Source organism: Leuresthes tenuis, unplaced genomic scaffold (assembly GCF_036924035.1).
Source record: "Leuresthes tenuis unplaced genomic scaffold, fLeuTen1.0.hap1 SCAF_9, whole genome shotgun sequence".
NCBI classification, from domain to species: Eukaryota; Metazoa; Chordata; class Actinopteri; order Atheriniformes; family Atherinopsidae; genus Leuresthes; species Leuresthes tenuis.
In genome coordinates this window covers 21,485,073-21,553,001 of record NW_027325363.1, presented here as the reverse complement: position 1 = coordinate 21,553,001, position 67,929 = coordinate 21,485,073, and the positions used below count along the sequence as shown (strand labels likewise).

Here is a 67,929-nt window from a genome sequence, read left to right as displayed (position 1 = left end):
CTGCTGCATGGAAATTTGAAACAAAGCTGTCGTCAAAGATTTACTGCTTGTTTAACAGAGCCATAAACATGAATGTCAGTTCTCAAAACATCTGTAGGATAAAATTAAGCCTCAATATAAACACTGACTTATTGTGGGGATTGATTATAATGCAGTGAGATAGTTTCAGGTCAGCTGGATGCTGTACACACTATGGAATCTTTAATGAGGGGTTATCATGCTCCATGTTTGTTACCGATGCAGCACACCTGGTAAAGAACCCTCCTACTACATTTTGTAGGCCTGACATTATTGGACACCTGCGGTTGTTCTTGTTTTGGCGTGACTCAAGTGCATTACATCAATAACTGGCATAAGGAATTAATAAGAAAAGGAAAGGAGAGCATCCTGGCATCTGTCACATTAACACCTGGCTGTAGATTTTTAGAATAACCAAAGGATGACAGCATGGTGCATTGTATTTCTGATTATTGTTATCTGTGCCAGTGCAACGGTGGTTATAGACAAGTTCCTTTTTGTTATTCTTCTTGTTTTTCTTTTTTTCGAGACTGCTTTTACACTCTGCATGAAGAGGAGTTGAACTTAAGCTGTTGAGCAATGGGGATACTGGTCTTGTAATGAGGCCCTTTTGTTGTTCTTTCATTTCTAAAACCTTTTTATGGCTTCAAATTAACACACTCTGTAAAAGAGAAAATCGCTAACAAAAGTTGCGGAGGGCAGGTGTCAACTACAGTAATTACTCTGGTGGCTTATGGTCCGACTTTCCAAGTACTGCATGATAGAAGTTTAAACATAAATTCCTCCTTCCTCACACTAAGACTAACAAGTTAATAACTATTCCGAGTCTGCAGGCAGGGCAGGAAAAAGCATTTGAGATTATGTTTTTTGCAAGCCTGTAGGGGCATATGAATTCCTTCAGGCGTATTAGCTGCTGCTTTCATTTCCATTCGGCAAATATTTAATTGATTTACTATCGCCAGACTTATTAAGACAGCAGCAAGGCAATGTCACCGTTCCCAGAAACTTTGCTCGCACTGAAAGACAAGTTCCCAAGAAGAAGAGACCTTGAGGAAAACCTCGCTGCTTCAATTCAACCATCACAACAAGAAACAATGCCTCTGCCACATCGTTTTCAGTCCTCTCAACTGATGGGTAACTGGAGTCGCCTTGAGAGGAACCCTGTGCAGCGTTATCAGGGCTGGGAAGGGGGTGTGAACAGCGGCAGAGATGCCTCTGAGGTCAAGCCTTTAATAATGATTACAAACTGGAGCTGGCTGCTGGAGCGACAGGCTGCAGCTGTGGGCCGGTCGGCCTTTGAAGTGCCCCCCGCCTGTTGGAGGGTCCCAGGCCCCCTTGCATGAGGAGACGCTGGAACTATGTGGCTGCCTGTGGGAAAGAATGTCATGCGACGCCAGGGTGACGGAGCGCAGGATGGCTGAAGGGTGGACGGCTCGACTGGTCCTGCTGGTGGGCCAGTGGGTCGGACGCCGGGGACCACTGGGGATGGTACAGTTGGGATGAGGGAGTGAGAGAACAAGGCTGTTTGATGTTGTGGCTGATTTCTTTGGTTACATACATGCAAACAGGGTGAGACATTCTATAAATTACTAGCAACCATAGATAATGACTGTGACTGTACAGTTATATATGATTTTATTTCATATAATAAACCACATAGAAATGTGACCTTAGAACCTTAAAAGGAGCCGTTTATATCATACATGCTTCAGGTCAATCTCCCAGCCCTTTCAATTAGTTGCAAAACCATGCTCATGCTTTTTTATGTAGGCTAAGAACAAGTGGTGGTGGTGGGGTAAGTTTGTTGCAATTTGCAGTTTGTGCCACTAGATGTCACTACATCCTTTGGACAAATTCAGAGACCAATTTGTGTGTTCTGCCATCTCATAGCAGCACCATTACTGCCTTGGTGGCACTCAGTATCTTCAATTGTTCATCAAGAGTGACAGCAGCATGGGTAGTTGGGTTAATGATGTTAAGCTACTACCCTTATGCTACATATGAGTGTATAGAAAAGTGTGTTGCACTTTTGAAAAGACTTAGAATTAAAATTCCAAACTATAAGTCTTCACTCTTACTTCAAATGGGCTACCTGTCACCATTGTGCATGTTCTGTCTGAGAAACTGACCGAATGGTGTTTACCTTGTGATCACTAGTTGAATGAGTGAATTCACTGGATTGCTATCGCCCATTAACACGACTTGTTACTATAATAAGCCTGATAACTTCATGCTGAGAGTTCAGTGAGAGCCGAGTGCAGAGTGCCACTGTTATTCAAAACTTAGCACATTGTTGTTATTGGCAACAAAGTTCTCTGCTCTTACAACTTTCTGAAATGTATCTATTAATTTTGTCAAAGTTCAAGTTTACCATATGACTGGAACATCTCTTTCCGATTTCCGAGTCGACATTTTAAAATTTTGCATCAAAAGTAAGGAAAATAAAAAGAAAACTGTCCAATTTTCAAACTGAATGATAAGAATTCAGTTTTTGCAAACTTAAGTTTTTGAATGAATTTGTGCATTTAAAAATAAAGATAAAGAGAGCAATATTAAATGGCTTTTTATTCACATAAGAGCAATAAACAACTTTATATTTCACCCAGAAAAAGTAAAACACAAAGCCCCACCAAACATGCACATAATTTATGGCTCTGAGAGGAGAGGAAACAGAAACCTTTTAGCCTCTGTTGCAAAATGCTTCCAACATGAAATTCACAGGCAAGATTTATGGCTGATCTACCTAATTACTACCTGCCCAATGAATCTGTGAGTGACTTATTGGGCACACATAGCCATATCAGGACAACACATCTTGTTTTTACTTAGCTTGCAAAATGAGTACAAGAAGACTGCCATGATTTGCTGCTGCAATGATGCTGGTGGTGAAGTATGCGTTTATTTAATTGTTCTGTTGTTTCAAATCCAGGGTTTGTGCATGGTGACTAGGATGGGGTTATATTTCATTTTTACTTTGACATTTCAGATGTTTTGGTTTGACCCTGGTTAACATAAAGGAATGATTCAAGTTTCCAGTGACACTGCTGTTTTTTGTTTATTGTTATCTTTACATTGCAGATATTTGCTTCAGAATTACATTTATTGTCCAATCTTCTGTCCTAATCTCTTTCTTTCTGAGATTTTATTTTATCTTATCTTATTTCAAAACATGCTAAATCGTTTAATGATGAATTTGTCTCATCCAGCTTTAGCTTTTTCAAGTTCCATTAAATATCAGTGGTTGTAGAAGAACTTTAAAGAGACATGTTTACGGAGAGGAAATCTGGCATTTGGTTAATTTCTAATGATAAATTTATGATAAGCACATTTAAGTAAAGCATATAAACCGTAACACGCACACTCAAAGATGTGACACTGTTGAATAACAGACATGACATCATCAAAAACACTTAAAGATAAAAAAGAAGATGTTTCTCCTTAGAAAAATGGGGAATATGAAGAGGAGCAGTGCAGAGCGCAGCTCGGTCATGACATCATCCGTTCCATAACAATGATCCATTGTGGTATATAGGCTTCTGCTCTCTGGCAATTGCTGTCCATAAGTTTTATTTGGCATTTTATAGCTGTTAGATCACAGCAGCTCAGTGCCATGCTCAAAGGTGGCCACTTGCCGATAGTTCACAGAGAGTGCTGCAGCACAGAGCTGAAGGGTGGCGGGCGGGGGAGTTCAGGGGGGTATCCAATTCTGGCAAGCACTGCTGAGAAAAAGTGAGAGTGTAAAAGGGAGGGATGAGGGGTAAGAGACCACCACGGTTAACACAGTCCTGGGTTTCAGCTCAGTCCCTCTGATGCAGAGCCGCCCTTTCATCTCCCTCAGAAGGATTTCCGTCCTATTTCCCCTCAACAGACATGTAATTGCTAAATGACAGTGAGGCAAAATGGCTTAATACACTGAAAATCCTCTCCTCTTTGTAAAGGGAGAAAAGAGTTTAATGTGAGAGCTGAGGTTCGCTGCTGTTCAAGTTATGCTAATTTGAAATTGAACTCAAGGCTTTTGGGCTATGGAGCCTTTTTTAAAATTCCGTATGTAATATCAGGAAAAAGACACCTCAGCTTTGCTCCGTGAATATGTACCTGCGCATGCCACCGACTGAAAGTACTCCTTTCTTTTCTACTCTAACTAACTCTGCTTATTGGCACCCGAAAAGAGGAACTTAATAACCCGTGAAGAGGAAATTGGCACATCTTAAATAAATTCAACTTACATTTTAAAACATAATGGCAAAAGCATAGTTTTCTTTTTGAGATAATAAAAATTTTCTCCAGCTCAAATTTAAGTGCACACAGGGAACATTTTAATAGTCTCTGTTGTTGTTGGAGTAGAGAGAGATGTCTTTTTTTGATTTGCATGTAAAAGTGACCAACTGGACCCATTAAAGGAAAGCTGCAAAGCCGCTCCATCATCAGGAAAAAGCTAAGTTTGCTTGCGCTATAATGAGCCTTTCTATTATTCTTTCTTTCTCTTTTTTTCCCATCCACTCAAAGTTCAATTTGTGTATTTTCTAAAATAATCTACGGCTCGCCACTACGTATTTTTTCATATCCAACTCTGACCCTCTGAATCCCATTCCTTCAACATAAATGAAAAGTAAACATACTTCATTCCAGATTAAAGGGCTAAGCTAATGTCACTACTGCAGTGACATGTCCCCTGGCTCAGGTATTTTCAATTCCCTGCTTCACCATCCACCACAAATACAACTTTTTATGACCTGCTTCATAAATTAAACTATTCCCTGAAAACATGCCTGTGTCCTCTCGTGTGGCCAGTGATGGCCAAAGGGCTGATTGAGTGTTCCATAGTGTAATTTGGATATTAAACGGTGTTAGGTGCACGTGCATTGGCAGACCTCTGGCTCTCTGAGCTCAATTCACCCACAAGACTTAAGGATAATGTTTCCCCTTACAACCATTAATATCAATGGCTTCAAATGCTGCAGAAACTACAATTAATAAGTAATAGTGGACTACCCGGCACTTAGGTGTTGACGTTAAATTCCGTATCTTAATAAATCTTGTATGTCACTGTTTTAAATGTTTCCCTGGTAACAGTGGCTGTTTGGTTACACACTGACTGGAGCTGCCTGAAGCAGAGTTTACAGAGTTGGTGTTTGAGAAAGCAGCTAAAAGGAGAAGACGAAACACTTTTCATTCACAAGCTGCAGCAAAGATCTGTGCACAGATATTTGGGACACTGAATATCTTTATTACCTGTAGTAGCAGCAGTGCAACATTTTAAAATCAAATATTTGTTTTTACTCAAATTTCACATAGGTTTTGTTTAGATGGAATTTTGATACTCTTGTGAGCTGCAAAATCTTTTTAAAACTACTTTTTGTGAATTGAACTTTTGTTTATCTATCTTTGTTTTGCAGTAAACACAATCCATTGTTTTTTAAAGTTGGAATGTTGTAAAACGTGTGTAAAAATGGAGTGAAATTACTTTCAAATCTTATAAATTGATATTTTATGTTCAATCGAACATAGAAAACTTATCAAAGGCTGCTGGAAGCCACGAAAATCATGGGCACCCAATATTCATTCTCAGTGTGACCAGATTCCAAGAATCTTTTGATATTATTTTGTTCTACCGATTGTGGGATATGACAATTAAACTTTTTCAAACAAGTTAATCCAGCTGTCCCTTGTCGTAGCTCTCACTTTTATATTCATGATCTAACATTTTTTTATGGAATCATAAAATGTCTCACTTTCTACATTCACTAGGTTTTCTATGTTCAAGGTGCAAAGTCCAGCTTTGTGATAAATAAAATATTAGTTTATGAGAATTGCAAATCATTTTATTCTGTTTTTTAATTGCATTTTACGCAGTATCCCGATTCTTTGGGATTAGGTTTGGGTTGTAATTCACACGGTAAAAGGATGGAACTCATGTTTGCGGTAGTTTAATTTTGCAACCGTATCACACTCTCTTTAAAGTTATAAAAGTAGGAGCTGATTCTCAGTTTCTCCGTGCAACTACACCCTGTAATCAGACAGTGTGTTATTGGCTCCTGTGTAAACAGTTCAGTTTCAGCAGTGTGACTCATTTGAAGCGTAACATGCAATTCAGGCCTTGTGTAAATACACCTTGTTCGAAACGGTGACTACCAGCTTTCATGACAGAGCCGGATGCATTATCCAAGCATCATAACTCTAAAATAAAATTACAAGGATGGGTAAACAAGGTGGGGTTTCTTCCTCTTGTAATTCCCATTAAATCTGCCACATTTAAAAAGGTATAATTTTCTCAAGGATTTCATACAATGGCACTAGTTGTTGTCCCATTTGGGTGTGACACAGTGATGCATGATAGACATGTGTGTTATTTTTGATTAGATGATACATTTATTGACTGGATGAAGCACCACTCGGTCAGCTGAGAATCTATTGACAAAATTCACAATCAAAACAATACAGTGCCCCTGTGTGGTAATGAAAGGTACAGCAATGTTGGAACAGCTGATGGGTGTTGAATTTAGTGAAGTTCAGACTTGGCAGAGCAACCTGCACTTTTCTGAAAGAAATCAAGTTGAGGGACAAGGACAGTGGGTCTTGAACATACCAACAGCCTGCAGGAACTAAACCGAGGAACTAAACCGAAAAACAGGGAGACTTGGAAAGGAAAACGGGAAGAAACCAAGCTATCTAACAGACCACCAAATCAAGGTATTTTGTCCCTTTTGGAAGAGAAAGCGTGAGTGTGTGTGTGTGTGTGTGTTGGGGGGTTTCAGCAATTGTTACATTTCACCTGCTGTAAAGTCACCCAAAAAACACTAAAACTTGCTCCAACTCCTGTAGCTCGTTGAACTACTATTACATCATTCAAACTGGATGCACGCCAGACATGGCTGCCTTCCAAATCGTTTTTCCAGCCCTTTTTTTTTTCTCTAACAACTGCACATAGGAACCATCCCCTGCAGTTTTTCTTCCAATCTTCATGCTTTTTATTAACTGACAGACACAGCATTTGCTCTCAGTCGCTGACAGTCTGTCACTCCTCTTTGCAGAGTTGACGGGTTATCTTTTATTTATGTCACCGCTCCCCTCATGTATGCCACTGGAGAGACAGATGGATGTGTGTAACACCAGATTTTTCTCTGAATTGTGAATTGTATGTTTCTCTTAAGTAAGCCCTGCAGCAGAATGCATGCTGAAAGATGCCCTCCTCCTTATCAGGCAATGGGTGTAAGTCTATCAGCAGCCAAAGCCCAGAGGCAGAGCTCTATTTTCTAACAGTTATGAATAGGTGCTTTTCTTGCTTCCTTACCTTCAAACCTTTTGCCCCGAGACAGGCAGTGTAAACATATCTCTCAAGAGCTTCACACAAATTTTAAGAGATAAGGTCTGATGGGAATAAATCTGTGGCACAGGGTTCAGATTTGTTTATTTTATTTTTGTCTTCCAAAGTTTTATGTTAATCTTTTTCTACTTTTTGCTATTTTTTCCTTAGTTTTTATTTTAAATTGCCCTGTCAACCATGCCACTTTCGTAATTGCTTAAAGAGTATACTCAATTAGGTCATTCGGGTTGCCAAAGCTTATTATGACTTTCTCTTTGAAAGTTTCATTTTGAGTTAATTTTGTCTGATCCGTGTGTTGCTTTTGTTTTGTTTTTTTTTCTTTTCCGCTAAACAACTCATTGAAACCTTTATTTAAGTAACAAGAGGAACACGGAAACACAGAAATTATATGAACCTGTAAGCCTGCTAAATCCAGATGGGCTGTTCATGACACCATAAAGAAATTAACCACTCAAGTAAAGCTTTCAGTTGTAAGTAATGTGTTCAAAGTATTTCCAAAGGAAAATCAGCAGGCAAGTCACACATGAATCTAAAGAGTACCAAAAATAGCTAAGTGGCATCTGACATTATTGTGAAAATAACATTTTCAAGTGAAAAAATAACTGCACATAATTGAACTAAAAACGTTTGACTTTTTATGATGTCTGAACAAGCTAACACATGATCCACTCTGAAAAAGAGCACAAAGTTGAGGGGGATCCAGCAAAGAAATAAACGTCTAAAAAAAAGAAGAAAAAAAAGAGGATTTTTTTTTTTAAAGTAACACATCAGTCACAGAGAGTAATTGTGTACACTCTACCCCAACCCTTTTATCTCCTTCAAATTCATAGAATTTATTTGGAATACGGGGTTAGATTGGATGCCTCCTCAGGGAGCGACAGTTGGACGCGGCCTTACTGAAACATCGCACATCTAGGACCTGCTGCTCTCTCTGCTCTGGCATGAGCTTTTTAGATCATGCCAAGATCTAAAGAGGTCTCTAAAACCTTCTGAGAAAAAGGTTGCGGACGCCGCTCTGTCTGGTAAAGAGTCTAAGCAGATCTCCAAATGATCTAAAATAAATTGTTCCACTGTAAAGAAAATCCTCTACAATTGGTGTAGATTTCAAACGGCCGCTGATGGTCTGGCAGCCCCCCGAAAATTCAGCAACAGACTAATATATTTGTTGCAGAAGAGAGTCCTCAGGATTCCTTGTATTTCACTTAGGCAGATAAGTCTTGAAATTGTTCTTGTCAAGGTTCATGTGTTTAACATCAGAAAGAGATTTTCTTTGGAAACGAGCGGGGCCGAAGCCCTAGAAAAACATCCAAAATGAAACCCAACCCAGAGGGCGCATTCGACAAAATCTACATTAAAAGTCCAGGCTGAACCAAAGAGATTTGTGTTGGCACAGCAGTGGTACATATGTTTGACGCAACCCAAAGACAACTTTTCAGGCTTGTAGGGAGAAATCGGATAATTTGGGGTCGCACTGGAATGGGCAGCTTCCAGTCTTGCTTCAACTGTCGAACTCTACATCATGTAATGTTATTTGAAAAAGCTACTTCACCCTGTGCTGTTTTTTTTCTTTTTCTTTTTTTTAAGTTTTTAAAAAAATCTGTAAAACACGTGTTTAATTCTAAATAGGCTCAGTACAGTTTATGTTGCAAATGGAAGTGGTTAAAACATATTTTCTTGATATTTTTTTGTTGCCACGTTTCTTCTGTCTGACTATTGATTAATCTGTACTTTATTTCTACTGTAAGAGCATGGAAGACAAAAATAAGTTTTTTATTTTTCCGTTTCTTCACGAAATAATATAATAAGTTTCTCCATGGTTTCTATGACCAACTTTATGATAATGAATACTATGATAAATGCAACTGCCAACTGAGGCAAAGTTTTAAATTTACCAGTGATATGACCAAGCGTCAAAACTTTAGTATTTTTATTAATTATCTCATGGTGGTATGTACACTGTGGTTGTAAAGTTCTACTTAATCTCAAACTTTGAACAAGGCAAATATTAATCATTGTTTGAGGAGGGATTAGATTTTTTTCCAACATATGCAGCGCGGTTCATATTTGTGTTTTTTGTTGCATCTCATTACCTAGCAACAGCCCTTACATTCCCCTCCATCTTCTGCCTATTTGTCGGTTTCAAGTCGAACTAAAAGTCACTGGCGTGTATTGATAGATGAGGACCTGAACCTGCAAATGTATTTGGAAGTTTGGCAACATAGTAGCAAGATGAAAAAAAAAATTCAGCTGTGGAAAAATAAAAACTGCATTGCCTGCTTTGTAAAATAAAAACAACCTCTAATTCACCTGGCGAGAAAGGAGCGGAGCATGTCCAGTCCTGAGAGTCGATGCCAACGCAGTGATCTCACCAGTGAGACTGAACTCGTGGAAAACAGTTTACACTTCATGGGAAATAACACAGTTGAACAAAATCAAGACAGCACAGGTTCTTTGTTCTTGTTTGATCAGATTTAAAGACTTTAATTAGAGTGGAATTAATGGCTCTCATAACTACTGTTTCATACAGAACAGTGGGTGAAGAAGAAAAAACTGACAGCTGGAGTTATTTTAAGAAGATATTTTGGCGTGAATTGTGAAGTAAAACTCTACCATGAGCAAATCATCTTTTACTTTCTCTACCTCTTTTTTTTTTTTTTGCAGAAAGGATGATTTACACCCCACTTTTCACACCAAGCCCTATGTGTTGACAGCCATGTTAAAATGTCAGGCTTCACACAGATGCACAAACTCTGCTTTGTGAGCCAGTTGTCTAATTGCTATTTAATTTATAGAGACCGAATGCCTCGGAGGCAAAAACCAAGCTGCAAAAGCAGCCAAAGGGAGCCTGCACAGTGGAGTGGAAAGGGATTTAATGCATGGTTTGTATGACATTTCACACGTATCTGCTCAAGTAGGGATGACTAATGCTCCTGTTCTTGTAAAAAAAAAAATACAAATATCACATTACATATGGGACAGGTGTATCCATCCATATGAGTCCTTATGTTAATGTTGCTGTTCTTTATGGTTCAGTGTCTTCACAGAATTTGTCGACATTTGTCATGTAAGCGTTGGGGTGGGGGGGGGTGTATCAAGGTAAACACAAGCATAGAAAAAGTCCCTTTGCAGTACAACACCACACACTCTTTTAATTTTCTAAAAGCAACGCACCATAAAAGGTTCTCACTTTTCCCTTTTTGTTAAACAAAATTTGGATTTTAATGCGCTGTATGTCTTTTCATGTCCAACTCTGATAAGGCATGATTTAATAACTGATCTGAAAAACTGTATCTTTTAAAACCATACAAAAAAAAGACAAGAACTAAGTTCTTACATCTGTACAATTCATTTTAAACAGCGCCTCAGTGGGCAGCTCAGAAGTGAGAGCTGCATTTGAAGGATACACCTGGGCCTTCAGCAAAAACTTGTCAACGATTCACAAGTAAAGCCATGAAATCTCCAGGGACACCCTCTCCTCTGAATGACTTTATTAGTGCCTCTGCAGTCATTTCGGCTTCACTTAAATGGAGCGACACTTAGAAGTGCGATGAAGTAACTCGGGGCCCATTAGCTAACTTTGCAGCACGGCACCACGCCGCTGGTGCCGAGTGATATTGCTAGCAGCTGGGCTGACAGCATCCAGCCCACATGAGGTTAGGAGCGACAAGGTGACCCAGAAAAGCAACCGGCAAGACTTCCTTTATGTGTATGTACTTAAGATATGGGAGTGAAATGAAACACCTGGCATTTAAAAAGCTTAATGTAAAACTGATACAAAATTCTATTCATACCGCTCGTTTTTTTTTTTCCTCCACAAAGCCTTCTGCATACCAGCTTTGTTCAAATCTCTTTCTACCCTGTCTAAAAATAGTACACATTATTTCTGAGGATATTTTTAAGATGAGTGGATCTCAAATTACAATGGTTGCCTTTGTAATTTGACACTTCCTTGAACTTTTATCTGGTTGTTAACCTTGTGGCAGCGCGTCACACACTGGAAACAAAAAGGCATCTCCAGCCATTTCCTTTTGTGAAGTAGATCCCTTAAAGTAAACAAATGCATCAGTTGACGAATGCGACAAAAACTTTTATTTGTAACTTGTTATTTTTTTACTGTCAGTGTCTTAACTGACCATCTTCATTGTTTTTAGGAAGTTTAATCAAAGTTAGAATTTGATATCAAAAACACACTCGAAAGTTGCCATGTTGGAGGGCAAAGTGAAGCCTTTTCCAGCCGCCATCGGACGAGAGGCAGGGTACATCGTGGACATGTTGCCAGTCCATTACAGTCACAGAGAAACACACACATGTACTCTTATGTTCACCAATACAGTCAATTTAGAATCACAAGTTAACCTAACAGGCATGTTTCTGCAACAGTTTTACACTGGATACCCGCTCATCTCGAGCAGAAAGAGAGTAGTCAGTGGTCAGATGAGTTCACATTTATTGGGATTTGCAGTGTGACGAGACGAGGAAGACCATCCAGGCTGTTATCAAGGTGCAAAGTCCAGCTTTGTGATGATATGGGTATGCATAAGTGTTCATTGCATGGAATACTTGCATATGTGTGAAGGTACCAATTATACGGAGGATGCAACATATTTTCCTGGTGTTTATTTATTTATTGAGTTTTATATACCTGGTTGGTGTTTATTTCGGAAGGCCAGTCACAATGGTGAAGCAGCTGAAATCTTAAACTCAGAAAGAATAGACACAGATTCCTCTTGCAAAAACTGCAACAATTACTATCCTCATTTCCAAAACGATTAAGCCTGATTTAAAAACAAGGCTGGTGTAACACAATGTTGGACATGCTCCTTTGACTGTGTTGTTTCTATTTTCTAAATTCAGCAAAGCTGTGCAGTGAACAGAACGAAGAGAGTGTTTCTGTTAAATTAAGGTCAAGGCCAATTGACACGTTTGCATTGAAGAGACTGTACCATATTTTCTGAAAAATGGGGTTCCCGTGTAAACATTCTTCCACTGATTCACCGCCCTAACGTGCTGCATGAGGAAAATGCCCAGCATTACACTGCATACTTATACAAGTGTTGCAAGAGGTGTGTCTACGGTCATTTGAGTATGCCTGTCACGGTGAGAGGATCCAGAGGTGCTGAGGCCTTTGCCATCATTTCATGCACATTCCTCAGCTTAACATGTCAAGCAGAGAAACACCATTATGACATGCTGTTGTCCCTGTGGGTATGAATTAAGCATGTGACAAGGGTGTGTGCGGGTAAGTTCAAGTGTGCCCTGCTCAGTTGAGGAATGTCCCCGCTCAAGCAGAACTGCATCGAAACCGAAGGGGAAGTATCACCTCAACCCAGCAGTGATACTGTGAGGTCACGTTTAAGAGCCGATACCTGCATCTCAAATCCATTTCTCTTTCCCCTCTTTCGCTCTTCTGTCACCTGCCGGAGCAACATTGGTGAAGGATGGTTGGAATTGATGCGCAAAGCAGAGTCAAGCAAAGTTTGTATGTTTGACTGTGCGGCTCAGATTTGAAAGGGATTAAGTCTCAAAAGGTCAAATGAAACTGTTAACGTTGCTTGCAGAAATTTTCCAGTTTAAAATAAACACTGAGCAGGGTGAGAGAACAAATGTAAACTACACAGCTGCAGACATGGACCTTGGATGATCTCAAAGTGAAGCTCATTTGTCTTGACTGCAGCACAGTTTTTTTTTTTTTCTCCTTTGGATGAAATATTACGAGGTTAGATACTTAAAGTGGCACAGGGAAAGTACACGGCAAGTAATTACCCCACAAAAGCAGTAACAGCTACAAACTAGTCTGCTGTCGCTGCTCAGATTCATCGGAAGATAGAGACAAAGATGAATGGATAACAAGATATAGAGACAAGAAGGGGAGAAGGAAAGAGGATAAAGAAAGGTAAACGATTAGTTGCTGGTATTTCACGCTGGATGATACTTGGCTTGGCCTCCCTTGTGAAACTGGCTCACTGCATGAGTGATTGGGTCCTTGTCCCTCCAGGCTGATTTACACCCAACCACTTCTTTATTCTGTTTGTTTGTCTGTTTCTTAGCAACCGCACGTTGTTTTCTTTTCATACTGTTACCTGTCCTGTTTGTCTCCTTACAGTCTCCTGTTTGTCACTCTGCAGTCAGAAATCATATCTCCCATTGCGTTTGAAACTCTCCTCCGGAGCGCTGTGCACACTTTGCAAAAGCCCTTGTGATACAACAGTTCTTTGATTGCGGGTAATTGCTGCATTTTAAGCTAACTTATGCCTTGTAATTTGGTGTTTTTATAAGCTTTGACTCTGAAATAACCATGTCATATTCTTGTATCCCTTCTTATCCAAACACAGTAAAAGCAAAACAGCACTTTGATTGACAATCTGTGCGTCTTGCTAATGCAACCGCAGTGCATTGATGTTAAATCATTACATTCTTGCACAATCCACTTTAGCATGACTGAATGGTTGCCATTGTTCACACAAATGCTCTTTTGTGAAGCAAAGTTTTTGCAAGAGTTAGGTGCGGTCATTCTGTACACTACAGCAGTGAAGGCAAAAGGGTGTGTTGAGCAACTGTTCCCTGCGATGCTTCATTCATGTTTCGGTCTTGTAGATTAATCCATATTTCTAGTTCCCATATTTCATTTCTATTCCATAAGATGCTCACATTCATCGGGCTTTGCACGTTGCACCTGCAAGTCAGCACCACTTTTAACAGAAGCAGTTAATCGCGTGTGCACGCTCACTCCTCCGTTCCATTACGGCAGCATTAACAGTCGTTTGCACAGTTATCCATGTAAATAACTCCTTTTTTTTTTTTTTATTAACTTGCCTTTTTTATGGTCCACCTTTTGAAGATAATTACATTCAGGTGAATTACTGCACAGTACAGCTGGTTGTAAAGTGCTTGCAGGGACAATAAAGGACCTCTTGGAGACGTCTTTTGCCAGGGTATGAAGTAATGTTGTAAAATTGAAAACATGTTTCACATACGATGCATTAAGGTGAAATTGCTCTACTGGAGAGGAAATGTGAAAGGTTAAAACAACATGTAGATTTACTGTATAAATTGTACATCTTAGTTTCCTTCTTTTAAACGTAGGCCTGGACGGTCGCCTCTCATGCTGCTCTGGGGCAACAGGTGCGGCCCAGTGTCTCCTCTGATGGATATGATAGCTGCTCTCTGTCTGAGATTCTCAGAGGCAGTGTAATCCAGCCCTAATCTCCCTGTAATTCAGGGAGGATTGGGTTCTTCAGATGAGCAAGTGGAAACCTTTGCTGGTGTGTGAGAGCTGACTGCAGCTAAATTGGCCCTTCGTGAAAACTAGTCGCTGCTTTGTTTTTTTCGATCACGTCTGTCTCTTTATTTTGATCTGTTTCAGTCATCTACATCCAACCTCCAGTTGTAAAAACAACTGCTGTTGTAGTGTTGCTACTGTTTGTCAGGACTTACTTCTTTTTTTCTTTTCTTTTAAGAGTCAGTGTTTGTGCATGTGATAAACAGTTTTATTAGTTTGACTGACGGCAGACTTTTGACACACAGGAAAACAAGTTTGGCCAACTACTCGCACAGATCCCGAAGTAACAGCGGAAGTCCAGCCACCTACGAAGAAAAAGCCGACGACAACTCTAAGGGATACTGTGTATCTGATTTGTAAAAAGAAGAAGTACAAACGTACTAAATGTTTTGAGCTTTAATGCCCTCCTGTGGGTACTTATTTGTTGATTTTTTTTTCAGTCTATTATGTCATTTGTTCACCAGAAAAAGTCTTTTCGCCACCTACTGCAGTGGAGTCAGACACACTTTGTTAAATAAATGAGTTCCTTTCGCCTGTCTACTTGCACGAGGATGGTAGTCTTATTAAATGGCCTCATTGACCTTTTACTGTACTTTAATAGTGCATGGAGACGAGCTGAGTGACAAGCTTTTGTATTTACAATAAATGTACATAATAATAAATAAATGAACTTTACAGAAAGTTACTTTAGGTAATCCGATAAGCATTGTTGCATGCACACTGACAGAAATTTCAAAAACAGGAAAAATTAAAGTTGTCTGTGCACAGAAAGTGTTCCTGATACTTTGATACTGTCAAGTGAGATTCTTGTATGAAGCCCAAAATGTCTCATCTCTTTGTCTCTCAAAGGCGTTGACAATTAGACAGCTTATAACCTCCAAAAACTCCACCAAGCCGGTGGTTCTTTACTATTATGTAAGGCCTAAACAGTATAGAATCTACAATAAAAATAAAAAACACTTGGTATTAACCAGAAGTATTTTATATAGTCTTTGTTTATGCAAAAATGTAAAATCCTTTAAACTGCTGCAGTAAAATGAGATCTGGAGAGGATTCTGTCTTCTCAAATTTAAGAACATGTGTGTGCTCTTCCCTCTGCACACACAAACATGCCAACACCTATCCACACCTTCCACCAATAAAAACATGAATGAAGCTGAGGACTTTTATTTTAATAACCAACATTTAACTTTACCTCAACAGAGGCAGGCCCAAAATTACAGTCAGCCCGGGAGTGGCCCTGGCCAGAAAAAATACATTCAAGCTTTTCCACATTACAGTTGTGTGCACACAGCATGTAATTAAATCTCTTTTTCATTAAATTGTGTACAAAGGTTAATGTTGTTTATTCTTAAGCTGTAGTCAGAGTCAGTTCAACGGGCTTTTCACCTTCAGGTAATAAGAGTCTAATACTAAGAGGAATTTGGCTCTTCTTAGCAAGTTATATTCTCTCCTTGAGATGTATGTCTTTGATGTATTCTTATTTTTGATTGATTCCACCATGCAATCTATTTAATCACTTTTAAATTGCCTACAGGAATACAGTGTCGTGACATTTCTCGAAACTGTTAGAAAAGCAGCAACCGTTCAATCATGTCTTCAGAAAAACGTATACCTTTTGTGCATATTTTGCATTTCGTAGTTGACTTTAGGGACTCATGCATGAATGACTTCTGGGGTCACGCTCAGACATCAGCATTGACAACCTACTAATGGGACCTGAGGTGGTGGAAGGACGAGAACATTTAGCTGACAGACCTCTATCTAGCTCCACATCTCCAGACACTGTTTTTCTTCTCTTCTTTTACCTTTATTGTCACTTCTTCAGCCTCTGGCGAGTTTTGTTGCTGCAGTCTTTTTTTCCCCTCTTTTTCTTTTTTAAAACCAAAGCTGCTTGGTTATGTCCACAAACCTGATTAAGGTTTAGTTTTGGAGCAAACACTGTGCACGTAGTTCTAGTATCCAGAAATGTTAAATGAGAATTTATTTTCCTGGAGACCAGGGCTGAATTATCAGCTTTAACCGGTGAAAATATCTGCTTGGTGGTTGAGATGCACACGGCTGTCAGCCAGTAGATCTGATTTTGTCTCCCGGTCCAAGACTTTTTAGACTTTCATTTGGTTTTCGGCTGACGTTTACTTCCACGTTCGGTCAAAGGTTGGTTGGGTTAAATTGTTCTTAAATCAGAAACATTTCAAATGTGTTTTTTTTTTCTCACCGAAAGAGAAATGAATGAACCCTCAAACTTTGTGTCTTACTTCCTGTGTGTGTGTCAGTAAATAGTTACAAAATGAGTGCTGATTGAAGAGGATGTTTTCTGCTGAATTATGTCACAGTGTCATCAGTTCAGCCGAGCACTAAGCTCACCCAGCAGGTTGGTGTCAGCACACGTGTGCCAAGAATAAGCTCATCCAAACAAACACACGCAGATAGAAACTGCACACGCCTATGTGTGTGTGTGTGCACACACACAGAAAGATCAGTCAGGATTAATGTCAACGAGTTTAGTACATTTTGACTGACTAAACAATCCACATTTGTGTGCCAACAATTTCCTTTCACCTGGGGACAATAGACAAGGGAGGAAGAGAAGGGTTAAAAAAAAAAGCAGAAGATGATGGGTAAGATACCATTTGTTTATTTATGAAGAACATCTTTAGACAGAGAAATAAAGAGGAAGGGAAAAAAGGTTGCATTCTCTTCTGTGTTGTAGAGATGATAGATTTATTGTCTCAATCAAATAAAGAATTTGCAAATCCTTGTCCAATAGCTATTAGGAAACTGAAGACCTTGGAGATGGAAATCTCCAATGATCCAGCTTGCTTTTTCCATCGTCTGAATGTGGGTGGTCTCCAGACTCACTCTGAGGTCGTAATCCAATTAAGACAACAATAATTTATGTGTTCGTAGTGCCAGAAGAGTCAGCAAGACCTTTGTTCTCATTAACCAAAGCCTAATGCTACATTTATAAACCGGTTGTGTAAAAAACCTTTAGATCTTTGCAGACCGGAATGCCGGGGGAAATAAAGAGAAGAAAAATGTGCTTCTTTTATTTAATCTTGGACTCATCGGACATTTTACAGTAAAACAGATGAAGACGTGCATTTGAATAAAATTTAAACTGGAAGTAAAAAAAAAGATTTCATGACATTTGCACTTTAGTTTGGAGAGTAATTTGCTCAATGTGAGCAAAATTCTGTTATGATGACAGTTTATGGAAAACAGAAGTAAAAGAGCTTATTCAGTTTGTTTTGGATTCCGCTCTGTTTGGGTAGCGTGCACGTGGACAACGACCACAGTGACGTCCACACATACATTAAAGCATCATGATACCCGCTTTGAGATATGCATCTGTGTCCATGTGCGTGTATTCGCATCTATGCCTTTGGTGTCTGTCGCTGAACATCTGTTGCCTGTGCTAATGCATACATTAGCTGACATGTGCACAGTAAATGGAATGCATGCAGACATACCTGAAGTAAAGTAAGTAAGAAATCCGTTTCTGACAATAGGACTTTATTGCTATACCTGACCCGCAGGGTGCCCTGCCCTGGCATTAATGGCCGAGTAAATCATTTGTCTCATAGATTGTCTGTCAACACTGAACACTGGCTGTCTTTGTGTATTGCCAGTCAAGCTAACAGAAATGTTCCAGATGTGTTTTGAGTTGTTGATAAAGATAGCAACCATTAGTTTGTATCCAAGGCCATCCCTGAACAATAGTCACCATTGTGTCTTTTCTTCCTTCCAGTTAACCTGAATGCCATCTTAGTGATGCATCACATTTCATGCTACGTTTGTTGAAACATATTACAACATGACCAAAGAAGCGTATTTCAAACCGTGGCACACTCTTGGGATTGATACAATAGTTGAAGTATTATAATTTGCATCACTTGCATCAACTTTTTTTTAAATGCAGTCATCTGTCAGCTTTGTGTTAGTTTAAACACATTAGTTCTCTTGTTTTATATGGATAATTTGCTTGTCTCACACATGCAGTCATCTACTTTACAAGCTATACATCTTCAGTGCGGGAGATTCTCATTCCCTTTTACATATGACACACATGAGATGTATGACAAATACAAGGAAAAGCCTGAACCCTTGACCACTAATTTGAGGTTATCTAGTGGTTTTGGGGGGCATTTTGTTGGCATCATTTGGATAGGAAAGCGTCAGTGCAAGTTAATACAAGGTTGGCCTGTGCACGGATTGATCACTCATTCACCATCCAGTGCGCCATGTTGTGAGTCAGCCATTTGTGGTGTTCTTCATATTTTCAACCGTAAGTTTTCATCAGCTACGTAAAGCACTTTCTATTTGTCACATAGTACTCTAAACGTAGTCTACAGGGGCTGCACATTGCAGCTTGAAGCCAACAGCTATGGAGCCGACAGAACATACTGATGCTAATATTTGAAGCTAGTAATTGTGATTTTCTTGCCTGCTGAAAATATCTGGTCAGGATAGTGATACTCTTGAGGTAGAGTAATAAATCATTTCTTTTAAAAAAAATGCAATGGAACCATATTTGAAAGTTCATTTGTTCAGTTAATACAATAAACATTTTAGATTTATAGTTGCAACTGCAGTCCATGGTCATGTAGATGAAAACAGTAGAACCAAAAAAAAGTTAAGAGCGCGCACAACTTTGTGTGCTGAAGTTTTAAGAGAAATGCCAGTTATGTGTTGTTTAAACCAGAAGCAGCAAGGGAGCTGTCCATCGCCTCAGATGCAAATAGGATCGGTTTTATCCTGTCACTTTTTTTGTAAATGCGTAGCTTCATGACGGGAAACAAGACTGCTGTCTGCTCCTAATCAGACATTTATGAAATGAAAGAACATTTTGCCACAGCACATCCTCTCAAAACTCTACCCATGAGCAGCCACTCTTCTAAAGTGAAGGAGTGAAGAGAAGGAGCCAGAGAAGGAGCCAGAGAAACTGTGACGCCAACACCAGTAAGTGGACAGCGGAGCTTAAATATCCGAAAAAGTAGTGAAGCCGCGATGTTGAAAAAAAAAATGAGACAAAAGTCCAAAAAGGACCTTTAGATGATTTTAGTTGAATTCATCTGAAAGCTGTAACTACGTGTCTTTAGAGTAATAATTTTAGAAAAAGACTTTCCTTTTAGACTCCCTGAAAGTTAACTCCATCAAAGGTGAGGAAGGGTCAAAGCCACGTTTACATAAGTGCATGTGACAAGCTGACCCTTGACTCCGGTACCCTGTCACTCCAAATGCTGGATGAGAATTAAAACTAAGAAAACACTCTCCTCCACACCTTCCTGTTGTTTTTGATCTCCCTCTCATCTCCAGCATGAAATCGGGTGCTTCTTGGATGAACCTATGTGTGAGTGAGTGTGAGTGTGCAAAGATTTGTGAGTGCCTTTGTGAGGACCCGAAGGGTCATCGGTGTCTGCAAGCCCCTTTTTTTCACCACTCCCAACAACCCAGAATGCCACAGCACATGAGAGGACTGAGGATTAGAGAAAGTGTCCTCTCAGATGACTCGTCCATCTGTGCCCAGGATCGAGTTATAAGGAGTTGTGATATTGGACCGATTCGTTTCAATCAACAGCAGATCCGATTCAAATAAGCCCCTCAACGGCGAGGAAAATCCCCCCTGAGGCTCTGTTACCGTGTTCCTTTGGTGGAAAGAAAACAGTGCAGTGACATTATTACTCTTTCTTTCACTTGTTCTGTCATGTGTTCTTCAACAAGCTTGGCTCTTCCTTTGCTTCATCATTCCCAAACCTAATAGGAAGACCATTTTCATCATTTCTCCATTTCTTCTACCCCGCTGACCCCCACCAGTTTGGTCACTAATCAGGAAGCACCTAGTCCTTATTTATCATGTAAATTGAATCATTACCACCCACACGACAGGAAAGAAAAACATCATCATTGCCTAATGCATTTTCTGCACTGCATTTATAGTGATTGCCATTAGGCTTTTAACAGATGCGAGGGTTTAATGATAATGCTTTGATCTTCTTTAAACAAGTTGGCCTGCGATTTGACCTTTGAACATGTTCACGTTCCGGCTAAGTTATGACTGTCAACAGAGAAATGTTCCAGTGTTTCTCCCTGCAAATGATTTTCTCCACCCAAACAGAATTTTCTGATGTAATATGTGTTTCATGTGTGAGTTTAAAGATTAAGTTTTTTTCCTTCCATATCCCTGACTCATTTAATTGTTTACTGCAAAACTATGACTTTGAATGTTTTAACTCGAGGTTCCTCGAGTCTTACAAATATCTGCAACAGAATATTCTATCATTTGCATTTGAATGAAATACACAACATGTTTGAGCCGATAGCAATCAAACAATATATGATGCAGTTTGCAACACTCGCGTTTCAGTTCATGTTTTTTATGCATTGATTGATTTTTATGGTTGATTGATTCTGCGAAATTAGTTACAAATTTTCAATTTTACAAAATTTCACTTCTGCTAACGTGGTTCCTTTCAGAAACAAAATCGGCGAATTCTTGCGGCAGACGATGAAAGGGACTCTACTGTGTCAGTTCTGATGTACAAAACATGGTAAACACGAGCCATCAGGAAAGAATGGTTACCTTTTGCACAGTTGGAAGAAATCTAAATACAGGTTTTGTTAGCAAACAGCCCGTCTTCCACTCAGTTCATTACAGCCATCTGAATGTACCATATGACCACAGTAAGGAAGCTGCTCTTATTCACTAAACAGAGACTGCCCTCCTCCCAAAACAACCCCTCGAGTTGTTCCCTCACGGAGGCAGTAATGACCTTTTATTATGTTCAAAGAATATGTAACCTCTAGTGGTGGTGAGGGAAACTGCAGGAGGAAACTTCAACATGTCTGTTTTAAGGTGATTGTGTTGTCCTATAATGTATGTAGTTAAGTTCTAACTGTGACCATTTTTTTTAACCCAAACAAAGTAATTTTGACGTCTAACCCGAAACAAGCGATGTTACTGTCTAAACCCTCTGAGGAACTGACAAATTGTTGTGACAGGATGTTGATGTGTTACCAGCATAACCAGAAAATGTAGGTTCGTTAGGGTGACTAACCAGGCGGTGTTACTGCCAAAACCCCACCAGGAAGTAATACAAAGAGTCAACCGTTTTAAGTTGTAAAGGAACCAATGGCGAATAACAGTTGCTCCAATAATGAAATACTCAAAGTAGCTGTATTTCCCACCTGCAGTGTATAGGGTTGGTAGCTTCAAGCACGTCCCTATCAGTGGAATTCAAGCCTATGAACAAATGTTGTATATGGTGAATTTGATCAGAGGACCTGTTTGATGCAGTCAATGGAAAGAAAGTTGTTCTTAGCAACATTTGAAAAATAGGCTTCTTTTTGTGTTATAACACGATTCATCCTCTCTGTTGACAGTTTATTATACCACAACGGGGACTCTTTGATCTTAGCGGCACACTATGGGAAGAAATTGAACCATGATGATTAAAATAGACTGCGGATAACTACATGTGTTACACACTTTAGTCTTTGCCCCATGTTAAGGAAGCTGGATACAGATAAGAAATCTGGAGCATTAGGAAGTCCACGTCCATCCAAATTAAATGCCATTTCTGAAAAACATTTTTATAATGGTTGATTCTCATGAGAATCACATGTGGTGTTGCCAGGTGTATGATATTCAGCTGGTTGGCCACTGCTGACCCAAATCTGGCTTCAGATGAGCAATCTTGGACCAGTGTCTGATACTTTTTCCCCCTCTGCGCAGAGCATGCTGGGATATGCCTCATCCTTCAACGCTGCATTAGGAGGATTGACAGAAATTGAAAAACAATGAACAAAAGGATTAAGCAGACAGAAAAATGGAATGAATCCTGAACAGAGAATGTTATCCTCAGTGCACTCATAGTCAAACTTTCGCCATATGTGAACTGAACTGAAACACTAAACTGAGCGATAACCAACATTACGAGAATAATAATGACAGAAGTACTGTTTGGAGATGCATTATGCATTGTCAAAGGTTTCCTTTCCTGTTGGCACAAGCTGACATAAAGTGTCCTCTTGTCAGTTAACACACACACACACACAAGTCAGATGACATAAAACACCCTCCTCCATCTGCCATACCCTTGTATTTCATCACCTTTAAGTGCTTATGAAATTATCTACATTCTGGGATGCCTTTTTTTCCTTTTGCTTCACCAGTCAGCAATGTTGTTGTGTAGTCAGTCCTTGAGGCAATGAGATCTCACCTTGACAGGGCCAAGAACAGATATATCAATTTTCTCAATTTTTCTCCATCTTCTGTTTTACTTTTCTGACCCACGGATGTGTGCCTGTGTGTCTCTGCATGTGTGTGTGAGTAAGCGTGCACATGTTTGAGCTTGTGCTCCTAAACCCCGAGTGCATGGCGCGGTGCCAGATGCAGGCAGATAACATCTTGAAGGAAACATTACAGCGCTGCATACTCAATTGAAATTACTTGAATGTTTATAGCAACCAGGGCCACAACAGGTGGAGAGGGATGAACCTTTGGCAGGTCTTGCTTCTCATAGAGCTGCCTTATGACAACATGTCAAGGGGAACTGACTCACATGAGTGTATCACATATAAAGAATGTTTTGTCAACCACAGAGAAAGAGTGGAAAGGCAGTATGTGCGTACTGAAATGCGTGTTCTCATGTTATGAGGAATAATTTACGGGAAAAAAAAGAGGAATTATGATTTAATCTCTTATGTGGCTACAGGGTTAGATTTATGTTTGAGTCTGCGTTAAACAAATTGTACCTTTCCTGTGTTATTACGACATAATACTTTTTTTTCCTTTTCGTTCTTACCTGCTCCTTCCTTGGCATTTTGCACATGGTCCTTTTGGAAAAGGACCATCATTATCGACATTGTTAATAACATTTTAGTGCGAGTACATTTTCTGATGTTGCCCAAATAATCATCACAATCATGCCAACCTCCGTGATTTGTAATTAATGCTTATTATTTATGACTGTCATGGTTAATATGTGGCTTGCGTATTCTCCTTTGAGTAATCTGCAATGACTCATGAACGCCTCTGCTAAACATGCGGCAGCTTGAATATGCTTTTCTGTAAGCACAGGTGTTTCAGCACAACTGACTAAAATGACAGCAGCACGCTTAATTTGATTGAAAACAAATAATAGTTAACACAGAGATTTCGTAACAGTATTTTTTAGTTCAAACATGAATCCACATTTGAGATTATTTTCCAGTTGGCAAAGGGTTCCAGATTCACAGGTGGAGTAAGGGGGCTAAACCTGTTAACTCCACCCCTGGAGCTGATGACTGACCCCTGGCTGCTCCATGACATCAGCCGAGTCAGGAAAAGTAGAGAGCCCCCTTCACTGGATCACTGACATGCTCTGCTGTCAGATGAGTTGACAGAGGAGACGCTAAACATGCCGAGAAAATGAAAGGTCCTAACAGCTTGCCAATCACCAGTATCCAACCTCTGTTTTTTTGCCCTCCTGTTTTTTTTTTTTTCCCCAGGTGGAAAAATGTGAAGGGAGCAGAGGCCATTCACCCCAACTGATTACCTTCCTGCTGGTCCAATACAGCAAAGTTTAAGTGGCACTAATCCCTTTAACAAACACAAACACAAAAAAGAAAATTGATTCTGTCAGCACAGGAAAGAATTCTAGCATGGATGTTAAAAAAGAAGGGGAAAGTTTGACAAGAAAGTTTTGTGTTCTGTCAAAGAGCAAAAAGAAACATCAGATAGACAACGTGCGTGGTTGTGAGTCCACAGAACAGATCTCTTGGAGAATGCAAAAAAAAACCCAACTATGTCCACACACACACCCAGACAGGCACACACACATTCGGTTCACTATTTCCTCGGTTCACTTCATTTTATTTCAGTTGGGCATACAGCTATGAAATGAGCTTTCAACAAATACGTAATTGCTCAGTCATTCTGCCACCCGGCTGATCCCACATTACACAGCCAGCACTATTGCTCTTTTTCCACGACTCTCTTTGACATTTATTTGGCTTCCTTTATAAGCTTATGTCTCAGTGTAAAATGTGGATTACAAGCATGCTGAGCTCTAAAAGCTCTAAATTAAGAGCTTTTGAAGCTGCTTTTTATCATCAGGGAAAACCCTGAGCGAAAGACTAGAGGACAGAAGGGGAGGCACTGTGACAGACGGGCATGATATGTAAACTTTAAGAGATTATCTCTGAAATTCAGAATCTGTGAAGACGTATCCGGACGTGTAAAATGCCTAAAATCAATCTGCTTGTGTAAATAAAACAAACAGGTAAGGATATCAAACAGGTAAAATCTTATGTGCTTTTGTTGGTTACTACATTAAGAATTGTCAGAACTTGCAACCTTCTGTTTCATCTTCAGTTTGGGAGGAATTGCTTCTCTATTTACTCAATATATTGTCACCAATTGATTTGCTGCTAGAAGTAAATGTTGCTTTCTTTTGGACTGAAAGATTAGATTTTTTTACTGTGATGCAAAGTAAAAAGCGCCACCATAAAGTTCCTATATGGAAAATGGGTGTACTTCTCTAAAAGGCCAGACCAGGTCACAGCAGAGAGGGGGAAAAAAAGACATAACAGTGGGCTTTTCTGATTTTGAATGGATGACTCCCAAGTTCTCAGCTGTGCCTGAACATGAATTATGATCACACAGAGAAACTCTGACAGTAGCCCTCTCAACACATGGTCTTTTTTTCTCACTTTTGAGTTTTCAGTCTAGTTATTGCAAAGAAAAGGAGGGCAGGAGCCTGTGCAGAAATATGCAGCATGAAGAAATAATGTGTCTATTTGGACATTAAAGCGTATAAACCCACATTACAGAAAACCCCAGAAATAATGTGATGAACTTGTGGAGGACAAGCTCTTTGAAACTGGAATCCCTGCTGCACTGGATTTTGGTCTCTTTCTGATTAACATTAATCCGCTTAAATGAAATATGTCTCAGCTTTAAGGTTGTGTGAACAAGCACACGTTGGTTTCAAAGAAATACGTGAAATGTGCACAACCTACTGACAATGAATGATGATATGGTGAATACATATTATGTGTCAAAACTATGTGCTGGTACCTATGAAAGTAAGAAGGTTCTCCTGCACTGACTGGATAACTAGGATGATGAGAGATTGATTCATTTAGAAAATTTATTTTTTATTTTTTTCATTTTCATTGGGCTGCCCAAACCATATGTTTTCCTAAACTTAACCACGTATTTTTGTTGCCTGAATCTGAAATAAGATCATCAAAGGGAGGGTAGAACTTCAACAAACATGTCTTTGGGAAGAAGCCAGAGTACCCGGAGAAAACATGTAAATTTCAACATAAAGGCCGTCGCTGAGATTCAAACTTGAAACCTTCCTGTTGTGAGGCGGCACTGCCACACCACTGTAGAGCGCGACCAACATAACCTCTGTCATACAATGAGTTGGGTTGAAAGATTGTTTTCAGTAAATGGTTAGATGTTAAATGTAATCATAGCACCAGAACTTATAGTATAGTCCTTGAAAATCGTCTCATTTATTGGCTTTAAGAGCTTCATTTTACTCCAACCCATCCCATACCATCAGTTGGCGAGGAACCTCGACATCACATTGCAAAACAATTGGTATTCCTACTGCAAAATTAAGGGATAACATTATATTTTCAGACAAACAGTGATTTTCTCTTAACCCTAGTAAAATACTTAAGATACTTAAACCAAACCAAAGTCCAAAACTAAACTAATTAATCTTGAGGCACTAGTATCAGTCGGTAGATGAACCCCAGTCTCTAAGGGCAACCAAGTTTGTTCTCAGGGTCTTTCTTTTCCGCTTCTGATTTGTCTTGACAGAGACCCCACTGGACATCTTGTGGTATGCAAGAGACACCACTGGCTTTGGAAAAAGCAGCTGTATTCGATATTCTCGGAATGAGAATGGCTGGTTGTTACCAGGGTGAGGTTAAATCTCAACTGACAAAGATCTTCATGGTGGTCTGTGGAGGTTTGCAAGGGGGAAGGGGGGAAGTCCTCAATGATTTCGACATTAGCTTCTGGGTAAAGCTGACAGGTCTATTACCACCTATCTCCTGAGCAAGCAAATATACACCCATGAGTCGGTGATTATGACTTCTTTAACAAGCCCCTCAATGTCCTTGCCGCAAAAACATGTGTAGAGGCACACACACACACACACACACACACATGTATCTACACACATACTCAGTGGTTGATTTATGGGCATAAGAGCCTGGAGGTGGAAAGCAGTGTATTGTACCCCAGACATGTTGACCAGAGAATGAGCTATTAAAAGAAGACAGGGAAGTGGGCAGCACTGTAATTAACACACTAAATACATTAGGCTGAAAGATCCCACAGTACATCAACAAAGGATGCATTGAGAAACCCTCCATCCTAAAACATCTCTGTAAAGGATGATTGTGTCAATGATGGAATTGAGCCAAAGAAAATTTGACACAGAGGGCCATGACAAGACATGAAAGCTTTTTTGGGTGGTGGCCTGGTTTTAAATTTTGAATTTAAGAAAAAGAAAAAGAAAAAAAAAAGATTGTATTACATGAAAGCTATTGTCACATGGTCTTTTTCGAAGTGAGCCATGTGGTTTCCTTACCCTAACCATGCAGTTATATACCAAAAATGTAGTTGCCGAATAAGTAGGTGGTTTAGGTGCAATCAGAAACAAAAAAAAAGAGAAATTTAGCATGATAATTGATGGCAAAACCTACTTAATGCACAAATAGGATGTCCTGGTTGCAATTTTGCACATACACCAAAATGAAACGTCTTTAAGCTCAATGTATCAGTATATGAATAGATAAATGAATTATTGTGATTTACAATGCCCTATTTCAAAGTAAAGCCATCTCAAAGCTAACACTAACAGCCCAAGTAGTTAAAGTAACAAATCTAAGTCATGTGACAAGAATGTAGCTATTGTATCTCCGCTTTTGCTATTCATAACATCCCAGAGCCCGGATTAGTTCACTGAATGTTTTAAAACTCAAAAAAGAATAAGTGTAACTCCATTCACAATAAAAGGGAAGGTGTGTCCAAAGCTTTGACAGGACCTTTATGAAATCAGGTATACGTTTAAATTCAAATGATAATGATTAATTGCATTGGAACTGGTTCAAACCCCACCCAGAGCCTTTCTGTGTAGAGTTTGCATGTTCTCCCCGTGTATGCGTGGGTTCTCTCCGTAGGAGTGAATGTGGTTGTTTGTCTCTGTGTGGTCCTGTGATGGACTGGCGACCTGTCCAGGGTGGACCCCGCCTCTCGCCTGACCGCTGTGATCGGCTCCAGCCCCCCCGCGACCCAACAGTTGGATTAAGCGAGTATAGAAAATGGATGGATGAATACAATTATGAAAAGGTTTTATGTATGTATTTTTCTTTTCCTATTTAATAGTTTGTCACAATAGATCATGTGCCTTGTTTGTTCAAGAACTGCGTTGGCACTGCAATAAAATGTATTTGTTGGACTAGATCACTAAATTTGGTGCCAGAACCACAAGCCACAGTTGGTGGTGTCTCGGATGCTGCAGTGTGAACCAAACAAAGTGCACCACCTATCAGTTCTCGGCACACAGAAAGAGAATCCCCATCTCCTCACCAGACTAAAGCACTTTGAAGCATCCCTTTTTAGTTTTAAGAAAAAATGTGAACTGAAATGTTCTGTCAGGCTGGATTTGTTTTGGAGGACCAACTAACCGGACCACAGCCTCTCAACCACATTACCACAAACTACACTAGTACCCTACAGCGACTTCTAATGTTTTTCAGGAACTTGTAAAATGTCTTAATTAATTAATTTTATCTATATTTCACATAGTGTCCCAACTGTTTTTGGAACTGGGATTATAAAAGCAATAGAAACAAGGTGCCTCCACAAAACATACTAAGCAGCTACATCAAAGTTAGAGATGTCTTTGTACTCCTCAGAGATGAGATGATCTTCTTCCATTACAGATAGACTATGATGGAACACAATGGCGAGCATTGTTCACGGCATTTAATGACCTACGTACACCCTGTTGTTTCAGAACTCAGCTTTTAGAGATAACATCCGCTGTCATTACACAAAACAGCTGAGGTAGGTACTTTGAGTGACGGCCACTTTTTGTCTCACTTCGAGCCTTTCTAATTACCTGAGCGTAAGCCAAACTGACAGGTGAAGGCGCGCAGTGTATGTCTCAGTGGGTGAGGGAGAGGGGCTGTCTAGGGTTGACACCACTCCATTCCAGTGACCCACAGCTGAACTTGGACCTGTGAGACAATAACAGATTCTCCAATTAGGCCGCCACTGTTCCACCGCAGGGCTGCTAGTGGAAGTCTTACCTCGCCACACAACAATTAGCCCGCAGGAGCACTGCAGCTTGTGGAGGCTTGCAACATGTAGCTCCATCTAGACCTGCCTCCCTGCCTGTTGGCTCAGGCCTCTGTTTTCATGAGCATGTTTATTAGGAAAGTGTTTGCACTCATTCCTGCAATTAGAGCAGAAACACTGTGCCTGCACAGAATGAAATCCCTGATGTTTCAGCCTTGGTTTAACCAGGTGTTGAGACTGAATCACAGCTTATTCTACATTAGCTTGGAGAGTGGACCCATCCATCCATCAATTTTCTATACCCGGGGACAATATCTTATACACGGGGACAATTAAAGGGTATTAAGATTATGAAACTGGATGCATAACATTGATTAAGGGGATCGATGCCCACAATTCTCCATGGTTCATTCATGGTTATTAGTTTCAGTAACAGAACTCCTTCAGTCAGACTCATTCAGTTTAAAAAAAAAAAAAAGCTTCATCTTTTAAATATTTTGCATAACTTTCATGAGTTAATTTATTTGTACTTTACCTGAAGCTCGAAACAGTTGTTTTGTGTTTTTTTTACAGCCTCGGTCCCATGTGCTTCATAATACTTCCAAAAAGTATGAGAATTCTGCTGGTGAGCACATACTTAAGAGTGTTTACACAAGGTGTCACAGCACAATATGCATTACTCAATGCTAACCTGCAGTGTTTGCTTTAGAAACCGTCCGTGTCCGGTTTCAGGCACTAAAAATACTCTTCAGCCTGTTCTTCGTTTGCTCAAGGAAACAGACGGAGCCCTTAGGTGCTCTATTGGCCATCTTCCTCATTGTACAGATAAAAATAATAACATACCATGGAGTGCTTAAATGCTTTCTTTTCAGTGTGATTTATGGCAAACTTTGATTACGGTTAATACATTCTCAAAAGAACAATTAGTAACAGATCTGCCTGAACTTCATCCTGCCAGAGCAACTGTAACTTTTTGATTTACACTCACTCTGCCTCATGTGATAGCGGTTTCAAAAGGCATTAAGAAGTCTGTAGATGACTTTAGTTTGTTGTTGAATTTATTTTAATTTTGAACCAGAGCAAAACAAAGAAGCAGAGCCAGCTTGTGGTTGCGTATGTGAAATCAAACCCGCGTACCAAGAGTTCCTACAAGTGTGACCAAATCACAAAGCCGCTGTGTCGGAAATGATGACTGACAGAATGACAGAATTTAAACAATAGAATTTTTTTATTAATGGTATTTAAATACATAAACACACACCTGCAAAAATAATTTTGTACAAACCTGAAAAAAAAAAGGCGAACAAGCTTACCAAACATTTACATCAGAAAAATACTGCGCTTTTTGTGTGAAACGATAACACACTAAAACAAATCTGTGTCATTCAAACTTTTGACTCCGTAAAATGACAAATCTTTGCAAGGAGAGCAAGTTTGAAGTGTACAGGGAAGTCACTTACAGGCAGTTGAACACAGTGTTATGTTAATGCAGGTCTAACATACCGATTGGGGTTCTCATGCAAAGTGGGGTTTTTTTCTGTGTATCTCTGGCACAAGTGCCCTCCTGGCTGAAAATTATCCTGACTCCCATGAAAGAAGAAAAAAGATCAGGGACAGCTGAAACATAACAACTATCTTAATCCAACTTAAAATAGTTATATATATAGATATATATATATATATAGATATATATATATCTATATATATAGATATATATATATATGTATATATATATATACACACACACACATATATATATGTATATATATATATCAAAAACACTATATATTTTGTACTTTATACATATTTCTACAGTATGATACAGTGTATGGCTTGGCAGAAAAATTGATTTTCAGCTTTGGAAAAAAAGAAATGCGTACTTTACTGAGCAACTAATGAACACGTTTGTGCCTTAAAGCTGTACAGTACAACTCCAAACTAAACATTTAAGTTTCCTTTTCAAAACTATACAAATCTGTTTCCATGTATGGCACTAGACTGTAAAAAATATACTGCGTTTTAGCAGCTGTAATACAAACACGATAAATGCTTTCCTCTGAGACCAACAAGGCACTGTAGCAATTTCATATTACAGTTTTTGGCCGTAAACTGATATGCGATACAAATATACGCTACAAAAAGGCAGTGTTTGATCTTTGTCAGCTTTGAGAGCTGAGAGGCGTGAGTGATCCCTCACAAGTGAAAAGCAAAATTACTTGATGATGTGATACGTGTCACTATGTTGTGATTAAGGCTTGACTGACCTGTTTGGATTTGACAGATTTACACTCCTTACAAGATGGACTTAAGGCCATGGGATTACCAGTGCAATCAGTGAGGATGAAGGTTAGCTCTTTGTATGATAATCTTCCCAGTACACAAAAAAATACAAGGCTACACTTGGCAAAGACTGGAAGCCATCGATGTGTATCCAGTCAACTTGCTAAAGTAAATGGCTCTGAACACCACACAGGCTTTGTACACTGATCCTGAGGCACTATTTGTTTTCAGATTGGCTTTAGTCTTTGGTTGATTTGTTCTTGCTTAGCTGGCTGTGTGACTTTCTGACATTAGGAGTGGCTGCTCACATTCAGATCCCTCCATTGCTCCGGTTGGACTGGGAGTTTCTGAACTGAGAGCTCGGGTTTCCAGTGCAGATGCTTCCCCTCCATGAGCCAGCACTGCTTCCTCAGCCACCCTCCTCATCATTTCTTCCTCCTCCATTTTCAGTCTTCGCTCTTCAGCCTCTATTTCCTCGGTGGTAGGAATAGAGTTCTTCTTGGGTCTTCCCTTGGGCTTAGTCGGGGCCTCGTGACCTCCTTTGAGCACCTAGAATAACACACAGTCTTAGTGGACTGCTCTGATAATAAATGGCAACAGAAGTCAAAGGCAATGCTTGCTATTATAGTAATTAAGCGAAGACGTATCGCTGCTGGCTGCACCTTGTGCACTCATTCATCTTTAACGGCTTCGGGTCTTTTTTGTTCTCCACGTTGTTGACCCTTCCACAAAAGTGTTTGCTCTCACCGCAATCATCATCAGTCAAAGCACACTTAGCCTTCCCACACCCTTGCTTCCTACCATATTCCTATCTATCATTTCTTATTCTCATCGTTATAGTAACCAACAGTAGTAACAGACAGTATATGCACACTTAGCTGTGAAATGAACAATGCTTTTGATCATTTGGTAGAAAAACTTTCATTTAAATATGAATTCATTAAAAGTACATTAATGTTGATATGAAACCAAAACAACTACAATGAACTGTCAAACTGTTATTATACAGTATATACGGTACTAAAACAACATGCAACAGCTTTAAGAATTTGTATAATAGTATATTAGGCTAGAACTCAGTTGAATTTAACCTGAATCTTGTTTATATGAGCAAATCCCATACAAAATGACAAAGACAAGTTCAAGAATAGATTGTGAAAATGCTCTTATATGTAGCCCATTGTTACCTGATATGCCAGGCTTACCATTTTCTTCCATTTCATACGCCTGTTTTGGTACCACGTCTTTACTTGAAGCTGTGTGAGACCAAGGGACTGAGCCAGGTCCAACCTGCAGAATCACACAAAAAAAAATTTTATGAGGCTTTTTTGGTCTGTAGTGACTATTCACATCCTTAAACCATCTGTTTTAGTCCTTCTCAGGAGAAAGTTTGTTTTCTCCCACTAACAAGACAACATAGAAATTGTCACAATTGTCACAATACTTCATGTAGCCAAGCTTCAAAACACATTTTAAAAATATCAACTGACCTAATTCATAAAAATGCTTCAAACTTTTTGACGTTTTGCATATTTTTGATGCTTAACATGTCCTCTTTAGCCAAGCTAGCTAGCTTAATAGTTACGGTGTAGAGTTAACATTGTGGAACTTGTGGTTCAAGTCCGCAGTTGTGTCTTCATTTGTGTAACTACCCTCAATTTAAATATGCAGCAACTGAATTATGGTTGGGTATGATGTAGAAGCACAAGACAATTTCCTGTTTGAACCATCTTTAACCTCATCTTAGCCTAAACAGCTATGCATTGTTTTGACATGTTTTAAACATCCATTTAACAAAACTAAAGGTTGCCCTGACTTCAGACATAACTACAGTACATGACCTTTCACTAAATCTCCTAATGTCTATGAATCTCCCATCAAAGCTGGAGTCTGACACAGTACACCTGCAGCTTAGAAGAGGTGCTTGAAATATCTGTACAGAGGTCAGTAATCCAGTCACAACACTTTAAGCTGGATGATTGGGGCTGCTGGAGAAAATTCTGAATGCATCCACCACATGTGGTGATGCATGACTAATTGGGCCATTGGTTGGTGTGTAATGGAAACCTCAGGAAGGGACAGATAAATTGAACAAGGCATCCATGTTCATAGGAAAGGAGTGGTTATTGATTTCTTTTTAAAATGGGATTTCCTCTTCCCTGCTCTTCACAAGGCCTGTAACAGTCAGATGAAGGGTTTTTCACATCCACCAACCCCCGAGGGAAAGGAGCCGACTTTCATTTGATGCTGAAAGTGGAAGCCAAGACTGAGGAAAGCAGTGAACACAATCTAAAAACCAGAGCAACAACAAAAAAAGAGACAAATCTCTGGAGATTCATGTAGCTCTTTCTAAACCTTATACCTTGCATAAAGAACTGTCTGTATGTGATTCTGTGAGAAAGAGAGAATGTGTGTGTGTGTGTGTTTTGTGCACGTATGCATTTAAAAAAACACCTAATATGGATGATCATGCTGTCTTTTAAACATTGCTATTTTACACATACCAGTTTATATCAGGACAACCACTGGAGGCAGGAAAAGTAATTGCAGAAAAGGAAAATACCCCAATTATTTACAGTCGTTAATTCGCAATGGAGAGAAACCACACACACAGCAACAGAGTATTTAAGTCACTCCCTCCAGGCTACAGCAAGGCCGCCATTTTGTTTCACAAGGGAATCTTGTGTGTTACTCAGTACCTTTGAAAAGTATTGATGATGAGGATGATAACATGGGTAATTATTGCAGCTGTAATTATTATATTTGGGAGCTGCAAACGACCCATAGCTACACTATGAAATAAATAATCAAAAGTCTTTTCAGGAATATTTTTGGTTTTGCTTAAACTCGCCCACACATATAGACTTATTTGAAGACCGCAGACACTAAAAGGGGAAAAGTGAAGTTATCTTTAGATCATAACAAACCAAAGTAGGGAGCACGCTTTGATGTGGGATTTTAAAAGGGGATTTTCTCTGCTGATGTTTTTCCTCCAGCTGGGTATTTAATTAATTTTCAACACGCAGTCAGAATCGGATATTTTGAATGAACACAGTATTTTGGCACAGCTATTCATGCAGGTGGTTGGTTTTGATCACTGAGTTGTGCTCTGCCTCAAGGCTTTTGCTTTAATATGAGGCAGGGCACCTTTCCAGCAGCTCCGGGCAAGCCAGTTTGTGGTATATATTATAATGCATTGTGGGGATGTTACCAACAGATGTCATTTGCAACAAAAAAAAAAAGCAAATTCTATTCTTAATATGCAAACGAGATGTCATTGGCAACTGCATTGCTTTGAGGACAGAGTAACTAATTTCATGTCTACTTATAGGGACCTGTTTCACAAAAAAAAACTACTTAATTCTGTTTTTTTTTTAACAAAAATACAATCTCTTCTCAATGCAAAGTTTTGTACCTTGTTAGAAATTTCTGCTGTACAGACTTTTACAAAGTTTATGGTTCAATACCATTCTGAGTTGGAAAAATAGTCTGCTAGCCAAATGTAAAAATGAAGTCGCCAATAAAACTGGAAAATATGTTCTAACCTCATGTCAGGTCCCAAAATTGACTTTAGACACAGATATTAACATACAGATTACCTCATCATATTGTAGAGAACTAAATATATTTTATATCCACTTGCAGTGAGTGAAATGATTGGCAGTAAATCAGTCTAATATATTTCTGTTTGCTTGTGTTGGCCACTGTCCCCGCTCTCTTGAATAAGGCAGTGTTTCTTTGTTGGAGCTTTTTTTTTTGCTGTTGGGGAGCTCAGGGTTAAAAACGTTACTCTTGTCTCAACTAGCACGCTGAGGTAATGCTCTGGCTCCAACAAATTCACATTACATGAGACATTCCCCACAGGATAAATCAAAAATTATGATGCCAGGTTAACTACCACCTGATAATTGCATCTGCGGCTTTGTGAATGTCCTTCAGTGTGCGTGCATTCTCTGAACTTTTCAAATCTGCTCTCTATGCTGGTTGTCAAAATGTTACAGTTGAGTGACACTTATATGACCCTGGTAGCTGGTGCATCAGGTTTATTTAATAACTCTGCGTCAACTCTGACATATAGTTGGTTTGCGTTCTTTTTTGGAAGGTACGAAGCTAAAGTTTTACAGTTATAGTTTGTCTTTTACGTGTTTTTATGAGTGTTAACGGTTTCAGCTCTGGTATTGCCTTTTTTTCCCCTTTGCAGCAGACTTTAGTGACAACTCTTATTTAGTTGAAACAAGCTCAGTTTATACGTGCCTGAACTATACTGACCTATCAGGTGTGGACAAGTACTTCTGCTTCTGGAACTTCTTCTCCAGACCCATCAGCTGCAGCTCGGTGAAGATAGTGCGGCTGCGGCGGGGCTTCTTCAGGCGGGGCGTGCTGCGCTCCGTCTCTGACTCGCTGCTGATGCTGAGGGGCGTCTGGCTGGGTGAGGGCTCGGAGCCCCGCGGAAGCTGCGGGGAGATCAGGGGCAAGTGCGAGTGGACAGTGCCAGGAGAGGAAGGCTGCGGCAGGTGGGGTGGCAGGTTGGGCGGCTGCCGCGTGATCACAGAGAGCAGCGGGTAGGCACGCAGTGACGAGGAGCCTGGAAGAGCATAGACAGTTTGTCAGGCCATGGAAACATAAAGAAACGCATTAAAGCACCGCGATTACATTAGATACCTTCTTCAGAAGGACTATAAGTTTTTAGTGAGCTCTCATGAACCCTTCTGTCACCTTGGCTGTACCATCATCGACTGCCTGTAATTGCTCAGACAGCTTCGTTTTTAATTGAGCAGTGTTTGCTGTGAAGAGTGTTTTGGCTTCGACCTCCTTCTTGTAGAGGGCCGTGATCCCCATGACGCAGGCAGGGTTTTACACTGATCCTCTGAACCTTTCAAATGAAAGATGATTTTTAAAGGTTGTTAAAAATTAACTGGCTCTCCGGCACAAAACTACAACCGCATGACTTGAAAGGCCACTGCAGTTCAGACACAAAATGAGCTGTAATAAAATCTAAAAGTACAATAAAGATAAATGTTTTTTTTTCCCTCCATCTCCTGCATTCTCACCTGCTCTTGTGCAAATGCTCTTTACAAACACCAACACACACACACATACACACGCGCGCGCACGTTTTAGGTCTTATGAGCCGGGAAAAAGCTGGAGCCGCCAGAATCAATAAAAAGCAGCACTTGTCTGGAGCCAAGGCTGGAGGGATGGAGACCTGTAGGTTGGCAGAATGGATGCGATGGATCAAAAAAAGTGCGCAAGAAAAATCCTCACAGCTTCAAACAGAAAGCCAGTCTCTACACAGACAAGTAGTGCAGATGCTAATGGGCTGATGAGGAGCAGGACGTGGGACACATGGGGAAGCACTTGATCTCTTCCTGAACCAACAAAGTAGACACACATATGCAGCGCAAGCAGAGGGTATAAAGTCAGACTGGGCCTCTTTTATTTATTCATTCATTCCTTTTTATTACTGTGCCTAGATTGCTTTTTATCACTTCCAGCAATCCTTAAGAGTTTCTATCCCCCACCAAGACCAAAGTGAAAATATGCAGCACAAAAGAAAGTGAGTATGTAGTGATTCACGAGCACAGAGGATTACACACATAAACTGTGCTCAAATTCCAGGTGAGCTCCACTATTGGATGCATATCAAGCATGAGGAAACATAACAACTCCGTGCAAGTGTGCATACAGGTAGCGGCGGGTGGCTCTGCGCACACACACACATGCACAGACACTGCCCATGGCTTGTCATGACATCATGGTAAGGTGCTGAGGTCATCTCTAATCCCCCAATGTTAGATTGCTGACTCGCAACAAGTCCAAACAAGAGAACCTCTTTTCATTGCTCGTACGCTCTTTCTTTCCATCACTACCATTCCATTTATGTTGTTCTTGGTCTTTCTGTCACTGTCAGATCGGTGTTAATGCTATCAATAAATCATCTTGGTTTGTACTCCTTAACAGGGGGAATTTTACATTGACATTCAATGAACTGGAATTCGTGGAATGGAAGGGTCAACGTCAGTCATGTCTTCCTTAAGGAAGACCGCACTTCAATTTGTCCTCACAGCTCTCAGGAAGTCTCCTGTCAGCATTGAGCTTGAGGGTGTCTCTGGACAGTTACCCCCGGGGGGGTGGGGGGGCGAGAGAGAAAAGACAGAAGAAGATGGGGAGCAAAGGGGGAAATGTCAGCCAGCCCTCATGGTGACTTTCCACTGACAGCGAGGCCAGCTCTCTGATATGTTGTTGACAAGCGCCAGCGTTCTGTCAATAGTCTACAAATAAACTGTTTGAGGCGCTGCAGGAATGCACCTCAGCCCTATGCAAAAGCACACGGATCCTCTCGATAATCACAGTTGGCATGTAGGAAATGGAACAAGCGCTCATAGTAACCATTACAGACTGCGTACCTGCTAATAATAGATCAACAAGAACAGTTTGTTAAGCGTTACTTTGAATACAGATTGTTTTCTCCATTGATAAAAGATATCATGACATCATTCTTCTGGGACAAACCTTTTTTTTTATTTTGTAAGTGTTTCCTGCAAACACTTGCTCTCTATCGTAACATCTGCACATCCTCTCTGGCTCTTTCTTTTCTTTTCAGTGGACAGCTGGAATGAATGATTCATTGATGCACATGAAGTTTTGCAATTAGCTCACACAATAAACTGAGTGGTGACAACTACGGCTGCTCAATTAAACATTTTGTTTGCTTAATTATTTTCGGGGCTGCGCCCAAATCGAATCTGATGGGGCAACAGGCTGCGCGGCTTGTGTTGTTTTTTCACCAGCTCATCAGGACATGACACATTCTAAAGACTCAGTGGCACTCCACATACTGAGAGTAATTACCATGGCCTTGTTTCTGAGGACAAACTTGAGCAAAAAGCATTACATTAAGTGTTTTAGCAATCTGAAATGTGATCCACGCTGAAATCTGCCTGGAGCATAAACGACTTTCAGAGCTGATTAATTGCTCCCCCCTTTTTGAGGGTCAGAGAGATCTGACGGTAGAATGGGAATTGCAGGGAGATGACAGCCTGTCAAACATTATCCTCAAGTGAGGATGGAAGATCTGTACACCCTTTTCCTTTGTGTGTGCGTACGTATCTATGTGTGTGTTGACACGGGAGTTGTCAACCTCCTAAAGCTGACTTTAAACCTAATGGGTGGCTTTATTGTCTTCGGCGGATTAGACTTTAAGATGGAATAAAAACCCTAGCTCACATGGGTTTCTTCTGTAAGCCCTAAGCCTGAACCATACCAGAGCACTTCAATCTTCATGCACTCCTACTTTTTTTTTTTTTTTTCAAAATATATATTTGTCATTATGCTGTCAAGTGAGATTACACCACAGTTGATCTTAATCTCTTTCACCTCCTCCAGAAAACCCCACTAAAAGCTCTGCCCTGGGTCTTGCTGAGAGACGGGCCGCCAAATGAAATATCGTAACCTGCCATTACTTCCCTCACTGTTCAGCCGCAGGTCAGGGCTCATTGTCAATGATCCCGCTGGCACTGACATGGAATGAACTCCCCGATTGTTAGGCACTTTCGCTTTGCAAAGTGAAGGTCTGCACTTCGTGCCACAACCAGTTAAGCTGCGAGAAGAAACTAAATTCCTCCGAGAAAATTAAAAACAAACAAATCTCACAGAGCAAAAATCTGAGCGCTTGAGTGGTGCAGAAGTGATAAATAACACAAAACTTCCCCTGCTATCAACTCCTGCAGTGAGCATTGTCAGCATTACTATCTTTCAGCAGCCTCCACTGGTAGCAGGAGGTTACAACATCCCTTCCTCTGCAAAAAGTCAACTTTCCCTCTCAGGGGGCCATGCAGAGGCCAGCCACCTCTCTTTGGCCCAAGACCTGTGGGCTTGCCAGCTTCTATATCAAGCACTAAAAGCCATTGATGTTGGGGAATATACTGTGTCTCACACTCCGGCGGCCACAAATAAGTAGTGGGCGCAGTGTTCTGATATGCAGGCCGGGTTACTCTATCCATCTGAAGAAGAGAGGAAAAAAAAAAAAGAAAAAAAAAGGGGTGCCAAAGCCCTGTCATAGTCCCCCTCTAGCACACACCAATCCATATCAGAGGGATGAGGGAATCGCTTGTCCTATTTTTATCCAACCATGCCGCTCTCATCATCAAATTGCAGTGGATTATTATTTCAGACTTTAGAGTAATTATCCTAATGGCCTGAGTTGCCTGGATTGATCTGCTTATACAATCGAGAGTCAACGATGAGATTTTGTTTTGTACAGTGCGCTGCAGTGACTTCTGTCAACCTTCAGTGACTAGCTTCTATATTTGATCTGTCTATCTGTGGGAAACTATGGGAGACTATGATGCACGTTTGCTCTGCATTTCCTCCAGTATCAGTCTCCATCTCCAAGTTGCCAGGTATTCTGTTTGTTTTTTTATCTTTTCTTTTTTCTCTCCCCAGATTGCACTTTGAGACACGCGTTTCCTGCATGCGAGCATCTTCGCTTTGCTTTGTGACTTACAGCAGCAGCAGCAGCCTACTACCATCGTTCCATCCGTAAATGCCCAGCAGCAGGAAAGCTCATCACGAGGGGCTCTGGGGAATACATTTCTTACAATCATTTATCAAACCAAATCAGATCAATCAGATCAAAGGTTACAGCTTTGTAACCACGGGCCTCTATGAGATTCTCCTTTATCTGCCTCATCTGTCCCAGTGCCACTTAGCTGACTTTTAACCGCGCCACTTCATCAGCTTCGTCATTTATCATTTATCAACAAAAGCCCTGAAGCGACGCTGACGTTCACCGCGCCTTTGATTTTCAACACGTAGCCTCAGCATGATTCATAATGTTAAGAGTCAGGAAGGTGAAGTGTCCGATGATGTGATAAAAAAACCAAAACAATATCATTGCGAAAAAATGGAATGATTCAGCAAAGTAATCATGCAACCGCACTAACAAGTTCTGAGAATCGTGCGTATAGTCGGTTGGGATATCAACATTACAGTTTGCATAACTAGACCAAGCACGATGAATGATAACTTTTAAAAGATGGCGATAATAACTTTATGACGCCACCTAATTTTTTTATAACGTCAACACAGCCACCACCACTCAGCCAATAAACCTATTATAGTTTATTAGGCCTACAATAAACTAATAAACTGTTTTTTTGTTGTTGTAAATGCCCCCCAATTAGTGCGCCGTTCGAACTGATCATGTCCAGAAATGGAAATAATTCACATAGTAGCTACCGCACACGTGTGACACTTTCCATGTTGTAATTACAATGTAGCCTAACAATAACAGAGACCACGCACTTACCCGAACATGAATGGAGAGGCTTTGGTCGAACAACGAGGGAGGGACACACGGAGTAAAGAGAAAGTTTCTCAAAATAATCACAAGTTTCCTTGGAGAGGATCTCGTCAATCATGAACGTCTTGTAGCGTCGCCTGGCAGCCTTCAGCTGTCCGGCGGAGGAGAGCCTCAGCTCGGCTTGACAGTGCATGATGCGTCCTGGTGCGCAGCGCGCCGCCCTCGCTCAACAGCGTGTCTTTATGTCTGCGGATGGCTACGCTTATGCGGGCTTTCTCCGTCTGAAGAGGCGAGCACCGGAGCTCAGGCGTTTAAACGAGCCATTGTTTATCTTTCATAAATGGAGATTTGCTTTTCCTGAAGTGTCAGTAGCCGCCGCACAATACGCCACAGTAGAAATGCGCTGCGCTCACACCCACCGCTATATAAACCATCCCTTCTGTTGCACTGCTTCATACTCCCCTCTCTCAAGGCCACCTCCCAAACACCCCTCCCGCCTTCACACACACACACCCACACACACACACTCAAACACCATCGGAAAACGTTTCCTCTGTGAGATTTATATTAATCACAACTCTAAAAGTTACGCTTCTCGTCCAATTTAGTCCTCGCAGCGCGATTAAAGTTGATTATTATAAAAAGACTAAACACTACTTTTAAACCTGGTGTTGGCCTATAATAACGGCTGATATGGGAGCCCATCGTTTCATTTTTAAATGAACTGGCTGACATCGAAGCCTCCTGGTTTCAAAAGTTTTGATTTGAATAAACTGCCTCGATAAAGTCGCGTGGACCAGGTTTGCTTTGACCATGGAGGCTACAACATCAGAACGTGTTCATTCGATAAACCTTGACTGAAGTGGACTCAAATTAAAAGTGTCATTTTGGAACCGCCAAACGGTCTTTTTCTTTTCTTTTCTTTTGTTCCTTAACCAAAGTTGTCGTGTTCGAGAGTCAAAAACATCCCCTGAACATCTCGCGTGGGATCTGTTAGTTTCCTCAGTTAGACTACTTCATTGTTGTTTTTTTAATCAAACTTATATTTGACGGATTTCATTCCTTTTAATTAATTTGATAGAACTGTATTATATCGGTTTGAAGTGGACTGTGCCTTCAAAGTGCATTTGCGATGACATTTGTTGGGATTTTGTGCTGCGTATAATTAAACTCAGTTGGGCTAAGTTAACCTTTCCATTTATACAATGGCGAATTATTAATATTATTATTATTATCATCACAGGCTGATTTGAAAACTCGACAATTATTTTGGTCAGTCATACATTCTTGTCTCGTTCTAGAATATATTATGAAATGGATGCACAACTTCTAATAAATAGCAGCCGCTAAAAGGCCAACTTTTAATAGTCTACTACTAATAATAACAAGAACAATAAAACGTAGCATATTATCTGATAATAATCGCAGTAATAAAAATCGTAATAATAATAACAATAATACGAATAATGCTGATGATGGTTTAATATTATCACAAAATAAGAAGTTTGAAACAGAAGCCTTCGGTTACTTAACATGAAAACTCCTGCAACGACTGCCGCAGGTGTAATTTATCATCAATCAGCAGCTGCGCGCGCCCGCACATCTGGCGTTCACGTGGGCCGAATGAAGCTGTTTTCGTCCTACTGAACAGCACGCCTCAAAAACTAGTTTTTCCAAGTTTGTTGTTTGGCAAAAATACACAAATATACAATATATATGTATATATATGTGTGTATGTGTGTAAATATATTTTTCTCAACGCTGATTTCAAGCTCTTCTTTGTAAATAATATCAGTTAATTTAAACGGACTTATCTAAACGTCGTGAAGGTGTCGGCAAGGAGCTGAGGAGGCTGGCATTAACGGCAGGAAATCACTCAGTGTCCGTGTTCGACAGTCTTCCCACGCGCTTTAGCCTGGCGAAGAAATCCTGCAACTCTCGTTTTAAAAGCATTTCTACTACAGAAATGTACGAAAATGTTTCATGTGTGGCCGCTCAGTCCGACGAGACCTTCGTTTGAAAATCGGAAGGATTTTTACAATTTAGACGTTGGCATGAGTCTTATGAAAGGAACGAACGTTTACGTTTTTTTTTAGTTCTGTCAGGGTGTGCTGATGAATTATCGAGTGCAGAGGAATAAAACTCCTCTGCAGTATCATGTCACACTTTTGACAACTTAAATATAGGTTGTCAATAACAGATAACCTACAGCTTTTCAAATTAATAACAAAACGCCATCGTTCAATAGTCGAATAACCACCCTTGATGCTGAGTTGGGCCACATTTCTTTTGCACCGTGAACCCAACAACCTGAGGCGGCGCGAGGCACCGACAATCGCGGCTTGCAGGGATCATCTCGCTTGTGGTTTTCTTTTTCAGTTGCGGGACACGGAGGGTTAGGCTATCTGGGTGTTTGGAGGTGGCTCATTCCAGGAGACACGCTTCTATATAAGTCCACACAGCAGCGGCTACCGAGTGGCCTCTCTAATCCACGCGCTCCAGGGCTCGAGACGCCAGGCAGATCAACTAATTAAAAGAGTTATGCCACAGCCAGAAGCACAAGGAGGCCTTCCTCGTTCCGACACCGAGGAGAGGATACTCTCAATTAAAGCGATTTGGGAGCATCAGGGCGCAATCAGACCCCAGTTAGATTATACGCAACACGGGGAGCTTAGCTCAAAAGGTGCGAATACAGTTTCACTTTTGGACACCGGGAGATTTATCATAGGATATAGCTGTCGATACTACGCGGGAGCCCTTTCGGTGGCATAAGCACTCTAGGAAGGGTAGATCGTGACCTCAACTCGGACATTAGGGGATTTGATCGTCTGACACTGACTGGGGTCGGCAACGCTGAGAGCCTGAATCAAAGCAGGCTCAAAGTGCTGTTAAATCCGGGATGGGACCACAGGCCTCTTTGCCCATCCTGTGACATTATCAAAACCAGGTTCCATTCACTCTGAGGAAAAAAGGCAGGGGGGGGAAACCGTTGCGATCACATCTGTTGGGTTACAAACAAACCGAAGCACCTGAGGGGAATTGTCCTCGGATCCATGTACGGACATGAAAGCATCCTAAACAGAAAGGTCAAACACAGGAGCCGCTCATGTGGCTCAGTTATATTTAACATCTTAATTGATTCAATAAATGGCTGTGTGTGGCGCCACCTGTAGATTACTTCATGACCCGCTGCACAAGCATATTAGTTACACTCGGTCCATTTATAGGTGCAGATAAGGCCCATGTGTGCATGCATTACAGCATGTAGCATCAACGTACAATAGCCTGTTTAGTTAGCTTGGTCACATACACAACGAGCTGCAAATAGCAGCGAAGATGCAACAGGCAGCTGCGTCATGGCCGGATGAATGACAAGGAGGCGATCAAATGGGAAGAGCTTTATAGTAGTGAAAGTGTTCCGATTTTAAAACAGCATGTCTTACACACCAGAATTTAAAAAATAAAATCCAAGGACAAAAAAAAGAAGGGAAACACAGCCCATATCTGGGAAGAGCAAGGTTTACACGTCTAAAAAAGAATAGAAAAGTCGGGGCCCTGTTGCAGCTGCTGGGTGTTGCTGGTGAAATCTGTCGCTGAAACGTTTTTTTCCATAAAGAGTACCTGATGAGTTTTTCAAATTCTGAGCACCATTTAAATACAACTTGCATAACATAAAAATGGCCGACATCTTAATTTGTTTTTCTTTCTTTCTTTTTTTTTTTTTTTTTAAATACACATCTTTCTTTTTTTTTTCCATTTTCCCCCAAACTTTTCATGGAAAAGTGGCTACCGGTCATGTCTGAATTTTGTCCTTGCTCTCACGAGAATGCGATCCCAACCTTGAAAATGTTTGCAATATATGTGAGGAAAATCTCACATGAAAGGAAAGTGTTCAAATTTAAAAACACCTTTTTAAAAAACCGAAAAAAAAGAAAAAAAAAAAAGGCATGAGTTATCAAATCTTCAAAATCGGCGAGACCGTGTACAAACGACCTGAGTATACACGATGATGTCAACAGAACTCAAACATCCTTTAGAAAACTGTCCACAGAAAAAAGGGGTGAGGAACCGAGGATTGCTTCACAGAACTCAGTATCGCCGCCATCTACTGTCTTGGTAGCCGCGGTTGCTCCCCCTTTCGTCATAATAATGTCTGTTTCCACCTCTGCTGTCATGGTGGCGGTTTCCACTCCTCTCGTTGGGGTGCTGGTGCTCCTGGTTGTGGCTGTGCTGCTGATGGCGGCCGGAGCCCGGCTCGTCCCCGTAGCGCTGGCTTCTGCCGCCGCCCATCTGGGATGAATGATGTCGATACACGGTATTGTCCTGTTGCCTTGAGCCGGCGCCGGAATTTCCGCCCACGGACGACTGCCGCCGCAGAGGTTTGGAGAAAGCGCCGTTCAACTCAAGCTGCTGCATGTGGAGCCACATCATGTTGTTCACCTAAAGGAAAACACAAGCGGAAGGTTTCATTTGTTAGATTTGATGCCGAGGAACAGAAGCAAAGCCGCTCTCATATTGGCATTGGAGTAAAGCGATGATGTTACCGTGACATGCTTCTGCAGGTTTTCAGGGGACGAAAAGGACCTCTGCATTTGGGGTGGAGGAGTGTACGGAGGAGAATTGAACTGGACTGGAGTCCTGCAAGAGAACAGTCAACATTAGCTTTTATCATGTCATATAATACTGGGATTTAATCACAGCTTTTGAAGAGCAAAACCTCTCAAACAATCACAATTTAAAGTTGACAAGCCTACATGACCATAGTACATCTATAGAAAATTCTGACCTTTCTGCTACGCTTATTTCTCACGCTCATGCTATTCCGCCTTTTTAGCATCCTTAAACTTTGAGAGTTTTGGTTTTTGGTTGTTCTAAATGATGCAGGAATGCTGCCGACCCAGCTTCAGTTTGAATAATCAGATCTGGTAGTCTGAACAGGAGGAAAAAAACTAAAACTTGCTGTAGCAGATGTGCTTGGATTACAGTTGGCTCTCCATGTAAGAGACAAAGTCAGTTTACAGGCCTATTTGCAGTCAGCAAATGTCCTGCTGGAGGAAACGCGAGTCCCGATTCTGACTGGCGACTGTCCTCAACCAAACCAAACACACGGTCTGTAGTTTTCAGTCCTCAAACTGCTGTGTTAATCTAATCAGAACTGTTGCAGAAGTGTAGGTGAGGAATTTCATGCACAAAGCAGCAGCTCAGTTCACCAGGATCCTTTCTCACAAGCCTGACACGGCGGGAGTAATCCTATTCACACAAGTTCAACTTCAACGCTGCGCGTCAGGTTTTCCAACAAATCCCAGCAAAACAAAATGCTGCCATCAATCAAGTGCCAACACAACAACAACAAGACTCTTCTCCGCTGCCACGGAAAACGTTTAAGACCAACTGCTGGTCTTAAATGTTGGCCAAGAAAAATGAGGAGAGCAGAGGAAGTTTCTGAGACATTCTTACCGTTGGCCATGGGGATTTGGGGTATTTGCAGGACTTGAATTCTGCGAGTTTCCTGGACTGCTGCTGTGACTGCTGCCTATGATGGGATGTGAAGAGGAAAAAAATAAATCAATACACGGCCCCACTTACTTTGTTAGTAACAGTGTTGTGTGTTTATCATGCATCACATTGCTTCATCTGTTTTCTATGACCAACACCAAAAACCTCAGAAGTGGATTGCTTAGAATAGATAGATATCTATCGTCTATGGCATTTTTTTTTGTTGTTAATTAGAAGTTAGATAAGATGACATAACCATGGCAGTTCTACCTCAAATCTATGATGGTAATATGAGATAACGTCAACTATTGCCTTTTCCAACAACTTTGCTGCTGTTGACGGTTTCACTACCAGAAACAAAGCGAGGACATCAGCCATGTTCTTAGATAATCTGTTAAGAACTGGAAAAAAGTCAAGATGCTTTAGAGTTCTGGCCGTCTCAGGCTCCTCGGAGCATCGCGGCTGCACACCAGAACCACACAGGCGCCTACATACCGGCCCTCCCATGCTTTCGTCGCCTTATACTGTAACAAACTACAACTATTTCACAGAATGGCCTCGCATGACTATTTCAGTCAAAGTTATTATTATTTTTTTTTATTATTTTTCCAAAGAAAGGGGTTTATGTAGTAGAGGCCTTATTTGATCTTTCATTTATTGTAGGAGATAAAGATGACACGATAAAACTTCCTTCAGCTGATGACGATAGCATGAATGCCATTCAACACCACCCCACCTTTAAACGTTTCTGTTGTTTGCTCACTGATATCATCTAATCTCACACCACTGACACATTTTAGGTACTTGGCAGCAGCGAAAGCGTTCAATTATCATTTTATGCTGGCTGGCAGGCAAACAGATCGGTGCGCTTCCGCCAATGTGTAATGACTGTCATGCATTACAACAGTTGCACAACCTACTGATTGTTATTATTATTATTATTATTATGGTCAATCTTTGAAAAATAATTCACGGATCATCCCAAAAACCTACATCCGTTACTCATCCCATTCTTGCAGAACATTGTTTTCCCAGATTTAAATCAAGCACATGCTATCAAAAATGTTCATGTCTTCCTATGTTTGGTGAGGAAATTAGACGGATGAGTTCAGAGGAGAGCAGCCAAAAAAAACCCCACAGTCGACACGCACAAAAGGGAAAAACTGTAACAGATGTTCAGTGCGATTCTTTTGTTTTTAGACCCACTACTTAAACCAGGCTATGGACGACAAACGCATAAACCCGTTTGTAAAATCCTCGACGACACAGAGAAGAGTGAAAACATTTATAGTACAAAGTGCAACTGAAAACAGGTCGCTGACGCCAAATAAAGCCACAACATTCACACGTGGCACCCGCCTCGCAGACGGAGAGGTTGCAGCAGCGGTGGACATGGGCCGTTTGAGTCAGTCAAACAAGCAGTAAATCTGAGGAGCAAATCCTAGTTTTGATCTTATATTTTGTCTGCACTTACACGCCTCGTAGCTTCGACTTTTAAATAAAGCCAGGCTTTAAAACTGAAGTTTGCTTTTACTAGAAAACATGAGAGAACGGGTACCACAGTGTTCATGTGCATCTGAGTGAGATAGCCAAAATAAAGATGGATTAGTGCCAGCGGGCAAAGCCTCTCTCAGTTTCCACCAACAGCTAATCATCCAGCATGGTGGATAAAGAAAGTATATAAGGCAGCCGGAGCAAAAGTTAATGAAAATGGAGAATGGGGGAACTAAAGACAAAAGAAAAAAATCTTTACAAAATTACACAAGTAAGTTTTATTTTGAAATCATGTCTTATATTCTCTGAATTTTTCTGTCAAATTCTTACTTCTGTTCGTTTCTAATTGGCTCAGATGTGATCCCATAATAAAAAAATATGACACAAGGCACAAGCCTTCTGAAACCAGGCTCGAGTACGGCTGTGGCCCGGTCTATGTGCACAACCGGCAAGGAAGCCATCAACACGCTCATACTAACAAAACAGCGTTTTTTGCAACATGACAGAGTTTTAACCGATACAAAAAAAAGGAATGAAGCATATTATTGATTGATGTTGCAAGTATTGTGCTGAGCGGTGGAAAAGCATTAGATTAATAAGTCCCTGGCGCTTGTGTTGTGAAGAGCTGCGTTTTGTGACCTCACCCGATCTGAACTGCACATGGATGCTTCTCCCATACAGCGACGTCCCATTGAGTAGTTTCATAGCGTAAGGCACGGACACTTCATGCTTGTACACGACAAATCCAAATGTTTTCTGTTTCCCATCCGAGTCTTTTGGGATTTTGGTTTTGACGAGAGGTCCAGCCTGCAAACACAACCAGTAACTGGTAACACAAGCACTGACGAAACTGTTGACAGTGAGCGAACAACCAGCACTGGTATCACAGCAAAAGAAAAGTGGCTTTTGTTTTGTTTTTTAAAAAAACACAGCCTCCCGCTTCCTAAATTACAATCGATAGCGTCACTGTTACGAGAAAGCTTGCTGTGCGTTAGCATTAGCGTCGGCCTGCTGTTATAAACAGACTCTTCCTTGCTCTAAGAAACGGCAACAGTACCTGTAAAAACAGCTCAAACAAGAGCTCCTCCGTTACTCCGGCATCCAAATTTCTTACGAAGAGTGTGCGGTCAGCCTCGTCCTCTATTCCCATTGTATTGAGCCGATAGCGACGTTTCCCTAGTAATATGAGCACTAGCACTAGCGTAAAAAACACTGCGACATTCAACTGGAGGGCCTATTTTGACGTAAGTCGACGTAAAGCGAAAGGCTCAGTCAGACCGAACGTGCTGTCGTGAACAACAAGGATTTTACGACACAGAAATACTGTCCTCAGATAAATGCAACCACGTATTTATAACAATTGTAAACCATATAGGCTATATATGCCCAATACATGCCCAGTATTTTTTCGTAACATACATACCTTGATTATCTAATTCTTATTGTTATTTTTTCACAATTAAGCGAATCCTGAAGAAGAATTTCCATGGCAATGTGACCAGATATGTGGCACAGTCTAACTTAGAAGTGATTCATTTCGAACATCAACCTGGACCCAGTTGTATCCAGGGCTTTTTTTTTTTTATTAATCCTTGGTGGAGGTGTGCAGTTTTGGACTTCCCTTGGCCTATATTTCAATGTTGCATACAAGGCCTTCTAAACAGAAGATTAATTATTTTTGGTTAATCTTCAATCTTGGGTTCGGACAATTTTAACCGAATAATTTCCAATTGCAGTATAAGGCTAACTGTCCAAAGTCAACTATTCTAGGAATTTTTCATGGCAAACTTTTTGACATGTTCCAGAAGAAATAGCAGAAGCGTTACTTTTTGTTCTTTTGTCACTCTAAAAGTCATGAACATGTGAGACAACATGCACCCAACCCGAAAAGTAAAACATCTAGACAGATTTCAGTCATCAGTAAGGGTTTATTTTTCAGCATCAGAATGGAGATCATTCATCTTATTTATTTGTTTTTTTTACATCAGTGGTTGACCTATTGTTGCATATCATATTTTTTTCCAGGTTCATAAAGAAAAGAAAATTTTGACTCACTCCCATCTAGTCAGATGCTTGGTTCAGGAGCTCTTAGCATCACCTTAGAAAATACATGTTGGCATCTTGCATGTCAATGACCAACAATGTTGGGAAGTTAATACAAGACTTCCAGTCAGGATTCACAAGAATGACTGAAGAATCAAAGTCCTGAGTTGAATCCATCTCCTTGTACAATCAACAAATGCTTTACATTTCCAGTTGCTGTTTGGTAAGGTTTAGGTTTGTCCTCTGACCTCCAAAGTGCATTGAATGCAGCATAATCAATAAAGTCTGTGTCGCTGTTAGCCTGACAAGTGCGCTAGAGTTTTGTAATGCAGATTTTACACTGTGTAAGTGTCCACTTTACCCAGTTCAGGGTTGTGGGGTGCCTGGAATACCAGCTGCTAAAAGAGACAAACAGCCATGCACACTCATACTCATTCCTCAGGTCCGTTTAGAATCTCCAGTTAACTAAACATGCGTTGTTTTGGATAGTGGAGAAGCCGAAGTATCCGGACAAATCCCATACTTGCATGGGGAGAACCTACAAACAAGGCCCAGTCAATCTGAACCAGGAATCTTCTAGCTAACGACCATACCCCCGTGCAGGTCCATGGTACCACTTTTTTTTGTTTAATTCTTGGTTGGACAGCAGGTTTTTCTCTATCTTAGCGCCTGATTACATTCAGCTGAGGATTTGCACATGGGGAACAGCCGGTACCACAGTTGTTCTTATTATAGCTTAAGTGCCTTCTCGGTCCCTTTGGAGGACCTCTTTCCATAATTGCTCAATAGATTAGAAACTACAAAGAGAGGTTTTTGTATGCACATTGCAAATAAAGTCCCTCAAAAACTCCACATGGTCACAACAAATTGATGTGTACCAAGTCATCTGTACAGACTGTACTCACAGTCTCAGATGAGAAAGGTATAAAGGCAAATTTACAAATCCACAACATTTTTACAGGAATTTTACAGGAATATTTTGACAACCATGTGCTGCCCAAAAAAATCCAATAAGCCTGCTCCTCCCATTGAAAGCTGTAGCATACTTTTAATTCAAACTTTTGATAATTGCTTCTCATTAAATCAGTTGAATACACACTAATGTCCTACCTCTAGACCTGTTTATTCATTCTCAAAATTACAAAATAAAGTATAATGTATTGAAATCAATTTGTGTTGCTGGCAATAGCTGCTAATGACAAAACCGGTTAGTGGGAAAGCCCCACTTCTTGTTTTACAGGTTGTTGTTCTGGATTGCAGTTGAATACTGTGCGACATCAATCACAGCCCTGACTTCGGAACTACTAGATAAATGGAAGGAGGCATGAGATCCGTGGCTGCGTGCCCTTGCCTAGAAGTTGATGTGACTGCATGCTGTTCATACTTTGTGTAAAGGGTAAGTCATCGTAACAATTCTCATTTAGACCTGAAGCAAACAAGGTCAGCTGCTGTGATGTACATGAAGATGTTTGAAAGGAGCTTTTCAGACATTAGACTAGTGAGGTCGTCACACTACCCCATATGTTGCAAAATGACAATAAAGAGGTATTCTTTACTTTATGTGACTTCCCAGGTTCCTGATCAACTGAAGCACACATGTGCTTTATACAAGTGTATTTTTCTTACCTTTAAGCTCGCTCTGATTGGGTCGGCGCTTCAAGTGTCCGGAACCAAGCGCTTCTGAGTGTGGAGGTCAAGCAAGCAGAATGAGAGGCTTTACTCCCATCCTAATCAGATGGGCCGTGGCGTCTGTCTTCCATTTTAATTAGATCAATTTGACTTGTAATGATTTTCTCCTTCATGCCTGGGAAGCAACCTAACAGATTCTGCCACGGTTAGTTGGAAGAGAGAGAAAAGGGGACAGCACACAAGCCACAACACAATGACCGTATAACATTTACTATTCTTTTGGTTTAATTCAACATGTAGAAGACAACATTGGACTGTGTGCAGCAGTCATGCTGCAAAGCCATACATAATCTATACACCCTGCAATCTGCATGATGTATTACATGCAAGTCAAAGTTTCCATGATATTACTCATGTGGCAATAAACTCAGCAGTTTAACACCAAAGTCTCAGCTGTCATCATGTCTGCTGGAAGCTGAAATGTTGCGCATAGTTATTAACACGTGCTGCAAGGGATATTGCTGCAAATGCTTATGATTTATTATGCTGAAAGGCTGCAATGTAAGCTGTAAAAACGCAGCCTAAACCATAAAACCACACCTGTGCGGCACACTATTAGTCTACCAAAGCCTTGAATCTATTTGTGGTTCTTATACTGCCATTACCCCATGCATCTCCCTGATCTTGTTTCCCTATTTTTACAACAATTGGAAGGGATTCAGGGGCGCATTACTAGTGGGTGAAATGGATGACAAAGACTGGCTTACCCACTACATCTGAATAAAATCAATTTTACTGCCTGCGGCGTCTGAATTAAATAAATTAGCAATATATAAAAGAGGTTTACTTTTAGTCTTTAAACCAAATTTTATGGTATGAAAAAAATCAATTGACTCTCTTAGAAAGAACTAATTCTATATATTCCAACCATATCTATTCTGTTCCAAGTACTGTATACTGAGCTCAGAAGATTCTGAAAAATAGCAGTAGGTGGCAGCATTGCTCCACTGATGCTGGTTACACCAGCACTACATTACTCGGGATTTTATTTCTGTGGGCACGTGAAATGGTTGTTATGCTGTATTTCAGGGAGAAAAAAAAAACAGCTGAGGTATTTTATGTGGAGAAATTGCATTCTATTGTCATTGGAATATCCCTTTTTTATGTTTCTCTTTTCAGGCTGCAGCCCATTGTCAGCTTTCCAAAGGGCTCTAAATGGATTCATAATGAGGTGATATAACTCTATTTGGTCAATGGTATTTCCTTTTTCCAATTTACAAAGACAGTCGCTGAAAAATTGTCAATGGTCCACAAAAGAGCAACATTTGGCCTTTGAGTCGCCTGCTGGATGGAAATATTCGAGAGCAAGGGGATCTTTGGATGTCATAAAGCCATCGTTGTTGTTGTCCAAGCATGAATATTCAAATTTTTCCTTAGTAAAATCCAGCTGACTGAAAAAGCTGTGGTTGATGTAGGGATCACACCCTACTTGGTGTTACAAAATCTATTTTAATCCTTATTATTTCCTATTGGTACATATGCATAAAGCCTTCGAAGCTTGATGTGTAGCAGAAACTAGCAGAATTGCTGCTCAGTGGCAGTTCGGTTAAGTGCTCGCCCCCCTGAATACGACAAAGTGAAAATTAATTAATGAATATCTTTATGAGCCAAGACACTGACTCACTCTGTTATGCCATTTAATTTGCCTGGAAACAAGCGAAGCTCAAGCTGGAAGCCATCATGCAACTTTACAAAAATCCTGCTGGACCTAGAATAGATGTGAAACCACGGTATGAATTTTACCAAATGTCAATCACATTACACACTCACTGACATTAACTTGGGTCAGTGTTATATGGCTATGTTTGTGATGCTTGATGAGACTTGACCACATTGTTTTAATTAATAGAGGAAGAAGAAGAAAAAAACCCATGAAAAACAGGAGCAATGCAATGCAGGACAGAAACCAGTGAGCACTTGCCAACCAGCTGCCCGTAGTCTGGTCACATATGGGTAGAGTCTTATAATATGACCATTTAGCTACACAAGGCACCAGTAATCGAGCTACACACACAAACAGTGTAAGCACACTTCCAATTATGATCTTTTGCCCGGAGGTGTTTCACAGAACTGCAAAGCGAATGACTGCTGTCTCCAGGCGCGTCTTTCTTTAACACCAATCTTTCCTTTAGGCTCCAACTTCTATATACACATCCTGCTGCCTTTCCCTCCTGTTCATTAATATTCATAATTCATGCAGAATTAAGTGATTCGCGATCATTAACCGCGCTTGAATATTTGTCGGATGAAAGTTTAATTAAGCCATCCCTCTTTGGCAGCGTGATGTCACAGAGCAACTTCCCCATTCACCACATCCAGCACACAGCTTAATGGCCTGTGTCTTTTTAAGTGCGGCTCAGTGCTTATCCAGCAAACGCCTCAGCCTAGACCCAATCTTATATTACACCACTTGAGTTCATATTTGATAGAACCAATTGATAGGGTTGGTGTTTGAGTGGTTCATATTGTTTCAGTGGCAATATGGGCATCAATCACACTTAATTCAATACAGCAGGAGAACCACTTTTGTGGGGGATTTAATTCATTATTCAGGACTGCGGAATAAACATAGTCTATCAGCTCAGTTTTGGATTTTACCTCCCTATAATCCTGCATTGACATAGTTTCCTATCAAGTTTGATAAAGAAAAGCAAAGTTCTGGGTGTATTACTGGAGAAGAAAAGTAGCTGTGTACACAGCCAGACACAACAAACATTTTCAACTAATCTATTTCTACAACTTTGCCTCCAAAATTAGGAGTTAGGACTTCGGAGAAATGACCTAGTTTCCTTTTGAAGGACACATCTGATGAAGTGTTTCTCCCACACACACACACACACACACACAGGCACATACACTGTACGTGCAGACAAGAGATCATCATTGGCAACATGCCACCCCGTTTCAGCATCCACCCAAAACTAATAGATTGAAAAATCTTCTGAAGGATGTCAAAGCCGCCCCCTGTTTTCACTGCCTTCTCTTGCATTGCAACATGCTTGTTAGCCCAATATCGGTGCCGCATGTTGTGGCCGCCCTGACATGCTGTGACTTCATTTTCATTTGTGTGACTCCCCCTCTCATTTTCTGTCCTCCTTGCACAAACACACAGACGCATTAAGGGTGAGATCCATCCCGTTGCTACAGTGCTGCAGTGCCGAGTAGCACTATCAGAAAGAGAGAGAGAAAGATGTTTGGCAGCAACCCCACACTACAAAAAACGACTGCAGAAGACCATGCTAAACCTTTTTCTTTCCCTCCTTTATTCCAAAAGCACCTCCTTATTCCTAAGCTCCCTATAAAGAAGATGTCAGATCATTAATATTAACTTATTATTAAAGGCATAAAAAAGAGCATCTGTTGCAATAAAAGGAAAAGGGGATGTTTGTTTTGCACCCAGCAATCACTCTTCTGCACTCCTTCCATTACCCCAACCCCTCCGGCTGTTGCAAGAAGTGAGGTGTCAGCACATTTCAGACAGCTATAGGCTCACCCTGGTGCCTGCCTGTTGAGGAGCAGAATAATGCCCTTTGCCGGAGGTGCCATATGGAGGATGTTTTATAGCTGGGGAAAAACAGGGGAAATGACTGTCCTCGAGGAGTAATTAAGAAATGGATCTCTATAGTACGAGGTTCATCGCATCACAAATCTCTAGCCTTTTTAAATATTCCAACTCTGACTCGTCTTTGCTGCTTTTTCTGCTTTTTTAAAGCCTCAAACATCTTTGGAGAGGATAATGAGCTCTGTCAAAAAGTGCCTGCTTCTTTTTTTCCCTCCTCCAAAAGTAAGCTTTTGCCTTTTCTCCACTTCATTATAATCAACAGCGGAGTGTCCCATATTCCTGCTGCTGAACAAAACATGCCCTCAGAGACAGTCAATATTGCAGCTTATAACCTATAACTCTCGGTTCAACCCCGGAAAAAGAAAGTTTTTTCTCCCTTTGAAGATTCTCATCACTATGGTAATCAGCTGATCAGAGGATGTTGTGCCAGCTACTTGTGATGCAAATATTTGCTCTACATGCAAAACCTGCTGATTAGAAATTTAATTCACACTTGAGTTCAGGCTGGAAGTCTGATTGTCGTCAATGATGTAATTTCACTGAAGAAGTTATAGTCTTTCGAAAACACCCTGCAGACAGTCAGATCACCATCTGTAATGTCCATATGTTGAAGAAATTACACTGAGCTGGCTTGAGATTCATGTGTTACTAGATAGAGACATGTTGTTTTTTTCTGTGCAGACAAGATAACCCAGCTGTCTCGAACTTGATCTCCATCTCATCAAATGCCACTTGACATTTTCGAATTTCTCTGAAGTGGTATTGGCATCACACATTTTTAGAATATGGTTTACACTTAAAAAACAACCCAAAACATTTAAATCAGATATAACTGGCATACATTTGAGAGATTGCCACCGAACTCCATAAAGTCAATTGTGCATATCAACAAAAAATAGATTTAGGCTAGATATATCTTAGAGAAGGAGTGGAGAACAGGAAAAGGTCAGTTTTTTCAGTAGAAAACAGGGTGTGAATTGGTTGTTTACAGTTGCTTTGATGACTACTTGAATCAAATGCCAGTCCTACATTGGCATACAACTACAGAGCTAACCTTCAAATTCACAGTAAACTCTTTGGAGTGCTTGGGGTTTTCTCTTTTTTCCTCTTCACCCTCAGCCCAGCCCCGTTATCGTCACTGTCAGGGTAAAGAACATTACTTCAAACTCATGCAGGAGCTGCTCCAGGCTCACTGTGTTCCTCACCGCAAAAGAGTGGAAAGGAAAGTTCAAGAGGAGTTAGACACATCGGGCAAGATAGGACAATGTCAAATTCACTGAAGGCTGTTTGGATCTGTCATTGTCACAGCTAATATGTGGTCGCTCTATCTTTGGCTTCCCAGGCTTCTGGATTGTTCTGTTAAAAAGAATGCAGCGTTTGCTTTCACATTCAGCGAGTCTCTTTAGAATGTCAGTTATGTATCTCCCATCCAAAGTTACAAGTTCATAGTATTGACAGCTGCAGTGATATTTATCACCATCAAACTCTCACTTGGGGTTCTCGAGAGGAAGTGAGTGTGACAAGAATATGTATTAAAGTTCATGGTTCGAAACTGACTCATGTTTTTTTCATCAAAATGGCAATCAATAGTTTTTTGTAATAAGTGTAGCTCATTAAAGATGATCTATTTCAGTGGTAAAGAACATTCCAAAGTATGCAAAAATTGGCCTTTAGATCTTTGCTTTGTCTTCAGCGAGACGTTTTGATTGCCCATTCAGATTTCATGGCAGGCTGTGGCCCTTCAGGCAATCCTCTGTGCACACCTCTTCAGATCTGCAGGTATAAGACAATCTTTGCAGAGGCAGAGCATGTGATCATTTCTGCTTAGCAATCTTTTAAAAATGGCCAACTGGCAGCTCAGATGCAGGATTGGATTGAATGGCTATTCATGCCAGGTTCCTCGAAATGTAACAAGTCTCCCAGTTACTAAATGTTTCAGTTGCGTATAGAATAGTCACAAAGGAAGCGTAAACAGCAAATCAGTGCAGCATCACAACTTATCTTTTTCAGAAATGGCTTTTGCTTGTGTGAAATAATATGAGTGTTATTTAGTATTATGTAGCATTCATGCTGACTAGAATGAACAGAAGATATCAGATTATTCCTTATTAAAGTAACTAGTAAAAATAGTTATCAAATTACAGTCGTGAAAGTTGCTCCAATATTTCCCTTTGAATTGCAATAGAGTAGAAATTTAAAATAGCAGAAAAGAAAGAGTCAAGTCAAGCACAATTTAGTGATTGACTTGTGAAGTAAACTGGTGTAAAAATACACCCCTTTGTGTTCACTTGATCCACAATTAGTTTATGAGGTTTGAGTTGCTTTGCTCTTCTCTTGCCCCCCATTTTGAGCTGCTGCTAGCTTATATAGTCCATTAGCCTCTCTACCTGCTTCTGTATATTGAATTCATGTTGACCACCATCCACTACAAATAAGACCGTACTACTCATAAGTGCTTCACACAACCACACTTAAAAAAAAAAAGTATCCCCCAAAACATTTGAAGATCTAGAGTTTAAAGAATAAGATACTACACATCTGATTGCAGAAATTAATTTCTTTACTCGTAATGTACATTACTGCATTGATATAAAATCATATTTTAACAAATGAGCAGATTTTCATCTGTTACAAATGTGTTTTTTCCACACATAGCTACATTTGTTTCATCGGTTATTTGATTAAGCTATGTCAGATGCATATATGCTGTGATTTTACACACACTGTGTGATGCTGACATTACTGGGACATTATGCCCTTCAAACTTTACATTTTTCCGGTCCAGAGTGATGCATGCAACAATGCATCAGATGTCTCCCCCATAGAATAAAAGAAAGAACCAAAAATAGTATCAACACTCCCACCATCTGCTTCATGCTCCACCCAGGGAAATCATATTCCATCAATCTTTCAATCCTTTATTGACGGGATGTCCACATAAATTTGTCTGACGGGCGCTGGAGCACGATGAAATATTAATTTTATATTCTCTGTCTGGTGTTCCTAGATGCGTGGGCAAGTAGTTTCCCCCTGGCAACAAAAAGCAGAGGCTCATATTGTACAATTACACGTAGATAATGCTGATGGAATGCCAAAAAGCAGGAAACATATTGACGGCACTGGCTCATATTCCATATATGCAAAGTGCAATGTGGGGACAAATTATGAGAAAGTCACTTTGTAATGATGGTCAACAGGGTGACCTCGTTGTCAGGGAGACTGAACTTTACAGTCATTTGTTCAGTCTTCACAAAAGCAAATGTGCATTTATATTATTGGAATTTTCTTGAGGGAGACACAGAATCTGCACCACCTCACTTATGGTGTTGTGTCAGCTAGAGCCTGTAAAAAGGTGAGAAAACTTGGCCATCAATTCCCTGCATTTTATCAGTGAAAGTGTTGTTACACAGTAGGAAATCTGAACCCAAAAATGTATATTGCAATACAATCTTATAAAATTGACATAAAAATACACAATAAGATCCATTTTTATTGCAAGGGCAACACATCCAACAACTATCACATTACCACTTAGGGTAATGTCAGTAGAGTACAGTATTCTAACAAATCATGTTCTGCATATGGTGTTGTACTTTAGCTTTGCAACCATGACAGTGTGAGTACATCATATTGCCTGAGACTATAAAGATAAAATTGATTTATTGCTTTTTCATTATGTTTACAAAGAGGCTGGACAAAGTCATAAACTGCAACATCAACACATATCAACAGACAGCCACACTGGGCCACAGAGAGATGTATCATAGACGGGAATAGACTGAAATTCAAATATAACGTCTTCAGAGAGATAAGGTGAAAGGAGTTCTATCATGGAAAAGTAATCCAAAACCAATTCTTCATTCAAAAGCTGGGTCAGTTAAGTGTCAAACTGAAGGTTTGAGGAAACTATCGCGCAAATCTCAAAATGACAGGAGCAGAGTATGCAGTCCGTACAGTGATATATGACTTTATTAATGTGTGACACGGGCGAAAAGCAAGAGGCTGAGAGAATCACTGCTGTGGAAGCAGCAGCTGTCCCTTTTGATCCCAGCCTCTGTTCCCCCTATTTTAAATCCATTATGATGCACAGACAAGACAAGTAAGCAGCACAAGTCAAAGGGCACTGGCACTGACACCAATATTGCAGTTTAAATAACAGTAAAAAGACATGAGCATTGTCAAGCACTGTTTGCAAATTCCAGTGACCAGCAAAAACTACAAGGCATTTAAACTGCAGGAATGCAGATAGCAAAATATAACCAGTTTCCGCACCTATGACTACTCTCTATATTCGTCTTTGGTAAATAATGCAACATCTTTAACTTTTTACACCCTGCACTGTGGGAGGTCTTCTTATTATCTTATTCTAATGACTTCCATCTGTCTAACGAGGGCTTATTTTTGCTGTGCCTAGAGGTGCACATGTTTGTGTTGTTGTATTTCCTCACTTGGTGAAATGTTAATTGAGTTTTTCATATCATTTGTGCAGAGTTAATCTCTCACTCAAAGGATTTCTCTCAAATTAGCTTTAAGGGTCTCTGCAGGTGCTGCAGCTCCACTCGTAATGCTTGCTTGTGTGCATAACTGCTTGTTGTTAAAGCATGTTTCATCACGTAATGAGCCGTCTGTTGGGTTTGAAACAGTGAACGAGACTGACCCATCGATTGTCATGGAAGTGCAATTGCTTAAGTTGTCCAAGTGCATCATAATATTCATACCGCATGTCGTCAGTGTAATCTGCATTCTGCTGACCACATGGATCAGCTTTCACTCATCCAGATCGCTGCTGTATAATATAATAAATACATTACCCTTTCTATCGCTCAGTACTGCAATTCCTCCAAAGTATCCCAGCTACACCTTCATTAGCATATGCTAATCACACTAAGATGAGTAAGATGCAGCTAATGGAGTGTATATTTTTAACAAGACTCAGCAAATGCCGAATACTAAGCTCTTACTGTAAAAAAAACGCTGCTCTTTTAAGCACAGGGCTACAAAAACACAAAACTACAAGGCTGCATTGGGGGAAAATAACTGCTCTCTACCCTAAAGACATGTGCTTAAGGACGTGGTTTCCACAAACACTCCGAGATCCAATTGCAGCAGACAGACAAGATTTCCATTGCATTTTTACATATGAATGTTAGTCACAGGAAGATGGCTGAAAAAGGTTCTCTTTGGTTTGGATGAAGCCGTATGACCATATGTTTCGCTGTAATGAGAATTCTTCCTTCAGGGGCCGTAATCATTTAGTCAAAAGGCTTGTGTATACTGACACAAAAGTAAACATATGCATCAGTAAGCTTTCCTTCATGCCCGCGGCACTGAATTTATGAATGACTTTGTCCGTTGATGACTCAAGTCATCGTCAGGGCACTAACACAAGGATCCAGAATGTTTCTAGAGGAGGTTTAATTATGGAGCAACTTATGCTGCTGCCTGTTTTAGATATGTGAACAGAGAGGGGTAAGTTGGGCTTTCAGTATCAATGTGAAATGTCATTATGGCTAAAATAACTGTTTTTCTTTTTTAATTAGCTTTTTTTTATCTTTAGGTAAGGACATGTGTGCATCCTGTATTAAAATTCAATTGCAATAGAAAAATATTCCCTCCTTTTCAATTACACTGTTGCTGTATACAAACTACTTTTACTTTACTTTTACAGTTATGTATACTAATGCCTGGAGCAGCTACACAGTGAATGGTAACAAACTGTGCAGAAGAAGACAGATGATCTTAAGAAAATAAAAATAAAAATAAATAAGAAAACTGTACAGAGTAATGGTACAGACCGGCAGACACTGACAAAAGCAATGACAGGTGAGGAGAAGAGTGTTGATGGAAGTGTTGGGCTCAGCATTGCCTAAGTCATGCTCAGGGCTGAGAGAATGAGGCTCAGGCAGTGCAGGTAATGCAGTGACAGTTGTTGATTACCCTTCCTCTGTGTCATTCATTCCACTAGCAACCCATCTGCTCACAATATTAGGTTTACACAGCATTGCTACCATGTTTCATTTTTATTTATTTTTTGTCGTTTACTTTCACTTCGCCACTACAGTTAAAATGCTGTTCATATGGAACATGGCAGTCATCAAAGACCTAGAAAGTATCTGGGGCAGAAAAACTATAAGTTCTACAGTACAATGTAGCGATATATTGTATGAAATAACAGAAATTATGTTGGCCACATCCCTAACTCCCACTGATTTGTGATTTTGTTGTAAAAGTGAACAGATATAAAGACCCTTGAGAATGTCTTTTCAAGGCTTGTCAAATCTAAATCCTTCTCTCCCATATCTATTCCTTGTGCATGGTCTCTACATTAATGTGCAGAGAGCCTCCAATTTTACAAGAATGCACGGAGAAAAGTTTTGCACAAACACGATCTCCCCGAAGAGAAATGCTGCTACCTAAAATATGAATAAGTTGAATCGCCAATAACAGTAGAAATAGTGCAAACTACAAAGAAATAACATGAATGCAAATGCGGATGTATATGCTTATATACACTTATACTTAACCCACACAACCACAAAACAACGACGTTGTGGTTGCAGGATCCTAAAGACCAAAGGGTGTGTATGTTGAGGTAAAAATAGAGACCAACACAGAGCAATAGAAATGGTTTGAATGAGCAGTCATTAAATCAAAAAGCGAAAGCTATTGCATGCCGTCCCACCTCGTGATATAAAGTGTCAGTTAGCCCTTTGAATTGACTCCAACATGCAAAATAGTGAAAACAAGATATCCCACAGTGTTTCAGCAGCAGGAAGTTGTAAGTGTAGCAATAGGTGACATCCTCTTAAACTGAAAGTGTCATGGTGCATGTTTTTGTGTTTTGGTGTATCACTTTCTATGTCATGTTATGTTTTGTATTCTAACATTCCACTCCTGTTTCACACCAGGTGTTCGGTTTCTGATTGCCACACCTGATCCTCGTCTGTTGTCGCCTCCCTCAGTATATATCCTCCAGGTCTTCCTTTGTTCTGTGCCAACTCATTGGTTTTGTCATGTTTTGCTTGTTTATTAAGTAAATTATTCCTCTTTGTGGCGTTTGTTCGTTCTTGTACTTTCTGTTGATTTTTACATGTCCTGCTCCAGCAGCTCTTTCAGTTTTTCCTACCTTCAGAGACCATCTGCCAGTCTTCAATCCTCTCTGTTTTCCTGCATTTGGGTCCTAACCTGAGTTTTACTCAAGTCGTGACAGAAAGACTTAATTATGGTGACTGCGATTGAGTGAGAGTATGGGAAAGGAGAGGAGGAAGAGAAGGCCTGTGGTGAAGTAGCGGAGTAGGTTTACCCATCGTTTCTCACCACCTGGCATATATCATACTCATCCAATTATGATTAAATCAGTAGCCTAGATTAGGTGGTTTTACCGTGGAGCAGGGAAAAGATCAGTCTTTCAGACATCTCCTACAGTGAATAAGAGCGATTTCATTTCAGCTTCAACAGGGCATGTCCTTTTAATTAATGGGCTCTATCGGCTGAGTTGGAGATGGTGCAGCTATTCAAATGCTAAATGTTTTTTTGGCTTTCCTCTTTCTCATGCAAAAGATACCCTGCAATCCACTCCCACTAGCACTGCAGACACGTGCTAATTCTTTCTCACAGCTGTCAGAATCACTCTTGGTGGCATCTATGATTAATTTAGCCTTTGCAGGCTTAGTTGATCTGGTACAGCATGAAGCATATGTGTATGTTCCTGAGTGCGTAAAGTGTGCCTCTGCAGCAGCAGGTTGATAAATTAATGCCTAATGTCATCTGCAGTGGCACTACGGTAATACATATTTTCATTCCTCATTGAGGATTTGAGGCCATGACACAATAGGAATGATCCTCCACAGTCACCATCTTTTGAATTTGTACTGTGGGAAATTAAATACAGACTTTCATATGAGTAAACCTCTGATGGTGGGTTAGACTTAATATTTTCTTATTCATATGTGCTATGGATGTATCTTAAACTACATTACCTTTGTTAAGAGAGAGTAGCTGCAGAGAGTTCAAATCTATGAAAGCTGATGAACTGAATTATTCACGAGTCATTATGCGTAGGAACAATTCAAAGCATGGAGTCCTGTTGCTAGAGTCACACATGGACGGGGTTATTTGATGAACATGTTCAGAGGGATTCCCTCTGGATAAACTGTAGGTCTTTAAGAATCATGAGGATATGTAATTATGTCCATTAGTGCATCACGATATTATGAATTACTGATTGAACTGTTTTGCATAATTGCAAGTGCTTGTATGTTGGCTGATGGAATCCATATGGGTCGCTAGCCTAACGCGGTGTCCACATCAAGAATAATAACTTCACTGAGAACTTTTAATAGATGTCTCTCGATATTATTCCCATTCAAGTTGATAGGTGAGTCCACACCACATATCAAATGTGAGAATCACTTCTGAACACATCTGAGCCATAAGATGAAAGATCAAAATAAATCCGGGGTCAGGTTCTCTCCTTTGAGGTGCAGAAAGATGGATGACTTCAGTGATGTACTTCACACTGTTTTCTTATTAGCACTAATAAGCATTATAGTGAAGGCCTTTGCTCACCAATTCTTTATTTGTCATCCGATTTTGTTGCATGTCAGCTTTTGTCTGTCATTAAAATTCTCAGAACAGGTCTTTTTTGCATCAGTAAAATGCTGTCTTACAATAGTTTGACCCCTCGGAGCCAGCCTACATATATACACTTCATTATCCAAAATGACAAACACTTGATTTTCCAGTACCCAATACTAAACATGGCAAACAATGGAGGGAAGATCATTTCAACTGGACAGTAGAAATTAATGGGCTCCTATCAACATATTGAAATACACATGGAAACAATAACGAAACATCTAGTAGCTATTTGATCAGTGGAAATTTCCTTTTTTTCCCCACTAAAATCTCTTTTCATGTATTGGCTTTAAGTTACTGGCTTTTAAATGTTCTGTTAACACAATCACTGGCCAAAAAATACATATAAAAAAGCATCAAATCACATGCAACACACTGCCAAATGGCGTTTGGTACGCTGAAAGATGCTAACATCATTGTAGAAAGACAGACAGGTAAATAGACAGTAGCAGTGCATTAAAATATGTGTATCAGGATCACAGAAATCATGAAGTTTCTTCCTCATTTACTTTGTTAAGATGGTGTCCGTGTCTTGATACAGTTTGCTAAGCTGAGCAGATGCTTCATCACCCTAATGTCACATTTGCTTTTACAGAAAGAAAAATGGGATCTACAAAGAGAATATGAGTGAAATGGCAAATTATGAGAATATTTTATTGAGATTTGGACATGAAAATAAAGAGCACAGTAGTGGGGAGAGAATCTTGGCTGTACTGCAGATAGTTTATCCTTATGAGTCCTTGATAACCTTCCGACCCTCCCTCTCTCCCTCCCACTCTTCCTCCCCGGTGTACACCGTCACTCTCACTCTCCCCTTCCCACCACCTCCCCCCCTAACCCACTTGTCCCTGCGGCTAACATTTGTGAATTCATCACTGCCCTCACAGCCCCGCTCAGCTGTCACATCGCATCTCACACACGCAGACAGTCAATGATAACAGTGTTGGAGCTTTTCATAGTACACACTCCCAGTTTCCACCTACGACTACTAGACCCTGAAATGTAACTTCACCAAGAGTCCCTCACCACTGGTATACCATCACATAGTGACTTTTTTACATTACTTCATGTCTTCGGTTGAATTGAAAAATTTTAGCCTTTTCTTGCTGTTTCGCTCTTGGATCTACGATCTCTTCATAAACTATCTTGGATTCTTGTATTGGATTTCTTCTCATATGGATCATAGGAGCCATAGCTGGTAGCTCCTATTAAACTCTGCATTAGAACACCACCAGCTGTGTTTTCAGGACTTCTTCTTAACAGATAATTACAATACTGAGTCAGCCATCTTAAAATATCTAACAGGTTTATTTTATCAGTCTTAAAAAGACTGATAAGTACAGCCGTAGCACATCTGATACATATGTAACCTCAGCATTCTTTCAAATTGACAGTAAAGAAGTAAAGGCGTGTTTAAGGAGGTGCAATTTAAAAATGTTGATTTTAAGAAAACAAAAGAACACTGAAAAGAAGACTGAAGAAAGGTCCTTAAATGAATTCACCACTTTTCTGACATCATATTCATGACTTTTAACACACTAATACTCTACAATAACAGGGGGGAAAGGCAAAAAACAGGAGAATAGTAGAGCTGCATCTCAATCTCACATCAAACTGTGTTCTTTGTTTGTAAGACAGCCTAAAACTAGGACCCACTTACCTGTACAGATGGGACAAACTCCCTTTCAATGCCAAATGAGTTCCAGAGAGCCGTAAGAACACAGATGCTGACGGGGGCTCATCACCACCCTGCAGGGAGAAATTGGCCCCCTGACTGTTCCCATCATTATCCACCACAGTTGATATTCTATATAGCCTTGTTCAAAGTGACAGTCTTTCAAAAAGTGGTCAGCAGTGTATTCACAAGTATATTAAATCTGAACATTGACTGCTGAGAGTCATTATGAGTGTAATTTAGAAGTTCATGAACTATTTTTTTTTTTACTGTTTTTCAGTAACCTGTGAAAGAGAGCTGGAGTACCTGGAGAGAATGAGGATGAAAATGCAAACTGCCCACAGAAAGGCTTCAGCTGAGATTCAAACCGGGAACCTTCTTGCTGTGACAGTGACGGTGCTGAATGCACAGTCCCTTGGCTTTTTACCTATTTTGTTACATTATAACCTGTAATTTAAACGTTTTTAAATCTTACTTTGTGCGGCAGATCTGCACAAAATAGTCTAAGTTGGTGAAATGAAATGAGAAAATATATATAAATATATATCTATAGATATATCATTATATATATATATAAATAAAAAAGAATGAAAAAAACTGAAAATTGGCATGTGAATATGTATCCACTCCCTTTGCTATGGAGCCCCTAAAAAGTTCTGGTGCAACCAATTACTTTCAAAAGTCACATAATTAGTGAAATGAAGTCCACCTGTGTGCAAACTAAGAATCACATGATCTGTCAGTATAAACACACCTTTTTTGAAAGGCCCCAGAGGCATCACACCATGAAGACCAAGGAGACAAGTCAGGGACAAAGTTGTTGAGAAGTACAAGTCAGGGTTAGGCTATAAAAAAATATCCAAATCTTTGATGATCCCCCGGAGCACCATCAAATCTATCATCTTCAAATGGGAAGAAGATGATACAACAACAAACCTGCCAACTGAGGGCCGCCCACCAAAAACTCACAGACCAGGCAAGGAGGGCATTAATCAGAGAGTCAGCACAGAGACCAAAGGTAACCCTGAAGGAGCTGCAGAGTTCCACAACAGAGACTGGAATCTGTCCATAGGACCACAATAAGCCGTACACTCCACAGAGCTGGGCTTTGGCCAGAAAAAAAGCCATTACTTGGTGTTAAAAATAAGAAGGCACGTTTTGAGGATGCTAAACATCATGTGACTTATCCAAAGAGAACTGCTGCAAAAGGTTGTAAGGAAATTTTATATACATGTTAATATTATATATTGACATAAATACAACATAATTTTGGACTGATCCATCACTCCTCTATATTACTGCTTTAAGATCAACAGCGTCCTTATCTGGGAACAAAATGTTCTTTTTTGTACTTGTTTGTCTTAAAATGGTACATATATGGATATAAATATATAAAAGCAAGAGAACATTAAAAAGATCTAATCATAAACCTTGGGGATCTGTGTTTTAATGGAAGTAGGGCACGAAACAGAAGAATAGGCCTAGCTAGGGGAAAGAAAATGTTTTTTGAAAGCCGGTGAAATGCATTGTAGAGAGTGCAGTGTAGGGACAGGAGGTCTGGAGGGATATGCTAAAGTGGAATCAGAGAGATGGGGAGAGTTTGACAGAAAACAGAACAAAAGAAAGAGGAAGTAAGAGTATGAAATAAAACAAGAGCAAGCATCTGTTTTAAGTGTACTGCTGAACAGGATGATAGACAAGACAGGGGACATATGTTACACTTATATAAATTTTTACTTTTTTTTTTTTTCCAGTGTTGGTCAAACTTTCATAATTTCAGCAATACATTTAACCCCTTCACCTTCACCCTAGAAAAGCACCTGGACCTCACCTTCTTTAAAACCACTGTTTCAAAGTGCCATTGCGATGTGTACTCAGTCACAGTAGGTTTGGCAGAAGGAAATAATACACAGAAGACAGTTTGACAGTTTTTGATAATGACAAGTTATTTAACACAAAGTTTAGGAAGAAAATGTCCCGTCTATCATAGACTATGTTCAGTTCATGACTAAAACTCTACTAAATTTTTAATGAGATGAAAAAAATACCTTATCAAGCCCAATGAGAAACTATAATGTTGCCGAAACATTTTCTTTCATGCTGTCATTGCGTTTGGTTACTGCTGCTAGCAGGAATGAGCTCATGTACCATTCTGTGTTGCAGCTGAGCTTCTGACTGCACACATTCTGTTGTTTCAACACTATATCATCCAGAGGATGGGCAGTGTTGTCCATTATGCTCATCAATTTGAGAAGCAGCTGGCGGCATCTCTGAAAAAATTACAGAATATTTTTTAGCTTCAGTGTTAACAACATTTAACATGTAGGAAACACTATTTTATGATAAAGCGAAAAACTCTACTGAGGAGGTGGGTTGGGTGGCAGTTGAATAAATTTGCCAGAGACATGTTTGACTCCTGTTTAAGACCGTTGTGTTTCTCCTTAGTCTGGCATCGAGGACCAGGGTTCAAGTTTCTTGTAAGTCCTGTTTGAGACTTGTTCATTGTGTGTAAGTGCATATGTATTTCACTAGGTTTAGGCCTGAGAGCTGCTTTGTTGGAGTAAGCAAAACAAAGCATTTCACAAAATTAAAACTGCATGTTGTAAAAAGACTCCAAAAGGAACCTGATCTGATGCCGAGGGATCCTGGAAAAGCAAGCTCTAATAAGACACGTAGCATGCATCAGAGTAACCTGCACATTATATAAATATAATGAAACAATCAACGTGGCTCTAATTCTCAAAAGGTTGCTAATCAAAGCACAGTACCAAACTGTCTGAAAGACTTCTGTGGCAAATGGATAATTTATTTAGT

The 67,929-nt window shown here is 40.2% G+C and overlaps 2 protein-coding genes across 3 annotated transcripts; both read right to left on the bottom strand.

Moving 5' to 3' along the window:
* Nucleotides 1–30,653: 30,653 nt before the first annotated feature.
* On the bottom strand, nt 30,654–40,929 carry barx2 (BARX homeobox 2). Of its 2 annotated transcripts, none has more exons than XM_072392825.1 (4): nt 40,526–40,929; nt 35,485–35,800; nt 32,403–32,505; nt 30,654–31,764 (listed from the first exon to the last, which is right to left on the bottom strand). In XM_072392825.1, exons 1-4 carry the CDS (start codon nt 40,710–40,712, stop codon nt 31,480–31,482), a joined length of 891 nt encoding a protein of 296 aa, XP_072248926.1. In that variant the 5' UTR covers nt 40,713–40,929; the 3' UTR covers nt 30,654–31,479. The 2 variants fall into 2 exon arrangements, with proteins under 2 accessions (XP_072248926.1, XP_072248927.1); XM_072392826.1 differs by having other exon boundaries at nt 32,421–32,505.
* A 2,973-nt stretch (nt 40,930–43,902) lies between these two features.
* Nucleotides 43,903–48,764, bottom strand: rbm7 (RNA binding motif protein 7). Its single transcript, XM_072392831.1, has 5 exons — nt 48,567–48,764; nt 48,154–48,316; nt 45,977–46,052; nt 45,064–45,157; nt 43,903–44,959 (listed from the first exon to the last, which is right to left on the bottom strand). The coding sequence occupies exons 1-5, from the start codon at nt 48,657–48,659 to the stop codon at nt 44,609–44,611; spliced, it is 777 nt and encodes a 258-aa protein (XP_072248932.1). The 5' UTR covers nt 48,660–48,764; the 3' UTR covers nt 43,903–44,608.
* Between the last annotated feature and the right edge of the window lie 19,165 nt (nt 48,765–67,929).

Coding starts and splice junctions, on each gene's coding strand:
- rbm7 (XM_072392831.1), bottom strand. CDS start 48,659: ATGGGAATAGAGGACGAGGCTGACCGCACACTCTTCGTAAGAAATTTG. Junction 45,158..45,976: donor CCAAATCCCCATGGCCAACG/GTAAGAATGTCT, acceptor GTTCTCTTGCAG/GACTCCAGTCCAGTTCAATT. Junction 44,960..45,063: donor ACCTGCAGAAGCATGTCACG/GTAACATCATCG, acceptor GTTTTCCTTTAG/GTGAACAACATGATGTGGCT.
- barx2 (XM_072392825.1), bottom strand. CDS start 40,712: ATGCACTGTCAAGCCGAGCTGAGGCTCTCCTCCGCCGGACAGCTGAAG. Junction 32,506..35,484: donor TACTTGTCCACACCTGATAG/GTCAGTATAGTT, acceptor GTGATTCTGCAG/GTTGGACCTGGCTCAGTCCC. Junction 31,765..32,402: donor TGGTAAGCCTGGCATATCAG/GTAACAATGGGC, acceptor GTGTTATTCTAG/GTGCTCAAAGGAGGTCACGA.